The sequence below is a fragment of the Leguminivora glycinivorella genome, chromosome 10 (assembly GCF_023078275.1).
Source record: "Leguminivora glycinivorella isolate SPB_JAAS2020 chromosome 10, LegGlyc_1.1, whole genome shotgun sequence".
Classification (NCBI taxonomy): Eukaryota; Metazoa; Arthropoda; class Insecta; order Lepidoptera; family Tortricidae; genus Leguminivora; species Leguminivora glycinivorella.
Window position 1 is genome coordinate 21102526 of NC_062980.1, and position 72089 is coordinate 21174614.

General features: G+C 37.0%; 1 protein-coding gene across 1 annotated transcript; it reads right to left on the reverse strand.

Moving 5' to 3' along the window:
• Nucleotides 1-15996: 15996 nt before the first annotated feature.
• On the reverse strand, nt 15997-48163 carry LOC125230433. Its single transcript, XM_048135569.1, has 3 exons — nt 48097-48163; nt 16965-17744; nt 15997-16643 (listed from the first exon to the last, which is right to left on the reverse strand). Exons 1-3 carry the CDS (start codon nt 48161-48163, stop codon nt 15997-15999), a joined length of 1494 nt encoding a protein of 497 aa, XP_047991526.1.
• Nucleotides 48164-72089: the final 23926 nt, after the last annotated feature.

Consider the following 72089-nt stretch of genomic DNA (forward strand, 5'->3'; position numbering starts at 1 on the left):
TTTTTAGGGTTCCGTAGTCAACTAGGAACCCTTATAGTTTCGCCATGTCTGTCTATCCGTCCGTCCGTCCGTCCGTCCGTCCGTCCGTCCGTCCGTCCGTCCGCCCGAAATTTAGTACCAATATGTATATCAATCACGCCAACAAAGTGCAAAAATAAAAAATGGAAAAAAATGTTTTATTAGGGTACCCCCCCTACATGTAAAGTGGGGGCTGATATTTTTTTTCATTCCAACCCCAACGTGTGACATATTGTTGGATAGGTATTTAAAAATTAATAAGGGTTTACTAAAAACGGTTTTTATGATATTAATATTTTTGGAAATAATCACTCCTAAAGGAAAAAAAAGTGCGTCCCCCCTCTCTAACTTTTGAACCATATGTTTAAAAAATATGAAAAAAATCACAAAAGTAGAACTTTAGTTTAGTTTAGTTTATTGATCTCTCAATACAATTTTCATATTTAAAGTAAAAGAGTACAATAGCAATTACTTATTGTATAGCGATCTAAAAATCACAAAAGTAGAACTTTATAAAGAATTTTCTAGGAAAATTGTTTTGAACTTGATAGGTTCAGTAGTTTTTGAGAAAAATACGAAAAACTACGGAACCCTACACTGAGCGTGGCCCGACACGCTCTTGGCCGGTTTTTTTATATTGTAATTGTAGATATTTTTTGCTTGCTAAGTATATCCCGTCCCGTGATCGTGATGCATGCAACTGCGTCGCAATTTCGGGACGTCAATAAAAATCAAAAAGGTAATCACGGTCTATATTCCGGTCAATATAAGTCAAGTATATCTGTTTAACGTTTGATATAAACTATATCATAAATCATTTTTGAATTTAGTATTTTTAATATCTCCGTATTTGTTTGCTTTTGCGTCATGATTTCACGTTGTTGGTTTATCATTATATCATATGTTTTGTCCAATTTATCTTTTATTTCATTCACTGTCACTTTTAAATTCAAAATAACGTCCACTAACCTGTCGTCGTTTATGTTATCCTTCAGTTTGTCCTTTTTTGGAGGCATTTTTACAATTTTTAATTAGTAATTTAGCGTTCACAGTAATATTTAACTACACAAATCACTTTATAAGTATAATTGAATTAAATATAATTAATTATAAACAGAGCTATACAAATTAGCTTCGTACTCATGGCAGTGGCGCCATCTATATTCATATATTGTAATTGTAGATATTTTTTGCTTGCTAAGTATATCCCGTCCCGTGATCGTGATGCATGCAACTGCGTCGCAATTTCGGGACGTCAATAAAAATCAAAAAGGTAATCACGGTCTATATTCCGGTCAATATAAGTCAAGTATATCTGTTTAACGTTTGATATAAACTATATCATAAATCATTTTTTTTTCTCCATCCATGAATGCTTCGGTTGTTCGTTGGACGTTTCTGCAGCAACTTCCTGTCTCTCACAGTGAAACTGTTTAATGAAATGTCTCTCGCGGTACTTCCGAAGTATTCCGAACGGCTTCAAAATCATCGAGAAATAAACCTAAACCTATCTTAAAGCCCTCTCTCGTCAGGTTCATGTGTTCATGGACATCAGTAGATTGACTGCATTGACGCTCCTGCATTCTCTTCGTAATTTTTTTAGTATAAATGGACTTACTCTTTCCCACAGACTAGCCAAAAGAAAAGACGTGGCCTTCGATGGAGTGAGTACGCTCAGAAGATGCCTGATTTACCAACATTGTACATATTTTATAAATAGTGCAAAGTTACATAGGAAAGTGATGCAGCTGAAATAGTTTCTGCAGCACCGATATGCCGTAATAATGCCATTTGTTAAGGAATACCACATTCCGCATAATCGATACCAGTGAAATAGGTCAGCGGGCGTTGCGTCCGGCTAAACATATACGATATTACTTTCCTGCGCCGTGATTTCACCTTTTTCTGGAAGTAATATCACATTACGATATTAGGGGATGTGTAATATGTTGTTTTCTGATTGATTGATTATAGATGAATGGAATGGGTAATATGAAAGTATGGTCGGAGGAACTGAAATAAAATTGCGTAGGATGTGGATATTGATGTGTATAATTCGAATGGAACGATTAGAATGAGGTTGGTAGTAAAAGTAATGAATTTTCCCCTCACTAGCTCGGAAACACGTGTTTTGTCCTTTAATACCAGCGGGTAAAAACGCATTTTATCCACTAGTGGGTAAAGTAAGGCGTTAAGTCCGCCATTTGTACTTTTTATTGATAATTTGTGCAATAAAGTTTAAATAAAATAAATAAATAAATAAATAAAGTAATTTGACCTTGAATAAAGTCAAATTAATTGCTTTAAAATTGATAAAAGTAGGTAAATCTAGTAATAAAAATGATTTACCACCTGTGGAACTACTGGAAGCAGTGATAAACGCATCTATTGCGTTGTAGTTTCCTCGCTATAGTGAGGGGAAAAGTTGTGTGTTACACTCGGGTGCAAATGTATTTTACTTCTCGTGTGTTAAAAAGCTCGCAAGTTCAGGATTCTATTCTCGAACCACTCGCTTCGCTCGTGGTGCAAATATAGAATCCTGTCACTTGCTCGTTTTTCAATTCCACACTCGGCGTTAAAATACAACTTTGCCCCCTTGTATAACAAAATAACTATTAAGTCGGTCAAAGCATGTCAAAGCTCATCAGCGAGTTTTGTTTAATCGAGCCAAAAGTAAAAGTGTCGTGTGCGTCGCGATACCATCGCTCGCCTCAATGAATATGCTCCTCGTTATGGAGTGAAATATGTCGAAAAAAACTTAGATTTTTTATACGTGAGTGACCCGTTTTTACATACTTAATATGGCAGTGTCTCACGGAAGTTTTATTTAGAATCCCCACAGACTATCACAGATTAAAAAAATAAAGGTCCACAGGTTCGCAAGACGATATCGGTTACTTTGCGGTGATAATTTTGCGGACATGCTGTTATTGTCCAGTGGTAAGATGTGGGCTCCTAAAGAGTGTTTTTTTTACGTTTCAAAATACAAAATACAAAATACAAAATCATTTATTCAGCAAATAGGCCACGGGGGCACTTTTACATGTCAACATTACAGAGTATTCATTAAAGTTAAACAAATGAAATTAATAGAAATATTAACTAAAAATATTAATCATAAGCAAAGTAGCTATACACTGATATAGAATAAGAGATGTATAAAGTCTCTAATGTCATATTATTACTAACTATAATCAATACATAAAGAAAGTGCAAACAGATACAAAGATAAAAGAAATCTATAATACTTCAATAGTTGTAAAAGACTGAATATTACAAGTAAAAATATTATACTTAATCAAATAATCCATGGAGATGTATAGCGTCTCCAAGAGTCAAATTTTATAAAATTAAAATATTTAAAAGTAAAAACCTTTGTCAAATAATACAAAAAAAAAATACAGAAAATGAACAGCTAAATTACACATTTCAAGAGATGTACAAGTCTCTAGTTGTCAATCATTAAAGAACAAATCAAGTTTACAAATAAGGGTCAATCAAGGTTACAAATTAAGTTTAAAAATATAATCAAAATCTCAGAGATGTATAAGGTCTCTAAGTGTCCAAAAAACTAACATTAACTTAATCAAACGACAACAAGGTCATTAAAGTAAGGAATCTATTTTAAAATAAAATATAATCAAAATCTCAGAGATGTATAAAGTCTCTAAGTGTCCAAAAGCTAAAATTAACTAAATTAAACGACAACGTGATGGTCTCTAGTGTCATCCTTAAGACATTACTTACTTAAGTTTAATTCTTACAAGAACCGAATGTAGTGTCTCGCAATCCGCTCAAAAGTAAAGTTAAATAATCTAACAAAACATGTGGCCCAGGTAAGCTTGAACAGACCAGTCTCCACAAACAGCACCCGTTCACGAGTATGACGCGTATCTCAGCCATCGCCTCCCTCAACCTCCATTCGGGAAGGTGGCGACCCGATCAACACGCCACCGTAAGCAAAGACTTTTAAGCGAGCATGACATGTTCAAGCTAACAGCAAATTGACAAAAGAAAAATCGACACAGTGAAACACGACATTAAGCTTGTAGGTGACATTAAAGAGGGCAACAATGCCTAGTATAGCTATACATAACTAATTACATGCTCAACGTGACTTAGAGATGTAAAGGTCTCTAAGGGTCAGTGTACTATCATACTTTAAATAAATTTTATATTACTACGCTATATAATGAAAACAAAAATCTTAGAGGTGTATAAGGTCTCTAAGCGTCCTACTAACATAACTAATGATACAATACAATCACATGAGAAAAATTACGCTGTGTCATTTTTACTGGATACTAGTACGGTTGTATTACAAACTTCTGCTACCATAATCAAGCTACTGGCTTAAAGGCATTTTTATCATCTATAAAATCATTTACCGTATAGTAAGCTTTACCTAGCAAACAGCGCTTAACATGTGACTTAAATTTGCCGAGTGGCAAGTTCACTACATCAATGGGGATTTTGTTATAAAAACGTGTACAGTTCCCAACGAAAGACGTACTAACCTTACGGAGACGGTGGAAGGGCACGGCAAGTTTATGTTTGTTTCTAGTGTTATAGTTATGGATATCACTGTTAAGCTTGTATTCATGGATGTTTTTCCTAGCATACATAATATTCTCAAGTATGTACTGAGAGGCAACGGTAAGAATGTTCACCTCTTTGAATTTCTCTCTTAGGGAAGCTCGAGCGCCCAGTCCATATATGGAACGTACAGCTCGCTTTTGCAGCACAAATATCGTCTGAATATCTGCGGCTTTACCCCATAACAGAATTCCATACGACATAACACCATGGAAGTAACCAAAGTATACCAGCCTGGCCGTCTCTACGTTTGTTAGCTGCCTGGCCGTCTCTACGTTTGTTAGTTGTTTTCTGCGTAACTCTCGCTCTTACTTCGTAGGTTAGAGCGTGATAGGCTACGACCAACGAAAAGAACGACCAGCATAGACCCGCTGAACTATCATTTATCACGTCACAGTTGTCCTGTACAGATTTTATGACCGTGTCATTCTTGCTCACATGCACTGTTGATTTGTGACACGGTTCCATAGAGAGCCTGATTCGGATTTACACATTTTAGATGGTTTCCTTGCCCGATCAGATACCGGATGTCGGATTAAAGTAAAATGTAAAATGAGAAAAAAACGGACTTTATAACAATTCACTCTACTCATCTTGTTTTTTTTTTCTCACAGGCTTCAAACGTCCGACATCGGAAAAGCTACTAATAACGGCGATAACGCCAACCATGTTGACTTGTTGAGACCCCGTCAGACCGTTTTCTTTTCACATTATCCGATCCCATATCGGATGTCGGAAGGATTTCAATAGAAAAAATTCAAGATGGCGCCTGTACTGTAAGGGATATCGGTCCGACATCCGATATCGGATCGGATAATGTGACAACGCACTCAGCTCTAGCCCCTTATTCTTAAACGTACTCGTACGTAAGTTGATAACTTTAGAGTACGTCTATGAATAGGGGGATAATACAATACAATACAATACAATACAATACTCTTTATTGCACACCTCACATAGTTTAATAATAATAATGATAATGTTTATAATGTTTATAGGGATAATGTTTGTTATAGTGTCCTGGATCGCTAAAAAGCGCCTCCGTTCACCTGCAATATGTTTCTCTATAAAACTGCAAATATATGTGACTATTTATTTATTTGTATGTTGCGCTGATTGGTTAATTTTAATTAAAATGGAAATAATCAAGGTATCAAAACCATTACAAGACTGTAACAAATCGTTCAGTACGAACCAGGTCCCGTTTGATATACTTTGATTTGTGCGTCGCTCGTAACATTAGTCCCATGATCTTTATGGTAAGCGTGTCGAAAATGAATTATGAACGTGTATACACGCATGGTTATAATTAATGGGACCGATAATGTGCGATAGTTGTAAGCCATTAATTTCATTTAGTTTCGGAGTGAAATGAACTAAATCTAAGGTCGGAATAGCTTTTATTTTTAAATGTTGTCCATAAATGTTCAGTTATAATTTTGAGAGCTTTTTCCAAGAATTTATTACTGTATTTAGATCAATTTCACTAAACATTTTACGAGATTTGTTTACGTATATTTGACAATTTCGGAAGTGGTTTCAAAATGAAAATCAATTTTACTATCCTATTTAACTACCTATTAATCAGCCAAAAGTTTTTGGAAATAACAAGTACCTATTTATGAAGAGGTGAGATTTATGCTAAACAATAATTAATAATAACCGTGAGAGTTTAATTCGATATTATGATCACTCACTCCTACACATATTATGGTCACTCAAGTCCTAATATACATCAGAGGAAATATAATCCATTTTAATACCAATAAAATTGAATTTACAAAACTTTACTTTCATATTCAATTTATTTTATTTACAAATAAGCTTACAGTAAACATCAAGCACTTTATACATTACTACATCATAATTTTCCGTCAGTGGCCATCTATTGTAATGTCTTCTGCGTTTTCTTTTATACGTAATGTTTACCGTCAGTTATACGACCGCTTAGAGGTTTATTATTGTCGTCGACAACTCGACATACAGTTAGTAACAGAGAATGCACTTGGACAGTAACCGCTATACCATTTCAACTGTATACTTCTGTGATTGTGGCCAATAACGTGCAGCTAGTGGGTCATACGTTTTACTGTGTACTTAGCTTGTTTGCGACTGCGTCAGTCTTGTAGGCATCGCAACGTTGAGAGAATATAAAGCTAAGGAAACATTTTTTCAGTACTTGAGACTTAAGTAAGGAAAGCGAGGATCCTTAAATGCAATAATTCTCGATAGATCCAGTCTTTAGATCCAAAATGGATGAACGAATCTTATTTTTCTATAGATCCAAATGTTATGTTGACAATTAGATACTGGATCTACAGGGAAAATACTTAGTAACGTTAGATCCATTAAGTTCTACTATGATCCAAATGGCTCTAAAGAGAATAGAAGCAATCATTGGAAATGCACTTCAAGGCACAACAAACCTTAATTTTTCTTTTCTGCATGGGACCCTCTCTTAATGTGTGTTTAGCTGAACATTATTACGTAGGTACTTGCTGTATCTCTCTCGCTCTCCCGTATTGGCACGACAATGCCAGACTGCGTTTTGATCTGCGTCTAGCGTCAACGATTGCCATTTTGGACAATAGACATGGTAAATGACTCACGTTGCGTATAGAACCATAAGCCATTCTCTTAGTCTCCATCGATCTACCGCGTTAGTGCGACATAGGTAGTTGCATATCGCTGGCTATGTCTAAGGGGCCTCTCTTTTTTAAACAGGTGTTTCACCGTTGTTTTTAAACTGCTTAAGCTGTTCTAATCTACATGATTGGCCGGTTGAGTCGTTAATGGCCGGACGTTAAAACCACTCGCCGTACGGTTTACGCTGCTCATGTTGTTGTCCTATTAGGTCTGCCGCACACTACGATATTTCACTAGTTGAACTAGCATGAGTGATGATGATGATGATGTGTTCCTGTTATCCCTCACTAGGGACATAGGGCTCTTAGAAGAATCTTCCACTTTTCACGATCCTGGGCGACTGCTTCCAAATCCTTCCAGCCTAGTCCACTTGCGCCAGCCTCCTTCTCCACTGACCGCCTCCACGTGGTACAAGGCCGCCCCGACCGTCTACTGCCAGGTGATTGCCAGCAGAGACCCTGCTTGGACAGGTGGTTCAGGTGGTTGTCTGCTCTGCGTAGCACGTGTCCTATCCATCGCCACTTCCGTGCGCGTATTTCCTGGCCTACGAGTTTTTGTCCCGTCATCTGCCACAATCTAGCGTTTGAAATAGTTGTCGGCCAGTAAATACCCAAGATGCGCCGGAGACACTTGTTAATAAACACCTGCAACCGATTGGTGATGTCCTTCCTCACAAGCCATGTTTCGCAACTGTACAAAAGGACCGACTTGACGTTAGAGTTGAACATTCTAATTTTAGTACCCCGAGTTATTACGGCGGACGTCCAAACAGGCTTCAGCTGGGCATACGCTGCTCTCGCTTTATTGATGCGCGTCTCAACATCACTCTCCGCTCCCCCTGAAGGATCGACCACGCTCCCTAGGTACGTAAAACGAACTAGCATGAGTAACGTAAGTAATCGTTGCATGTTGAATTGGAGTCTTTAGATAAGCTTACTTTAAATCCTTCATATTGATGAGAGATCGCCACCTGTCTTCTTCCACAGCCTCTTGCCTGTCACTGACTTGAAGCTGACGCTGATCCGTCGCCACACTGTCCTCCCAGCGAGCAATCCCAGGTATAATATTAATTACTACGCCGCGGTCCCGGGTTCGAATCCCGGTAAGGGCATTTATTTATGTGATGAGCATAGATATTTGTTCCTGAGTCATGGATGTTTTCTATGTATATAAGTATTTGTATATTATATATATCGTTGTCTGAGTACCTGCAACGCAGGCTATCTTGAGCTTACCGTGGGACTCAGTCAATCTGTGTAAGAATGTCCTATAATATTTATTTATTTATTTAATCTTATTTTCAACCTTAGGTACCTATCTGCCCACCTGTTGTTACTAAAACCAAATTTGCTGCTTGATCTATGAAGTTAATAATTGCGTGTTTTAAAAAAAAGTGGCCATGTACGAAACTTTTACACATGAATTTAGCCGCATATTGATTTAATTCATGCATTAATTTGATTGAAATATATTTTCCGACACATGTATGTATATTAATTTGTGTTGTCAACATTTAGGAAGCATGATTCCTCGTTTCTGAAAGAACGTGGTCTCAAAGGATTCACAGTTCGGCACGTCAAAGCGGCTATTCATTCTAAATTTCGAAATGCTCTAAGGAGAATCCTTGATGCTCGTTATTTTGATGAGTAACGTATCTACGAAGGACGGGCTTTGCTTCTTTGACGGGACCATAATCATTTGGAGCCAGATATATAGACGCGTGTGTTATTTGAGGCAATCAGGTGGAAATGTTTAGAACCTAACATATTAGAAGGGTGTATAGGTGACTCTTTGACAGCTAACGACATCAACTAACGGGTGCTGCTACGGCAAAGTTACTTTCGAGCAGTTTGATAAGTTCTCGACGAGATAAACACGATATGAGTAGCGTTTAAAATGAAAAATATCCATTTTTTACGTAAAGCCCAAACTGCTAGTCCAAAGCAATATCTCTGGTCTTGCTAATGCCCATGGGTTGATTGCAAAATTATTATCATTAATATTGGCCACACGCTTTGCAGATGATAGAAGCAGCGTCCAAATGCTAAGCGTCCACCGATCCACGCCGTACATACCGCAATATCAGTGGACAAAATGCAATGCGTACGATCATAGATATACATATGCTCTGAGCGTAGGATACAGACAGAGATCTAGCTTAAGCTATTTTGACTGCGATATGTACAAGCCAATGGCCAACGTCTTGCTGCCTTGACTCTTGGGGTGGTTCAGCAGTTTTGCAAAGTGACTTGAGTTGATCCAACTGTACCATTTGTATGGGCGCCACTAAATGTATTTGTTCGTTTGTCTCCCATATCAAAATGCGGTTTTGCGAAATAGAATAGACACTATTCATCATGTGCGGGGGCTCTTAGGCTGCTGCCTTGTTGTAAGCTGTAATTTTAAGTGAAAATAAAAGGACAGTTTGTGGCGGTCACGAACGTATATCCTGGGTTGTTTCATAGCTTTTATGATTATAGTTAGCTTTTGTGAGTAATTTAGCGAAAGTTAATTAAGGTTTTTATGCTTGTTGAAATTGTCAGGGTAGATGTTTTCAAATTGAAAATATGCTAGTGCCATTATCACGTCATTATAATTTATAGTGCAGAGAATAAGGCATCTGGGAGTGACGGACAGACAGACAGATGACCTCCTCTTGTTGTAGTCATAAACTTAAAAATGTATTCATTAAATTTTAATTTCCTCTAATTGTTTATCATAAATAAACGTATCATTTTATATCTACCACATACCAAAATATAATTCGTAATTACCGTGGCTTTGGAGCCTCATGGATAAATAATTATACATCTCCAGATTGCAAATTGATTACGCAAGCGGATGTCAGACAATTAACCGAAGATTAAATTCATACACAAATTTAAGGAATCTTCACCCGAAAAACATTTTTAAATACGAGTATTGTATAGTGTATATTACGGACCTAAGAGACCGGTCTGGCGCAGTCGGTAGTGACCCTGCCTGCTACGCCGCGGTCCCGGGTTCGAATCCCGGTAAGGGCATTTATTTGTGTGATGACTTGATGAGCACAGATATTTGTTGCTGAGTCATGGATGTTTACTATGTATATAAGTATTTATATATTATATAATATCGTTGTCTGAGTACTCACAACACAAGCCTACTTGAGCTTACCGTGGGCCTCAGTCAATCTGTGTAAGAATGTCCTATAATATTTATTTATTTATTTATTATTATTTATATATTTAATGTATCACTTTTCACTATTGACTCCCGATTCAACTACAAAAAAACTCGAAAACAGTTCAATAATTTGAATTATTTTATGCTCTTTACGTAGGTCTGACTAATGTGTTTAGGTAATAATTTCTAGGTATCAGATTATTAGAAATACCAGTTTCAAGCTCTGGTAGTCAAGTGAATCTGACCAATCACGTGTTGTCAGGATCAGGATAAAAAGACACCAACGCGCTACTATTGAAATAAATATGAACGCGTTGATGTCTTTTGTATTAAACACTTATCTACTAAGATAAAATGACGTTTTTTTGACCGCGGACGCAAAAACGGGGGTGTCTGTGGTTGTGTCTGTTTGTAGATCGTAGCTCCCGAACGGATGAACTGATTTAGATTTCGTGTTTTTTTGTTTGAAAGCTGAATTAGTCGGCAGTGTTCTTAGCCATGTTTAATGGAAATCGGTCCACTATGTCGATTTTTTTTCAGCATTTAGTTTTTTTGGTTAGGTTATTTTAATTCATAATTCATAATTTATTGCATAATAATCATGTGGTACAAGCAGGTGTTACAATAAGGTAAGTTCACACATGAACCCTGTTAGGGCACAGCAAGTATTCCTTAAAACTAAATTACAGCTAGGAAGTGCAGGTACATTCATAAAAATTACAATTATTATTCGCATTTTACTACTTATGTTTAAAGCATAAGGCTAAGCTGGTTTTATATGGTTTTAGTACATTTTATAATTGCATTATATTCGATAATTATTTATTAAACGACTTCAAAAAAGGAGGAGGTTCTCAATTCAACTGTTTTTTGAATTGAGAACCTGAATTGTTGTTTAATTAAAGGGACCCGGACCCTATGACGTCACATCGGATCCTCATTATCCAGATTGGAAAGCGGTTGCGCAGATGTCGGATAATTAAACAATGATTCACGCGACTGCACTCCCACGACTCGATATTGTAATAATTGTTGGGTAACCTGTCTTGATAGCGTGTGTTCACATTGGTGGTTTAATCGAGAATTTTATTTTTATTTAATACCAAAAGAATTAGCCCGGCTCACACAAATGAGTTATTCGGAACTTAATATATGCGAAATGTCATTTGATATTTTTCAGTCGCTTTTCGATAAAGGAAAACATCTTGAGGAAACCGGACTAATTCCAATAAGGTCTAGCTTACCCTTCGGGTTGGAAGGTCAGATGGCAGTCGCTTTCGTAAAACTATTGCCTACACCAAATCTTGGGATTAGTTGTCAAAAGCGGACCCCAGGCGACCATGAGCCGTGGCTATTGCCGGGATAACGCGAGGAGGATGATTATGACCAAACGAAATACGAGTAGCCTAACCACAAAATTTAAACTTTGAAAATAAAACCGGCCAAGAGCGTGTCGGGCCACGCTCAGTGTAGGGTTCCGTAGTTTTCCGTATTTTTCTCAAAAACTACTGAACTTATCAAGTTCAAAACAATTTTCCTAGAAAGTCTTTATAAAGTTCTACTTTTGTGATTTTTTTCATATTTTTTAAACATATTACGGTTCAAAAGTTAGAGGGCCCCGGGGGGACGCACTTTTTTTTCCTTTGGGAGCGATTATTTCCGAAAATACTAATATTATCAAAAAACCATCGTAGTAAACCCTTATTCATTTTTAAATACCTATCCAACAATATATCACACGTTGGGGTTGGAATGAAAAAAAAATATCAGCCCCCACTTTACATGTAGGGGGGGTACCCTAATAAAACATTTTTTTCCAGTTTTTATTTTTGCACTTTGTTGGCGTGATTGAAATACATATTAGTACCAAATTTCAGCTTTCTAGTGCTAACGGTTACTGAGATTATCCGCGGACGGACGGACGGACGGACGGACGGACGGACGGACGGACGGACGTCCGGACGGACAGACAGACATGGCGAAACTATAAGGGTTCCTAGTTGACTACGGAACCCTAAAAACCCGACACAGTGAACCGATTGCCATCAAACATGGCTATTAAGAACACTCCCGACTCAGCTTTCAAACAAAAAAAAAAAAACTAAATCTAAATTGGTTCATCCGACAGACAGACAGATACGTCTGAGCGTTCAGCAACGACGATGCGTAAGCGTATTTATACTAATGAGCGATTTTTAGTCGGCTATAGGTCTTCGGTCTGCGTACAGTCAACCAATGAGGAGGCACACTCAAAGGTGACAGATGGCGCCACCCTATTAGTCCATTGCACAGATAAAGAATTTCATACGTGAGAGCGAGAAGATGATATGTTTTTTCTCTCTCACACACATATGAGTGACAGTGACATGCCTAGGCACTTGCACAGGCGTCGGGCGGGATAAAATGTCAGTGTGCCTCCTCAATGGAACCCTAGGCCACTCTACAGCTTACAGCCATGTCAAAATGACAAGCAGTAACGGTCTAGTCACGACAATGGTCTAAGCGCGACAGCGGTGAGCGGCAGCCATACGTGCGAATGAAAAGTCCCATCGCTGATGTGTCTCGCTCCAATGTATGGATGCCGCTCACCGCTGTCGCGCTTAGACCAATGTCGTGGAGCCGTAAGAGATTTCTTACAATCTGATTTATAACGTGACTATGACATAGTCCTACAGCGGCCTAGGGTTCCAATTGGTTGACTGTACCTTTGTTGTAGGCAGACCTTTAGAACAGATGCGCTCAAAAGCCGATGACGCGTGGTTACGTGTCTGTCGCGCTTGCGCTTTTACGTCATTCATAACATTATTCATTCCTACACCAACTCTTATTTCTATAACTTTTAATATTACGATAATTTTCCAAATATGGGTCGACCGGCTGGTGGCCGTCCGGCGGGTCGACCCAGGTATCGCTGGGAGGTCAGTGTAGTGGCGGATCTGCGTCGGCTTCAAGTCAGTGACTGGCAAGAGGCTGCGCAGGATCCGGACAGGTGGCGATCTCTCGTTTCGGAGGCCAAGGTTCACTTTTGATCACCGAGCCTAAATTGTTAGTTAGTTTATCAAATATTGAAGCAATTCCACGTACGGCAATGGGTGTACATAACTCCTACTGTGAGGATTGATTTGACGTTTGAGAATTTACTCGATAACAAAAAAATCACGGGAAGTCATGTATGTATACGTATGTGTAGTCATGTGTAACTTTCGTATCGTAAGAGGAAACCCGAGGAAAAGGTGGACGGACTGTGAGAGATGAATTAAACAAAAGCAAGTGGTAACCGTTTGAGAGCGCTGTTGAATTTCTCCATACAATGAATATCATTTTCCGTGACGTTTAAGATATCGAGTACCTACAGATGTAGTGAGAATAGGGTTTCCTTCGTATTTTTCCGGAAACGTTCGTATTTGTCGATGTCAGTACATCTTATACTGACACTGACTGAAATAGCATGACACGTTCGTACGTTTCCGTAACAATACGAAGGCAAATAGTTATCGCACTACGTCTGTAACGTGTTATATTAAACATGTAAAATCGGGTAACTTGCGTAAAATTGTCGAAGATCGCTCGACATGTATCGCTCCGTAACGAGGATCATTTTCGTTGAGCACGCGCGATGCTCATGGTATCCTGGCGCAGACTGCGGGCCGCAGCTTTCTGCGGCCGTTGACTCGGCGCGGGGGTCGGTGTTTAATGTCAGTGTCTCAAGGTAGTTTTGTTATTAAAATTGCTGTAACGTGTTCTTTATCGTCGAAAACCCGTGGTACGGGCTCTGAACGGTTGGTATGAAAACGTTTGGAATTGCTTTCTGGTTACACACCAATAGTATTTACTGATTAATGTTTAACATTCAATGTTTGTATTTATTTGGAATAGTCTTTGTTGACTATTTTGACAGCTTTAATTTACTTTACTAATTTTATTATTCTTGTTGTTTCAGGTAATGTCAATGTGTGTTAGGTGATGCTGAGAATCTAAAAAGGTAAAAATATTTTTTTTTTGTAATTTTATGGCCTGGTAACTAGAAAGGTAAAAATAAGTGAAAGTAAAGTGTTGAAACAGCAGAGATCTAAATTACGCTAATAATTTGTTACCTGATGTTACTGAAAATTTAACGTGTTATAATATAATAGTACATTGTGTGTTAAGGGCGGAAACTCGAGTTATTAAAGCCCTCGGCCTTCGGCGTCGGGCTTCAAACAGCCTCTCGTTTATAATCCTTCAGCCGCCCCTGATATACACAATGTTTTTCATCACACTAGTTCTTTTCCTTTTTTTTCTCTTCTTCTTCTTGGCTGGACACGCTATTGCGTATCTTGACATCAAATTGTAATAATTACATAGGTATATATATATACATTATACACATTCCTAAGCTTGGCTGTGGCTGTAGGTACTTGCACGTTTGTAAGATAGGAAAGATTTTGGTTTTAATCTGTTTTTTATAAGTGAGAACCTGTAATTGGCTTTGTAATTTTATTTTGGATTGTATTGATAACTTCAGCTGTTGGTTTTCCATGTATGTAATAAAAAATAAAATAAATAAATAAATAAATCACACTCGCGAAGTAATAACCACATTTTAAACTACTTATAAAGTATTGAAATACCTACGCTGACATTTCGAACATTCGTCCGCCATCTTGTAATATTTGACAGGTTGTGGAAGGCCCCACCCAGGTATTCACTTTACCGCCCTAGGGCGGTAAAATAGCTCATTACGTATCAGTATGCAGGTATGTAATAACACCGTTTACAAGCGAGTGTGATGAAATAGTTATTTGTTATACAAGGGGGCAAAGTTGTATTTTAACGCAGAGTGTGGAATTAAAAAACGAGCAAGTGAAAGGATGCTATAGTTGAACCACGAGCGAAGCGAGTGGTTCGAGAATAGAATCCTGAACTTGCGAGTTTCTTAACACACGAGAAGTAAAATACATTTGCACGCGAGTGTAACACAAAACTTTTCCCCTCACTATAGCGAGGAAACTACAACGCAAAAAATGCGTTTATCACTGCTTCCAGTAGTTCCACAGGTGGTATATCATCTTTATTACTAGATTCACCTACTTTTATCAATTTTAAAGCAGTTAATTTGACTTTATTCAAGGTCAAATTACTTTACCCACTAGTGGATAAAATGCGTTTTTACCCACTGGTATTAAATGACAAAACACGTGTTTCCGAGCTAGTGAGGGGAAAAATATATTACTAACGCGTCCATATAAAAAAGAACATACAAAAATAAAGCACTTCCCTTTAACTGCGGTATACTACATGCAACACCGTACCTTTTTTTTTTTTTTTCACGGAGTGGGAATGCTGTTGCGCACGCTGTGTGGGACTCGCCGTTGCTTTCCCTTCTCCTGACGAGAAGGGGAGAAACGGCCCTACCCACTAAACCCACTCCGGCATTTCACCCTCTTTTCCGTTGTGAGAGCGCACTGGGTTCGGAACGTTTCACTTCACCACTGCGCTCTCCGGTAGCCCTGACCAGGGCACCCGCATCGTAAAGGAGGATCGGAAACGCTTGATCCCCCTTCCCGGCATCACATATGGGGCATGGCCCCTCTAGGGCTCGAGGCGAGCGTACGCTCTCCGCCTTAGACCCTGCCGCTTTCGTCGTAGCGGAGGAGCGTCAACAGCTGCCTCTCGCTCTCCCTCTGCTTCCTCCTTCCGCGACATGACTGCTTCGCAGAAGGAGGCCACCGCCTTCCATTTTCTCTCGCTACCCAGCATAGTCTCTACTACGCCGCGTAGCGAGAGGTCCGCCGCTCCCGTCTCTGCCCTGAGGGTAGCTCTTTCCACGGCCCAACGAGTGCACTCTTCCAGAGTGTGTTGGGCCGTGTCGTCCGCCACACCGCACTCGTGGCACTGAGGCCGCGGTTCTCTCTGTATTTTATGCAGATAGTGTCCGAAACACCCGTGTCCGGACACTATCTGCGTGACCCGATAAGTCAGGGCGCCCTTCCTCCGATCAACCCACCTGTCCATTACTGGGAGAATAGCCTCTATAGTTCCGGTTCCATAGTGGCTATCCTCCAAGGTAACCCTCCACCTCTGACGCAGGCGCTCCGCGGCTGTTCTTGACGTTCTTTCGGCCTCCTCCGCGTCCGGGAGCTCGTCACGCCCTCTGGCTTCTGCCCTCAGTCGGTATCTCTCCGCTAGTACCTCTGCCTCCAACTCCCAGGGTGGAGTGCTGGCGAGGAGGCATACCGCTGCGTAAGAGGTAGTACGGTAGGCCCTCACCATCCGCTGAGCTACGAACTTCTGGGGCCGCCGGAGCAATACCTTTGCGCGTCTTGTCAGGTATCCAGACCAAATCGGTGCACCATAGAGCGCCATACTCCGGACGACTCCTGCGTATAACCGCCTACATGGAGCATTCGGCCCCCCCAGATTAGGCAGTAGGCGACCCAAGGCCGAAGCAGCACCTACAAGACGGGGAGTCAGTCTAGCAAAATGCTCCTCGAAGGTCCACTTCCTATCCAGGACAAGGCCCAGGTACTTAATGTGGGCTCTGACCTGGACAGACTCACCTCCCACCCTGACTGAAGTGCCCTCCGGCAACTGTCCCCACCCTCTCGTCCGTCCGAGGACCATGGCCTCGGTCTTTGGCAGGGCGACTCGTAGCCCCAGGAGTTTTATGCGTTGCACCGTAAGCTCGGTCGCCACCGCCGCCCTCCTGAGTAGCTCGTCCAGCTCCTTTCCCCGTACGGCCACCAGTGTGTCGTCCGCGTAGCACACGGTGATCATGCGGGGAAGCTGCACCCCTCGGATCACCCAGTCGTAGCCGAGGTTCCACAGAAGGGGACCCAGCACAGAGCCCTGGGGAACCCCGCATGTCATCGCCCTCGCACTCCGAACACCCCTCTGCTCATAAAGCACTACCCGCCCCGTCAGGTAATGCTCCACCACGCGCGTCAGATAACGGGGTACTCCATGGTAACGGAGTGCCTCACCAATGACGGTGTAGGGTAGGGACCCGAATGCGTTTGCGATGTCTAGTGACACCGCAACCACTCCCTCCCTCTGGCTGGCTGCTAGCACCCCGAAGTCCCTCAGAGCGGCTACAGCGTCTATGGTGGACCGTCCTCTGCGGAACCCGAATTGGCAAGCATGTATATTCGGGCCCGTTTCCACTAGGTGCCGCTGAATACGGGAGGCCAGAATTCGCTCAAATAGCTTCCCGACCTCATCCAGCAGCACGATGGGGCGGTAGCCGTTGGGGGAGTCTGGTGGTCGCCCCTCCTTGCGTAATAGGCACAATCGCCCCTCCTTCCAGCATCTCGGGAAGCGCCCTTCCTCAAGGCAGTTTTCTAAGAGGGATTTGAGGTGATTCCCAAGATACTTAAGTGCCACGAAAAGCACTTTTCCTGGCACTCCGTCCGGCCCCGGCGCTTTGCGTGTAGCCCTGACCCGATTCGTAGCCCTACATAACTATTCAAAGAAGTAAACATGAACATTATTACATAACGATCCACAAATGTGATTATGCTCAGGTGACAATTTTAGTAGCTACGTACAAATAAACGCCCGATGTGATATGATAAAATAACCAAATATATCCACCCATACATATTGTCCGCTAATGGAAACGCCACGCGCACGCTGAGTAATCGTCCAAGACTTTAGTGGGTCAAGGGTTGTCTTTGCTAGATGCCAACTCCGCTAAATCGGGTTCATTATGCGGACTGCCGTGTGTGATTTTATTGAAATTGGGCAATGCTTTGCAGTAGTATGGCTTTGTTTTAAGCGGCGGCGATTTTAAAAGCTGTCAAGGACCAGAAATGTATGACTACGCACCATGTTGCGGATTTTCATGAAAACTATTTTCTTCATACTAAACTGAAGTGTCCTCATACATCAGAATAACAGCGCCCTCCTGACAATAATCATAATTATATTTCTGGTCAGACTTTACTAAGAATGTAAAAAAATATCGATATTATAGTAAGTATTTTAATTTTGGAATAGTTACAAAGCATCAACCAAATCCACAGCGCAAGCTTCGGCAGCAGTTGTTACTTGTTAGTGAAATTGTTTTTGTTTATTAAATTCAATGTTACGCAGTACTTTTTCTATTTTGCCAATTCGCTGTCGTTCTTATATTTTTCTATTTCGTCTTCGAGACCAGCATATTTTGCAGTTATATGACTTTGGAGATTTTTGTCTTCGTGGGAGATATTAAAAAGTTCGTTTAATGTAGAAAATTTAAGTAGATGGGTACAACTAACGTGCTAATGTTACTTGTCTACACTAAGATAAATTTTGCAACTAAGTAACAACCGTAAACTTAAAACTTGTGAAATTATTTGCTAGTTACCGTACTAAGTAATCTGCAACTAACCCAAGTTAACCGTCAGCCGTCTTCAAAGCAATATTAAGTGAAAACTAAGTCTGGTTAATGCGCACTCGACCTCAGACACTAAAGTTGTGACTTTTGGAACTCATAAGTGTCAGAAGTTAACTCTGTGCTAATAGTGTTGTGAGAGACTCGAGTCTCTATGGACTCGTTTCTACGAAAATGGAAAACAAAGTTTCTGTAGTTAAGATATCAGTATTTTTATTCTTCGTGACAAAAGCAAAGTATATCACGAGTTTAGACGTTTTAGAATATGTTAATAGATCGCGAAAACCAGAAAAAGTCAGACTCTTGATTTTCGATTTTGGTGTACAATGTCATGTCATTTACTTGAGTCAAATAAAATTATTATCGACTACTTTTTTACAATTCTTGCATTTATTTATCCAGCATTTTCTCATCGAAAGAAAGAAAAAAAAACAAAGAAATGCGTGATACATTTTCTTATCGGTTATTGATTATTAATTATTTAGCTCAGTGAAAAAGATTTAAATTAAAACCTAGTCTATTAGTTTTAGTATTTGCTAGCGGTGGTACCTATATATCCTATTTAACATGCCTATTAACATTACGTGTATTTGAGACCATTAAACCACAAAACCACATACGTTGTCAATAACCGATTCTCGATTAGAGTCTTTTGATTATGAGTCTAATAATGTAGACTCATAATCAGAAGACTCGATCTTATCCCAACTCTAGTGCTTACTTATTTTCCGCGACGCGTCGTAGCTACTTCTGTTTTCAAAATTAGGTTCTGGCGGCAATCTTTGTAATAAGTTGCTGATTTGTGGTGTGAAGTTGGACGTGTGGTGGGTAAATTGAATATGTTCCTGGTGCCGTAGCCGAACCAGCCGAGCCAGACCTGTTCGTCGCCTTGCTATTGCCTGTTTGCCCCACCCAACCATACACAGGCTGGTACCGACTCCAAAAAGAATTGATTTGTTTATAATTTGGATGTTTAGCTTATTGCAATACGATAAGAAATCTGAATTGAAAGGTTTATTATTTTTGGCTTTTTAGTTTCTCCGTGTTTTGTAACGCGCTTATTTTTGAAGGCGGTTTTATTTTTTGTTAAAAAGTTTATTTATTTATTGATTTTTAGTGGTTCCTAGTGATATTATATGTATCAGTCCGAATACATGTACAGTAGTGAAAGAATTATCCTTAAACTCCTAACCATTGAGGAGTTGACCTTCCATCATCAGCTCAGCCACATAAAATTATTACCATCAGACGTAAATACTGGTGTACCTTTTTAAAAATAGACTAAAAACATTACATGTGCCTATAACATTTGAAGAGTTCCCTCGATTTCTCCAGGATCCCATCATCAGACCCTGACTTGGTGCCAATGGGACCATCTCGGGGTTATACCGGTTCGATCAAAAAAAAAATTTTGAAAATCGGTCCACGATTCTCGGAGATATCGAATAACATACATACAAAAAAAAAAAAAAAAAAAAAAAAAAAAACATTCAGTCGAATTGAGAACCTCCTCCTTTTTTGAAGTCGGTTAAAAATAAAAGTAAAACACACTGAAATAATTGTAAAACATCAATAAAATGCATTTTATACCGTATAATATTTTTTTATAGCTTAATAGTCAAATGTTAGTTGTGCAAAAAAAATCCTTGGCTGATTGAAACATCCTTTGCCTGAAGTATTGTACGAATTATGTTATTTTTTAAAACTAAATCCATTACTCCCTTGGGAATAAAATAGTACATTATTCTTCAGTACACGTAGACGCAATGAGACCTTTAATGTGATGAAAAATGCCTTATTGATTTCAATTTTATAGTAATAAGATTTAGACCCAGAGCCCAGGCCCGATAGATACATACCTCCCAGATGGCAACTACATCCAGGCCTACGCCGACGATATTCTCCTCATCTGCACAGCCCAAAACAAACAACTATTACAAACTAACGCAAACCGTATCTTGCAACTCATATCACGTTGGGGCTCGGAAAATTACCTTAAATTTGGACCAGAAAAAACACAAATGATCACCTGCACCCCTAAAGCTAAGACATGCACTCTTTTTATGGATAACATAGCTCTACAATTTTCGAACAAATTAAAACTGCTCGGAGTAGTAATTGATGAAAAGTTTAAATTTACCAGTCACTGCGAGTATATCATTAAAAAGGCGCAGAAGTTATTTGGCAAACTATGCCATTTTATTCGACCCACATGGGGTGTTCACTCCGCCAATATATCTATAATCTATGAACACGTAATTGAACCCACTATAACGTATGCCGCGGAGATTTGGAGTAGCGCGACTAAATATAAAAAAGTTACCAACGCCCTACTCAGCCTACAAAGAGGGTTTGCTATTAAAATTATCCGAGGCTTCCGTACGCTCCCTACCATCGCCTCCATAGCCTTAGCAGACCTCACCCCACTTCATCTGAAAGTCAAGGAAATTGCAGAAATTAACCAAACCAAACGCACCGGAATCAGCAAACACCTAGACTCAGATATTACTCTAGATATGAAAATACATCCAGCAAAATTACTTCACCCGTCCCAAAGAATATCATTAGAGATAAGCAAAGTGAACAACACTCAGGACCTCGAGATCTATAATACTACAGACATGCATCACATTTACACCGACGGCAGCAAACACGACGGCGGAGTTGGCGCAGCGTTTGTCATATACTATCCAGACGGCAAGAGAAATGTCAAGCAGATAAAACTACATGAACTTTGCACGGCCTTCCAGGCAGAATGTATTGCTATAGAGGCAGCCTGCGAAACATCCCTAGAATTAAAACTCCAAAATATAACCATCTTCTCCGACTCCATGGCAGCTCTTCAAGAAATCACTAACAGAAGCAGCACCAACCACACCGTTAACAAAATCCACATGACAATTAAACTGTTACAACAGACTGGCTCCATATCTTTCTGCTGGATCAAAGCACACGTGGGAATCTCAGGAAATGAGGATGCTGACAGAGAAGCGAAAATTGCTGCCACCCTTCATAAGACTCCTGACTTCGACCGGATCCCCATATCTCACATAAAACGCCTTTGCCGAACAGAGACAAAAGAAACTCACAAAAACATATATATCAGCTCTACCACCGGACTACACTTAAAAAACTGGCTACCAACATTAGACGACATCCAAAATCTCAGAAATAAGATCACGCTATCATTCCACCTCACCCAAATTCTCACCGGTCACGGCTATCACAAAACATACCTCCATCGCTTCAATATCACCCCCGACGACCTATGTCCATGCGACCAAACCACCCCACAATCCATAGATCATCTCCTCAAATATTGCCCTAAATTTATGAACCCACGTCTCGACCACGAAATTATCTGTCAAAACCTCAAAATTGACCCTTATAACCTTTTGGAAATCATTACAAAAAACTCAACTTTGGAATCATTCTGTAAATTTATCACTTATATAGTCAACAAACTCAAAAAATTCAACGGTACATAACTCATTATCGCTCATTTATTCATCATTTTCATCACTACATTATTCCACAAATTTCATCAACTAATACAGATAGATTACCTATGAATACGGAAAAAAAAAAAAAAGATTTATTGAATTCAGCCGCCCGTATCATTCGCGGGGACTGGACTCGGAAGTCATAGATCAATAAAAAAAAAAAAAAAAGCCCAGGCCCGCCAGACCTTCCTCAAATTCTCAAGGATGAAACTTTGGGACAATGTAGAGTTCATATCGGCGGTTAATGTGTGCATATTTTCTAGTTCGGCCCATCGGCCAATTTTTTGCTATCAAGTGATGAAGGTGAAAAAAAAAAGTGCTTACTTTCCTTAAATTCTCAAGGCTGATTTTTATATATGTGTTAGAGCACGTTGTTAGAAATTGGTTTTCATCAATGCCAGACCGTTTCCGCCGGCCATAACTTTTGCCAGACGCGACAAAGTTGGCAAAAAACGACTCTAATTTACCTCATTTTCTCAAGCCTGATTTTGATATATGATACGCAGGGACCTATAACTAGACCGTTTGTAAGCAGCCAGACCAATCGGATGGACCCAACCATCCGCCAGACCGACTTAAAGTTTCGATATGAGCATTAGTAGAATTGAAATATTCCGGGTCTATAAAAGCTAAAAACTTGAATTTTCTACATTAAGCTACGTGTATATTGTATACTTGACGTTATAAGCGACTTTCAAAAATTTTACTTCCAAGGAAATAAAAAAATGAAAGTTTATATGTGGTGCAAGATTAATTTTAAGCTATGAATTTTATTTACACTGCGTAAGTACATGTGTATTTTATTATAAATATAACTTTTACCAGACGCGACAAAGTTGGCAAAAAACGACTCTAACTTACCTCATTTTCTCAAGCCTGATTTTGGTATATGATACGCAGGGACCTGTAACCAGACCGTTTGTAAGCAGCCAGACCAATCGGATGGACCCAACCATCCGCCAGACCGACTTAAAGTTTCGATATGAGCATTAGTAGAATTGAAATATTCTGGGTCTATAAAAGCTAAAAACTTGAATTTTCTACATTAAGCTACGTGTATATTGTATACTTGACGTAATAAGCGACTTTAAAAAAAAAATTACTTCTAAGGAAATAAAAAAAATGAAAGTTTATATGTGGTGCAAGATTAATTTTAAGCTATGAATTTTATTTACACTGCGTAAGTACATGTGTATTTTATTATAAATATAACTTTTACCAGACGCGACAAAGTTGGCAAAAAATGACTCTAACTTACCTCATTTTCTCAAGCCTGATTTTGATATATGATACGCAGGGACCTGTAACTAGACCGTTTGTAAGCAGCCAGACCAATCGGATGGACCCAACCATCCGCCAGACCGACTTAAAGTTTCGATATGAGCATTAGTAGAATTGAAATATTCCGGGTCTATAAAAGCTAAAGACTTGAATTTTCTACATTAAGCTACGTGTATATTGTATACTTGACGTAATAAGCGACTTTCAAAAATTTTACTTCTAAGAAAATAAAAAAATGAAAGTTTATATGTGGTGCAAGATTAATTTTAAGCTATGAATTTTATTTACACTGCGTAAGTACATGTGTATTTTATTATAAATTTAAAGAAGAAAAGTAAATTAAACTTTTTTTTCGGTCGTCGAACAAGGTGGTTTAAAATTAGTTTTAAGATCGATCCTTTTTAATTTGTGGGCGAGGGACCTCACACTATGTATAAAGGCACTATGTGTATGTTGCATATAATGTCAAATCCCTCGCATACTACAAAAGTTATTTAAGCTTTTATATAAGTTCAGTTAAAATGAGGTGGAAAGTATAAGTGTATATGTTGTGTACACACGTAAAGTATTCTAAACTTTTTATAACGGCATACATGTATTTGAAGAATGCCAAAAATTTATTCGTGTCTGAAAATTCAGCATCTCCGACATGGGTTATAACGGGGTTGATGATGTTCGTATTGAGTACAAATGTTTAAACTTCCTAAACTTGTAATTCTAAAGTTCGTCACTTAGGTATGTTACCATGTTTTGTAGGAGAAAGGAAATTCGTTTAGTTATATACCGTTGTAACATTGATTGTTTACTTCTTTGAATTGAATATTTAATTTATAATGCACTGCACCAATTTGTTTTTTCCTTGTTTACGTTATTTATAATATAAAATTCAATTCGTTATTCAAGTTTTTAGCTTTTATAGACCGGGAATATTTCAATTCTACTAATGCTCATATCGAAACTTTAAGTCGGTCTGGCGGATGGTTGGGTCCATCCGATTGGTCTGGCTGCTTACAAATGGTCTAGTTACAGGTCCCTGCGTATCATATATCAAAATCAGGCTTGAGAAAATGAGGTAAGTTAGAGTCGTTTTTTGCCAACTTTGTCGCGTCTGGTAAAAGTTATATTTATAATAAAATACACATGTACTTACGCAGTGTAAATAAAATTCATAGCTTAAAATTAATCTTGCACCACATATAAACTTTCATTTTTTTATTTCCTTAGAAGTAAAATTTTTGAAAGTCGCTTATTACGTCAAGTATACAATATACACGTAGCTTAATCTAGAAAATTCAAGTTTTTAGCTTTTGATAGACCCAGAATATTTCAATTCTACTAATGCTCATATCGAAACTTTAAGTCGGTCTGGCGGATGGTTGGGTCCATCCGATTGGTCTGGCTGCTTACAAACGGTCTGGTTACAGGTCCCTGCGTATCATATACCAAAATCAGGCTTGAGAAAATGAGGTAAGTTAGAGTCGTTTTTTGCCAACTTTGTCGCGTCTGGTAAAAGTTATATTTATAATAAAATACACATGTACTTACGCAGTGTAAATAAAATTCATAGCTTAAAATTAATCTTGCACCACATATAAACTTTCATTTTTTTATTTCCTTAGAAGTAAAATTTTTTAAAGTCGCTTATTACGTCAAGTATACAATATACACGTAGCTTAATGTAGAAAATTCAAGTTTTTAGCTTTTATAGACCCGGAATATTTCAATTCTACTAATGCTCATATCGAAACTTTAAGTCGGTCTGGCGGATGGTTGGGTTCATCCGATTGGTCTGGCTGCTTACAAACGGTCTAGTTACAGGTCCCTGCGTATCATATATCAAAATCAGGCTTGAGAAAACGAGGTAAGTTAGAATCGTTTTTTGCCAACTTTGTCGCGTCTGGTAAAAGTTATATTTATAATAAAATACACATGTACTTACGCAGTGTAAATAAAATTCATAGCTTAAAATTAATCTTGTACCACATATAAACTTTCATATTTTTATTTCCTTAGAAGTAAAATTTTTGAAAGTCGCTTATTACGTCAAGTATACAATATACACGTAGCTTAATGTAGAAAATTCAAGTTTTTAGCTTTTATAGACCCGGAATATTTCAATTCTACTAATGCTCATATCGAAACTTTAAGTCGGTCTGGCGGATGGTTGGGTCCATCCGATTGGTCTGGCTGCTTACAAACGGTCTAGTTATAGGTCCCTGCGTATCATATATCAAAATCAGGCTTGAGAAAATGAGGTAAGTTAGAGTCGTTTTTTGCCAACTTTGTCGCGTCTGGCAAAAGTTATGGCCGGCGGAAACGGTCTGGTATTGATGATAACCAATTTCTAACAACGTGCTCTAACACATATATAAAAATCAGCCTTGAGAATTTAAGGAAAGTAAGCACTTTTTTTTTCACCTTCATCACTTGATAGCAAAAAATTGGCCGATGGGCCGAACTAGAAAATATGCACACATTAAACGCCGATGTGAACTCTACATTGTCCCAAAGTTTCATCCTTGAGAATTCGAGGAAGGTCTGGCGGGCCTGGGCTCTTGATCTAATTTGGTTGACGGTCTATAGTTACAATAGACTAACGCGTTGTGTACACAATCCAACACGCTTACAGCTGTTGACACGCCGCAACATAAGGCTCGGCGCGCCCGAACGATTTGATGGACGCGGGCTTTTCATATTCCGCGAAAAGGGATTAAATCGTACACTCCTCAATGTCGGCCCACAATTCAAAAAACTATAGATTGCCTACCGATGGAAGTAGCTTTAGCATTTGTTTTAATATCCCTAGGTTTATTTTACATTCAAGTAATTATTCCGCGAAATACAATTTAGACTATAGCCACAATACTAAATTTAAATTTTGAAAAAGCCCCAGACAATGTGGACCGATTTCCATCAAATATGGCTGGCGGGAGTGTCCCGACTAATTCAGCTTTCAAAAAAAAAAATCTAAGTCGGTTCATCCGTTCATGAGCTACGATACCACAGACAGACACACACGTGAAACTTATAAACACCCCGTCGGGAGTTGAAAATGTAGGGGTGAAGTCGGTTAAAAAGGTGGAAAATTCAAACTTTCTATTGGAATTAAACCTTCGCCCCTACATTTTCAACCCCCGACGCAAAAACGACGGGGTGTTTATAAGTTTGACGTGTGTGTCTGTCTGTGGTATCGTAGCTCCCGAACGGATGAACCGACTTTGAATTTTTTTTTTTTGAAAGCTGAATTAGTCGGGAGTGTGCTCAGCCATAAATCGGTCTACTATGTCGGGGGGGGCTTTTTCAAAATTTAAATTTAGTATTGTGGCTATAGTCTTAATTGTATTTCGCGGAATAAGTACTTGAATGTAAAATAAACCTAGGGATATTAAAACAAATGCTAAAGCTACTTCCATCGGTAGGCAATCTATAGTTTTTTGAATTGTGGGCCGACATTGAGGAGTGTACGATTTAATCCCTTTTCGCGGAATGTGAAAAGCCCGCGTCCATCAAATCGTTCGGGCGCCGGGCCTTAAGTTGCGGCGTGTCAACAGCTGTAAGCGTATTGGATTGTGTACACAACGCGTTAGTCTATTGTAACTATAGACCGTCAACCAAATCTTGGTACTAAAAAAGGTGGAAAATTCAAACTTTCTATTGGAATTAAACCTTCGCCCCTACATTTTCAACTCCCGACGGGGTGTTTATAAGTTTCACGTGTGTGTCTGTCTGTGGTATCGTAGCTCATGAACGGATGAACCGACTTAGATTTTTTTTTTGAAAGCTGAATTAGTCGGGACACTCCCGCCAGCCATATTTGATGGGAATCGGTCCACATTGTCGGGGGCTTTTTCAAAATTTAAATTTAGTATTGTGGCTATAGTCTAAATTGTATTTCGCGGAATAATTACTTGAATGTAAAATAAACCTAGGGATATTAAAACAAATGCTAAAGCTACTTCCATCGGTAGGCAATCTATAGTTTTTTGAATTGTGGGCCGACATTGAGGAGTGTACGATTTAATCCCTTTTCGCGGAATGTGAAAAGCCCGCGTCCATCAAATCGTTCGGGCGCCGGGCCTTAAGTTGCGGCGTGTCAACAGCTGTAAGCGTGTTGGATTGTGTACACAACGCGTTAGTCTATTGTAACTATAGACCGTCAACCAAATCTTATTACTATAAAATTAAAATCAATAAGGCATTTTTCATCACATTAAAGGTCTCATTGCGTCTACGTGTACTGAAGAATAATGTAATATTTTATTCCCAAGGGATTATGGATTTAGTTTTAAAAATTAATATAATCCGTACAATACTTCAGGCAAAGCATGTTTCAATCAGCCAAGGATTTTTTTTGCACAACTAACATTTGACTATTAAGCTATAAAAAAATATTATACGGTATAAAAATGCATTTTATTGATGTTTTACAATTATTTCAGTGTGTTTTACTTTTATTTTGTAAATTTCACGTAGATCGTTATAATTTGCAATCTGGCAGGAAATTGTGACTGCCACCTCGATTTGCGCTTGACTGCGTTGCCATAGCAATGAGCAGTACCTACAACACCGCTATTCATTGAAGGTTTTGCCTTATGATTTTTTTTCTATGTGTTTTCCTCTCAGATGTGATAAAAAACATTGTGTGTAAGTCTATATCTTTGTATTTTTTATTAGTTAGAAAAATCGAAAAATATGTGTTCAGTATTTTTGACCGATCTAACTGACAGACTAAACAGAATGCCATTTTTTTATGTAGTCGCCATCCCTATTTGCCGCCTTGTTTTAGTGCTAAGATTTGGTTGACAGTTTTCTGACTTCGCTTGGCTTCCGAGTCTTGCTTTTTACTTATTATGATAAGTGGACACTAGTGAAGGTTGGCAGTTAGCTTCGCATATTTCTCCCTAGCGAGATTTTCATCATCGGCATTCACGATTACATCCCTGAAAATATTAATATCCTTGTAGTAAAGTATTGTAAGTCTTAGATTCAGGTATAGAATCAAATTTAACACCGATCTGAAAATAATAATCTTGTTTTTTTTTTCTTTAATTTACGTCAGCTCTAAGGCAAAACAATTTGCTCCCATAGTTCCGATCACTGGTGATAACACTGATAACCTAGTTTTATTAGGTTTGAACTCGAATACTCAAATATAGTCAATAACCGATTCATAATTGGTTAGGAACTAAAAGCGGAACCATTAGGGTAGAATTGGTAATGAGTTTTAATATTCAAATGACTAGGTCGGGTTACGGATGGCTGAATAGAAGATTTATAAATGGGTTTAAAGTAGGCCACTTATCGACAAGGAAAAACTACGATTAGTATTTTTATACAATATGATGATCAGAATGTTTTCAATATATTTCATACCTTATATGAGTACCTACTTTGTTTTTATTTAATTCCGTTAACTTTAAGGGATGGTTCTTTAGATCGAATACAATTAATTTCTTAAGAGCCATATGCACCAACCACTTAACTCGGGCTTAGTGGGCTGTCATCTGTCAAATTCCATATAAAATGGTGGGAAAACAAAAAAAAACACGGTGTATAATAAGAGTAAATTGAGTATTCTAAAACGAGTAAATTGAGTAAATTTTCTATATAATAAGAGTAAATTGAGTATTCTAAAACGATAGTAGAAGCTTTGTCCTATCGTGTGCCTATTGGCAATATTGACGTGGAGGCTTAAGGGGTAGTAATTACCCGATGTCCAATTATTGGACGGTTTGCGTGTTAACTACGATATGATGTCGTTAAAATCATTGATATGCAGGATAATTTGTTCATTCCATTGGTATTGAATACTAGCTTTATTATCGACATTTTTCTGCTAAGCCATGTCATTTCTGTTGTAACTTTTGGTTCTGGTAATCCTTGGTAGCGCTGTTCACTATTTCTATACAATGAATGTAATTTTTTGACCATTGACGGTAACAATGCAAGTAACATATTGTAAATCTTATTTAAAATATACTTTGTTTAGTGAATTAAATCCATCAATAATTACAATAATCTTATATTAACACGCATAAACTTAAAAACTAGATCTAACCTAATTAATATGCATACACGGATACATAAACCTAACCTACCAAGGGGGGGCGTGAGCTTCCCGATGCAAAAGTACCCATAACGCTTGCCGCATTACCGCGTTGAACCGCGATGGATATTTAAAATTGGACGTATTTATGCAAAATGGAACCAACCCACATGAAATCTGCATTGAAATGTTTACTTCTTTGTTTAATCAATAAAGATCGATTTTCAAAATTATTCATCCGTGGATTGGTTCCATTTTGCATAAATACATACATACTTACATACAATCACGCCTGTATCCCATGAAGGGGTAGGCAGAGCACCTGAAAAACAGTCTTAATGACAGAAGACGAAATATAACGTCCAATTGCAAACGAGTCTTAATAGAATATAACTATGGTTTTAACACTAACCTCCACCGTTTCTAGGACGGTATTGCATTGCCCCGTGGTCAAGGAGTGGTGAGTCTGCTCCAAGACCACGGGGACAATGCTGTTCTTGAAACGTCAGAGGTTAGTGTTAATACGCGATGAAGTCCCGTTTATAATTTTAAATAGGTATGTGTAAAAATCGTGAACGATTAAATCAGTGTTATATCACAGTATCATAAAGAGTACTATCGTACAGTATGGCCACTCCCGCTCCCCGCTGAAAGTGACACCCACACCCTCTCGGTTACCTTACAGTTACCGCCTGTCAAAAACGCGAACAGTCGACCTGTCATATTGCATTCATACAAGCATAGTACGCGTTCACCTACACGAGCTTAGACTGTGTGCTAGGAACGCGCCTTATATTTGATCGCCAGCGTCCGAGGTGTGGTGATATTGTAAATCATCATAGTACAGGCACAGATTTGAGCCACAACACGTTTGTTACACATTCACGTACCTGCGTAACTTTGTATTTGTTCCCTTACGCTTTGACTCGTTATTAAATTACCGCGGGGTGGAATTAATCACGACACGGGGCGAGACTGAATTAATGAACCGACACTAGCGTTCGGAATGAGAATTCAGCACCCGATTCAATTCTAAATCAAACTAAATATTACTGAATTAGAGGATCTGTAAGACTCGCCAACCACCGTCGTTCTACCGTTACAAAAAAGGCGATTCTACAAAAAAAAAAACAAGTAAAAGATATAGAAGAGCAATTCAATTCCCGTTGTTTGTAAATTTGGATCACGTCTCCGATTTTGATAACAATTGGTAGGCTGATAGAGTCCATGATTCTGAGCAAGATCCAGTAGGTTTCCCAAAATGTCCTATGTAGTTTGTATGAAACCTTCCTTTTTGTTACCAGATTTTTATACATTTTCGGTAACAAAACAGGAAAGTTTCATACAATCAACCTAGGACATTTTGGAAAACCTAGTAGATCATGCTCAGCATCATAGACTCTATCAGCCTACCAATTTTTATCCAAATCGGAGACGTGATCCAAATGTACAAACTTAACGAGAATTGCTCAGAAGAGGGTTCAGGCATCCGTGGCTAAAACGGAGGACGCAGGTTCGAATCCAGCTTTAAACACTAAATTGGAGGTGAGGCCTTGGTATTTTTTCTTTGTATATTATGAGTATGACTTTTATTTCGCTTTAATATGGTTAAATACTATTGTGACTACTAAAAATATATCCATTAAAATTTTTTTTTTCAGTACAGAAGGTGATTTTTTTACGCACTAGTGCGAGAAGTGGTTCATTATATGCCAGGTCGAAACTTCGGAGGCTCATCTGTACTGAAAAACGTCGTACGATACACGTGCGAAAAGGAAATTCGTAACTTGTGTCGCTTACTTATTACTTTACACGCTTTAGAGATACATTTTTTTGTCATTTATCGAGCATTAAAAATAACACAATATTGTGTGTATTTGTGCAAAATCTAAATCTGACAGCTCATCAATCTTTTTTATACTCGATAAAAACGACAAGCTGAAATGTAACATCGTTTTTATATCCCGGATCGTAAAATGACACCTCGATTTACCCAATTTGCCGAAGAGACATTTTGATACAAAATTGGTACCTACAAAAGTAGAATGATTGAGGAGAAAAAGTATTTTTAGCAAAGGTTGTCTTAAAATACGTTACTCCAGAATTAAACAGTGACTTTCTTACACAACCTTTATTAAAACACGATTTTTGCTAACAGTTAATGAAATGGTCACTAGCCAAGAATTGGAGTACCTTGAATTGAATGTGAAATAGGTACTTCATCATCTTCGAAAAATTGTTAAACCTAAATACACACAAACGAATAAGTTACCTATGCCATATTAAAATGTTAGTCAAAACAATTTTGGTCCAGAATCTCGAGTATAAAAATAACTGCCAAATTACGAAGCTATAAAGTGGATTAATTCTCTGGAGTTAGATTTATGAATTCTCTGTATTTGAATATTTATTGCCATACGATTAAATTTAAAAAACTGCCAAATTATTATTATTTTTCCTCTAAGATTTGTTTTTCTAATCTAACCACCACAAGATCTTTCAATCAGAATTCAATTAACATTTATTATCAAATTTGTGTGAATCCAAGCAGTGATTTAATTTCACACAACAGTTCCCTGAAGCAATGATTTCCCAATTAAATCGAACTGAACCTTGGAACTACGGCACGTTCATGGCAAACTAATAACGTCTGAAACAGCAAAGCCTCTTTCACCTTAATTGGTGTGGGGGAGCCACCTGCGAATTTCAATGCGGACAGGAAACAGGGTGTTAACAGTAGAGCAATGTTTAGGTGGCGACAATCAAGCTTTCAAATCAAAGATGTCTAATGTTTTGAACCACCAAGAACAAGTTGTTATTTGTGCTTGTATCTTGCACCTGAGATCGTGCCGGCTGAATGATGTTTAATAAAGCACAGAGCGTTAAAAATAATTGTTATATCGAAAACTTTTCGGTTTATATTTAAATGTTTTGCCATCGGTAATCTGTTTCAAATATATGAAAGATAGCACACATACTTGTATGAGTGAAATATGACAGATCGACTGTTCGCGTTTTTGACAGGTGGTAAAATTTCGACTCCTGTGATATTAGTCATATACTTCAAAATTTCGACCCTTGTTTTCGTGATCCGATGGCCGAGTGGTTTTACAGGCAGCATCCGTCCGGTTAACGGAGTGCGCTGGTTCGATTCCAGCTCGGAACACTTGGAGGCCTTGGTCACTTTTCTTTATAGTATAATAAGCAGTGTTACTAATTAAAAATACAAATTAAAATATTTTCAAATGAAAATAATTTTATTCGAGAATTACTGCAGTGAAAAATGAAAATGAAAATGAAAAATTTATTTTTCAAGTAGGCATATTACAATGCGCATATGAACGTCAAATAAAGCTACGCCGGCTCTAACCCTACGCCTCAGCCTCGAGAAGATTTCAGTCCCCCCTCAGTTGGGAGGGGGGTATCCACTATGGGACCGGCAAGAAACTCGGCGGGCAACTTCTTTTCAAAACATTACATCTTATAATTAACATGCATTAAATAACAACATACAATTTAACATGCAAAAGTATTCATCAAAGAATATAAACAGACTAGGTACTCTATGGAAATCAATTTCAATAAATTATATTATTGCTTAATAATACGTCGTTCTTCTTCAGAGAAAACATATCAAATTGTCATAGAAGAAAAAGATAATATGAATCTCAATATCATTAAATATGTAATTGGGAGATAAATAGATTTTATCTGATTCTGATGATGATGACAATAAACTAGACTCTTTAGCGTTGAACGATAGTTGAACGCTTCTTTCTACTCCTGCAAGTTTTGAGGTATATGACATATGTGTTTATGTGTTGGCCGCGGTCCCTAATACTTCTTTTTAACAACATCACATGATCAGCTAACTGATATTCGACCAAATTGACTATCGAACCTTCATATAAAACGAAATGTGAAACACTTTGACTCAGACTTGGGCCGTTCTTCAGCGCAAGCAACCCTTTATTCTTCACCCACTTACCGGTTGTCCTTACTGTCAACAGCACGAGCACTGCGTCAGGAAATCTCTTCAAAATTAAATGTCGGCACAGGCTTTGTACTAAATCGTTAAATAACCAAAGGTTCAAACAACCCCAAATTATTTGGCCCAAAGACATGTTGATTGCGAATTGAATATGTTGACGTTCAAAACGGGGTTTAATGGAACATTTCATGGGAGGACTCTTAATTGGGGTTAGAAAAGTTAAACAGGAGGCACTCAGCTGTGGGGTTGGGTTGTGTAATTTTTAAGTGAGTGAATTTTCATTTGATTTGTCTCAATCTCAAAAAAGAATATAAACCTCATCTGACTCATCTCATATCGTGGGATGGGATATTAAATATTGTTAAATTTTGACAAGTCATTATACCTGTTTTAAAGAACTTTCTAAAAATAAATTCATGACGTATTATGAAATACCTACCTATTTTTGTGCGATATGTCACTTAAAAGTTGCCTGTTTTTATAATTATTTTAGATTTTGAATAATTATGTAAGTAGTATAAACACAGAACTGTATTTAGATAGAAGAAACAAGTTCATCTATTTGTATAGGGGCCGAGCGTGTCAAATTTTTTACTGAAGTTGTTTCTTGCCTGTAATTTTAAATATGTCTCAGGCTATTGGTTGTTCATAATTTTTGTGTTGTTGCAATTGAATATCACGTAACGAGGCATTTTTTATGTTTTGATTGACTTCAACTTACAAAAATTGACGCCCGAAAGCTGCAAGCTGCGATTAAAGACGGACAACTCAGTGGATTTCACTGAGTTCATTTGACACGCTAAGTAGATACGTTTGCTTGATCTATGGTATATATGACATCTGTGAGTATAAATGTTTGATGTGTATTGTAAGACTACTTCATCTCTGACGTTTATGAATGGTTCTGCCTAAAGTTTTAACCATCAGCCAACTAACAACGTTTTCGATCAATCATCGAGATGATCATATACTATATCAACAAGAACCACAAAGGTTTAGGATTCATATCAATGCCTTTTCGATTCCTATATTATATGCGTCTAAACATCTCATCCGGCCAGTTTACACTGCGGAGTAGGTAGACCAACGAAATTAGCTCGGCACCTAGACTGTAATATCTGCCGGACGGCGCTGTCCCAATGAAGGAGAAAAAATTCATCTAGTTGGTTCTTAAATTGAAAACCATAACTTTAAAATAATACTAATTATTGATTAACCTTGCTTAGTAGGTTTTTCTGCTACATACCCTCTCCCTTGTAGAACATCAGATCTCTTTGGGTATATGCTACTACTGAAAACCGTAACAGCCAAAGGCTACTTTTTGCTAATTAACCTGGCATGTGTGTTTTTGTCACATACTTGTAGTTTCTCCCTTGTAGAACATAGTACATTCTAGTTTCACGGAGAAGTAGCCAACAACGAGATTAGCACGGCACCCGGACCGTAATATCTGCCGGACGGAGTTCCGTAACTGAATTGCCGCGTCCGCACTCGAAATTCGGAATTACGGGACTTGCACGGTCGTTGAATGTTTGTAGGAGATTGCTCGAAAATATGTGAGATGTGTATCCAGTATGATATCGGTTGTCTGTGTTTAGAAAAGAGGTAAATAGGCGTGATAAAACCGTCCAGCTTAGTTCGAAAAATCTAGAAATGATGGTGAATATAGAGGTAATAAATGATGAAAAAGAATTTGAATCAAAGGAGGCAACATTGATGTCGGTGAAAAGGTCGTATAAGAGTAGACCTTTACATAATCTCTCTCTTGTAAATCTCTTATTAGTCTTTTTCAAGACGCAAAAGTAATGATTAACTAAAACCCATTTCAATGAAAGTACTTTGTACGAAAATTTGTATTGTTTTTTTTTCTACCTTGAGAACAACAACGGTAAAGTCTGGTCGACAATTTTTACCAAATACTTATAAATTTAGCGAGTTTAGATCAACACACTAAATAAACCAGAACACAGGAAATCATTCTTCAAGAATTGACTAGTAAACTATATATTATCACAGATCAGATTTAAAGCCATAAAGCTACTTCTCAGAACTGCTCGTACAAACTATCTGCAAACTTGATATTATAGTTGCTTTATTACAGTCTGTAGTCCTCTACCTTCCAGGAATTAATGCAGTACCATCTTAAGCTACTTCCTTAGTTCCTTACTAACAATAGTTAACCAACCCAAGTTGAGCTTTTTATCTTTGAATTAATGTTTAGAAGCATACCATTAAAAAGTCCTTCGTTGTTCCGTACAAACTCGAATTATGTATCTTCAAATTGGCTGGTGTAAGAGGATCTTTATCTAAGTCGATATATTAGGAGCAGAAGAATGATCATCTGCTTTAACCCTTAATAGGGCAGAAGGATTTCGGAAATTAGTCGAAGATATAAATCGAGATAGAAACACCGAACTGCGTTCCAAAACTGGTATAATAGATGTGGGTGCTAAGACAGCCAAGTTTAAGTGGGATTGGGCAGGGCATGTTTGCCGGATGCACCCGTAACGGTAGGCCAATGTGACGACTGAGTGATTACCGCAAAGTAGCCGGGGCAGAGGACGACCAAAAAAGAGATGGCGGGACGACCTCGACATATTTTGCAGCGACTGGCAAGAGCGGGCATCAAACCGTGAGGACTGGAGGAAGGAAGGGGAGGCCTTTTCCCAGCAGTCACCATTACACCATTTAGGCACTAGGACACCATTTAGGCTACTTTAAAAAAAGTCAAATTTGAATTTTGTCATTGTCAAATAAAGTCTAAACTATGGTGGTAAATATATATGCCCCCTGCCCTATTAAGAGTTAAACGTCAAAAAAAAATGCGCAGAGTCCCTCCGCGTAGGAGAAGTGAAACTTCGTAATACTTATTGGTAAAACATACATAAACTTATAACATACGGACAAATTCAAGAGTTTCACTTCAAAAAGTAGTATTTCTTCAAAATTTGAGTTGGCAACACTGAGCGTTAACGCTGTCAGTTGGAAGTCACTTTAAGAAGTTTTACTTTAAAAATCTCAACACACGAAATAATAATGCGTTTATACGGGACAGCCCCTGGAATGCTCCTTTATAAATAGCAAGCTAAGATTGTGGATAATAAAGTGTCCATCTTATTTACCCTGATCACTCAAGGCGCCCAAGGGAATATTTTCAACGTCAACAATTAAACGAGCTTTCGTTTCTTCTTTCTTGCATCCAAGATTTTCCGCAAGAGATTTAAATGGGCAAACAACATTAATCTTTAACTATGTAACTATATTACTTTAGATTACCATTTTATTTGCCGCCTTGTACGGAAAAAGCTGTTGCGAAATTTAATTTTCGTGCAAAAGAAAAATGTGTCTCAGTCCTTTTGATTGTATAATGAGGACACAGATTAGTCTTTTAAGGCATTGTTACACTAAATTAATTTAATCCGTGACATTTATTCTGAAAATATTGTCATTAAGTCCTCAGGATGCCAAATCCGGATTGTATTTCGTCGAATGTTTCAGTGCATGTATGATAAGAGATTTGGTTTTTATGAAATTGTCGCGCAATTTATAATTCTGGGTCTAAAAACCCGAAACAGTCTCAAAAGGACAACATGGTTGCAAAACAACGTCCAAATTCATTTCTATGTGTTTCCAAGGAGTAAACTTTGGCTCGCATTTCTATTATAAGTAGGTAAGCTTTACATCAACTATGGTATCCTCTGACTTCATTTCTTCAATCACCATCGCTCAAATATCGAACGTTGTTTTCCAAACTGTTGAGTAAAAGCAAAGACATATGTAACTCCGTATAGACTGCTGCTGAATCTAAGAAAAAAACCGGCCAAGAGCGTGTCGGGCCACGCTCAGTGTAGGGTTCCGTAGTTTTCCGTATTTTTCTCAAAAACTACTGAACCTATCAAGTTCAAAACAATTTTCCTAGAAAGTCTTTATAAAGTTCTACTTTTGTGATTTTTTTCATATTTTTTAAACATATGGTTCAAAAGTTAGAGGGGGGGGGGACGCACTTTTTTTTCCTTTAAGAGCGATTATTTCCGAAAATATTAATATTATCAAAAAACGATCATAGTAAACCCTTATTCATTTTTAAATACCTATCCAACAATATATCACACGTTGGGGTTGGAATGAAAAAAAATATCAGCCTCCACTTTACATGTAGGGGGGGGTACCCTAATAAAACATTTTTTTCCATTTTTTATTTTTGCACTTTGTTGGCGTGATTAATATACATATTGGTACCAAATTTCAGCTTTCTAGTGCTTATAGTTACTGAGATTATCCGCGGACGGACGGACGGACGGACGGACGGACGGACGGACAGACAGACATGGCGAAACTATAAGGGTTCCTAGTTGACTACGGAACCCTAAAAACGTACGTCAGAACCATATAGAAAAAGGTCGGTGGCCTAGATGGCATTCCACCTTTGGGGGACGCTCGACTAGATGGCGCTAATTATTAATATTTGACATTTTAACACGAATCAAGCTAAGAATATGGGCCAAATTGTCAAAACTGAGGTTTAAAAGCTTTAAGCTTGTGTCGACAGATGGCACTGTGATTACATATTTTACTTTGACAGTAACTCTCTATAACACTTGATCCTCTTTGGTAAAAGTAAAGCGCGAACATCAGCAATATGAAGTATGGGCACAGAATATATAATAGTACAAGTACAGAAGGCTCACTCCTTTGATGTTTACAAAACGCCGCCATTCTAAATTCTTACCTACATTAACAAACGGACCGCACGCGTGCAGACGACATTGAATTCTATTGCGCCGCGCGAAGGTCGTCGCCAGTGAATGGGCCGCGAACTCGCGGCCGCCGGCATGTACTTGTAGCGCGGTGAAAGGATCGCGGAGTGAGCCGCCCCTGGTATGGGTGCACCGCATTTCATTCAAGTTGCAGCTTACGTTGGAACCAGGCTCCAGAACTAGTTAAACGTTTCGACAACTCACCTGGATAAGTTTGGCCGTGTAAATGTTGTGTACAATCCGCGTATGCTTATTTTAACTTCTGCGTGGAAGTATATTTAGGTGTACCTTTCTATGTACTACTTACTATTTAAATCTTAAATTTTTATCACTTAAGACTATTACTGGAAGAGATCCCCATTAGTCTTCTTTTTTCTTTTATATTTTGAAGTCTTGTGTATTTTATGTTGGTGGTGCAATAAAGAGTTTACTAAGTTATATTTCTTTTTCATCTGTCGTCGTGTATTTCTCATATTGTTATATCATAATCATTTATTATAAAATAAATGATTATGATAGCTATACAATGTTAAAAATAGTACACCGGTTTTGGTCGTGACCATTTTAAGACATAGCTAGGGAGTTGAGGTGTATACAAGTGCCGTAGCCGAATGGCATTTCGGCGACGCGAAACGAAAACGAAACGCCGCGAAAGGTAGTCTGGCTCTGTCGCGCCAATACTCAAGAGCGATAGAGATCGATATCTACGAGCGTCTCGTTTCGTGAGCGTTTGTGCCATTCGGCTACGTACCCTGTTCATTATTACCATCAAGGTTCATGCTGTTACCTGGAAACATTGTCAAAATGTAGATTATATTTTAAATAGCCATTTGGTAGCTGTACACCTTTTTTTTAGGGTTCCGTAGTCAACTAGGAACCCTTATAGTTTCGCCATGTCTGTCCGTCCGTCCGTCCGTCCGTCCGTCCGTCCGTCCGTCCGTCCGCGGATAATCTCAGTAACCGTAAGCACTAGAAAGCTGAAATTTGGTACCAATATGTATATCAATCACGCCAACAAAGTGCAAAAATAAAAAATGGAAAAAAATGTTTTATTAGGGTACCCCCCTACATGTAAAGTGGGGGCGGATATTTTTTTTCATTCCAACCCCAACGTGTGATATATTGTTGGATAGGTATTTAAAAATGAAGAAGGGTTTACTAAGATCGTTTTTTGATAATATTAATATTTTCGGAAATAATTGCTTCTAAAGGAAAAAAAAGTGCGTCCCCCCCCCTCTAACTTTTGAACCCTATGTTCAAAAAATATGAAAAAAATCACAATAGTAGATCTTTATAAAAACTTTCTAGGAAAATTGTTTTGAACTTGATAGGTTCAGTAGTTTTTGAGAAAAATACGGAAAACTACGGAACCCTACACTGAGCGTGGCCCGACACGCTCTTGGCCGGTTTTTTAGGGTTCCGTAGTCAACTAGGAACCCTTATAGTTTCGCCATGTCTGTCTGTCCGTCCGTCCGTCCGTCCGTCCGTCCGTCCGTCCGTCCGTCCGTCCGTCCGCGGATAATCTCAGTAACCGTTAGCACTAGAAAGAAGAAATTTGGTACGAATATGTATATCAATCACGCCAACAAAGTGCAAAAATAAAAAATGGAAAAAAATGTTTTATTAGGGTACCCCCCGTACATGTAAAGTGGGGTCTGATATTTTTTTTCATTCCAACCCCAACGTGTGATATATTGTTGGATAGGTATTTAAAAATGAATGAGGGTTTACTAAGAACGTTTTTTGATAATATTAATATTTTAGGAAATAATCGCTCCTAAAGGAAAAAAAAGTGCGTCCCCCCCCCTCTAACTTTTGAACCATATGTTTAAAAAATATGAAAAAAATCACAAAAGTAGAACTTTATAAAGGATTTCTAGGAAAATTGTTTTGAACTTGATAGGTTCAGTAGTTTTTGAGAAAAATACGGAAAACTACGGAACCCTACATTGAGCGTGGCCCGACACGCTCTTGGCCGGTTTTAGATTTCTGCAATTGGATAAACGCCGCAATGTAATCAGATTGGAGTTTCGTTGGAAGCCGGCAACAGAATCCGTGACATTTTAGAAGCTACAAACTAAAAATGAAAACAAAATAAAGTTTTTCCCGTCTCGCCTGACCTTGTAGGTTCAGAATTCTTTGCAGAAACTCCGCCAAAAAAAGGTGTTAAGTCAAGTTTTCTTATTAATCCGTGACGGGAAACTTCAGGAGAATATATAAGTCGTTATTTTCGGTACGGAAACTTTAAAAACTCGTTGCCGTTGTTACAAACAAGTTGTACTTTTCTGTTTTCAAATTTCGAGCACCAAGTTTGAGGCTTTAACATGCTGCCTTTATAGGAGCAAAATGTTTTGTTCGACCGAAGAGGTCTTACAGAAGTTTTAATCAACAAACTAAATGCGTTTAAACTTTTACGAACCAAAGCTGCTTTGAGAGTTTCTTTGGAAACTAGATTTTGGAAAATTGTGTCAAAATTGAACGCTACGTACCTGTGCAGAGGTGCTTAAAAGATGGATTAGAGCCTGTTACTTATAATATAAACTCGAATAAATAATTATGGTGACACTCGCATAAATGTCATCGAACGCTCTTCGTGTAGCCATATTTACTACTAGTTTGAGTATGGCTACCTCACCTCGTTTTCCAGGCATTCTACATGTTACATAAATGTGTCGCTGAACTTCAAACTTGGGTAAATCCATTCTGCTATAAGGTTTTTTTTTTCAGATCAATATTATAATTTTTATATACCGAAGTTTGAATTTAAGCGACACAACTGTCTTCTTCTTGGTGTCCTGCCGTTTCGCCAAAAAACGTTTCGTCAAATTTCATTTCCCAATAATCATATCGCAATAGTTTCATTTCCCAAAGTATTGTTTGGCAAAGGTATGTTTCGCAATGATTTTGTTTGGTCAAATTATCATTTGGCACAATTTTACTTAGTCAAATTTTATTTAGACAAAACTTTATTTCGCAAACGTTTTTAATGGCAAAACTTATATCCCAAAAACATGTTTGGTCAAAATTTCACATCGCAAATTGCGAAAATATTTAGGCATTTGCATTTCCATTTTTACGGGATTAATTTAATTTACCGAAGATTTTTTTGCCAAATTTAACTTAAAATTGTCAAATGATATTTTCAGTTTTATTCCTAAGGCTTCAGTTGGACACGTAAATTTGCTCAACTTTATTTTTGTCAAATTAATATTACTGGACAAAATTATTTTGTCAACTACTTTTTTGTCAAAAAATGTTTCTACATATTACACCATGCAAAAGCACGTTTGTCAATAAATATTACAAGGCATAAATGTAATGTAATAATTTTATTATCATTGTAATAGAAAACTCATGTGTAACAGGGTCAGTCAGTTTAGGTGCGACGACGAGCGAAGCGAGGAGGAGCGTGTTAGGTTGACAGTGAGCAAACCGGAAATGGCTTTTTAAAGTAATTAAAAATTAATAGAAAATAATTGTCTTGAAAACATAAGGTTTCTTATTAATAGAATGTATCCGGATCCGGACATGTAAGTGAAAATGTCATCCTTGATATTTGCAGCAGGAGGAAAAAAAGTACGACATACACATTATTTCACACAAATCTTGGACACAAAGTATAAAAATCAACAAACAAATTTCTAGTGCGCCATTTAATTATAATATATTGGGAAATGGAAATTTTGCCTAACAATACCTTTGACTAAATAATATTTGGTAAAATGAAATTTGACCAAGTAAATATTTTGGGAAACAAATACTTGCCAAAAAAAGTTGTGCTAAATGTCAATTTGCGATAAGTTGTTTTGCCAAACGTCTATTTGGGAAATGATAATTTGGGAATAATAGTTTGGGATGTGAAACTTTGGGAAACGTTTTTGTAAAACAGATGGTGTCATCAAAAACGTAAACAAACTCGAGCAAATGCATTGTGTTTTGTTTATTTATTGTGAGTATGTTTAGTAAAACGTCCCACTTTGTCGCTTACCATAAAGACGAGACTTGCTCGTATCTTTATGCTTATGTTTACGAGTAAATAAACTGATAATGCGGTTTTATAGCAATCGACAAAGTGGGACGTTTTACTAAACACACTCACAATTAAATTGTGGGGATTTTTTTAGTAGTAGTAAGATAGGCGTAGTGTAAGAACATGTATGGCCCAAAGTATTTTATAAAGAATATTATAAAGTTGTTTTTATAATTGTAAATTATAGTCATGTTCTTAAAACAACACATAGAAACTATTGTCTTATGAATATTCTCCATGGGAAATAATTTACTGAGTTTGGTTTTATTTTGACGACCGGTCTGGCGCAGTCGGTAGTGACCCTGCCTGCTGCGCCGCGGTCCCGGGTTCGAATCCCGGTAAGGTCATTTATTAGTGTGATGAGCACAGATATTTGTTCCTGAGTCATGGATGTTTTCTATGTATATAAGTATTTATATATTATATATATCGTTGTCTGAGTACCCACAGCACAAGCCTTCTTGAGCTTACCGTGGGCCTCAGTCAATCTGTGTAAGAATGTCCTATAATATTTATTTATTTATTTATTATGTCGTCTTTGCAAATAGTGGAAACGGTAGACGCTCAAGCAAAAAAAAAAAACAAGTTTGCAAAAAGTTTTAGTCTTTTTAAAAAACTACATCTAAACTAGGTCACTAAATACAAAAGAGTTAATAATACTTAATTGCTCTGAAATCCTAAGTTGAACTTTAAAACTCTGTTCAGTAGCTGCAAAGTTTCAGCATATATTTCGCAGACAGTTCGTTCTTTCGCCATTATTCTGGCTTTAAAAATATTTTACAACTTTACCTTTACGAGATGAGATTTTAGTGACACCAAAAACGATACGATTATTTTAACTCTTAAGGAATGAGGCCGCCGGCGCCATACATTCTAATGCATATTTGAGGAGATGAATATGTTTTGCTATAGAAAATGTATATTTATTTCAATCCTTATTAGTTAGTCTTAGTATTTTTAGTAGTTTTTGATGGTTTTATGCTTTAATTTTCGCGTACGATTTCCTCAAACGAATCGAAAGAGTCACGATTGCCAACAAGCTTCAGTACATTGCCAGCCGTTGCCGCCGCCATAGTTTCTAATGCATTATTTGATAAGATGAATAAGTTTTGGTACATATAATGTGTATATGTTTATTTTAATCCTTATTAGTTAATATTAGTATTTTACGTAATTTTTGACAGTTTTATGCTTTAATTTTTGCGTACGATGGCCTCAAATATGAACAATCACCAAATTTCTGTAAAAATGCCACATTATTGAGTTTTTCCAACTAGTCATTAAGAAATATGTTAGTCTTTTGTAATATTTCGATAAAATAGCACTAGATCTATCTACCAATATCGTTCTATGGTTTGTCACAGTACACTTTGATTAATTGTTAAACAAACACTACAAAAATCGTTATTTTTGGCCCGAATGGAACGCTTTTACCGCCAAAGTGGCGCCACCTATATCAGAAAACTGTATATGTGCGAGTAATGGCTACTTTCTTCTACACATTCATATTAAAATTGTTTATGTGTGTATTATAGTTACGCAGATATAAGCCGCCGCGCCATATCACTTTTCATTACACCTGGTTTTCGGTCCGGTCACTCTACTACGGGTTTTTAAAGACTTCACCTAACGTTTCACGTCAATAAAGACGTTCCCCTAACGTTTCACGTCAAAACGACACGGCCCACTGGTGTCCGAGCCGGGAGTCGAACCCGGGTCTTAAGCTAACGCGTCTAACGTCATTACTACTAGACCACCCGCCCGCCGTGGAACCCGTCGTGGAAATATTCAATAAAATAATTTGATTTGTTCCTAGTTGTATCTTTTGTGTTATACAGGCCCACGTTGTAGAGAAAGTATGGGTTTAACATTTGTACGGAAAAGATTTACGCGACTTATACGTTTCATCTATTATCATTTCATTTTGTTGAACTAGTTCAAGAGGAAACTATTAGGTCAACATAATGCCACAGATTACCTAGACACCATTCAAAAAAGCAAAAGCGCTTGTTTCAACTGTCTGTTTGTACTTTCTATGTCATTAGACTATCCATGTTAATTAAATAAAGCGTACCGCTGTCGCTGTTGTCGCATGATAAAATGTGTTTTTTACTTATTAAACTTGCTCCAAAGAAGGCGAAAATTATATCATTTTTAACCCCCGACGCAAAAACGACGGGGTGTTATAAGTTTGACATGTCTGTCTGTCTGTTTGTCTGTCTGTGGCATCGTAGTTCCCGAACGGATGAACCGATTTCGATTTAGTTTTTTTTTTTGTTTGAAAGCTGAGTTAGTCGGGAGTGTTCTTAGCCATGTTTCATGAAATCCGTCCACTTTGTCGCGGTAGCGGGTTTTATCAAAATTTTGTGGTTATTCGTAAAAAGGTAATCCAGTGCAACTGTCCACCAAAAACCGCCAGGATAGAAATTTTCGAAAATGTCTTACTTATAATGAAAAAGCGTCAAGAAAAAAATAAGCGACAGATTCCTTAACATATGGAACTGGGCCGGACATTGTAGTGATACTACATACATTTTATATGAAAATTAACCTCAATATCACCATCGGTTTTTGATGCCGTTTTTTTCCACAGAAAACATACACCGAAGCTTAATGCCCATATAAAATCGTGGCTTACCTTCTGAACTCCTAATTTTGCATTCCTTTAGGCCATCTAGAAGCCTGGACTTTAGATATGCCGCGATATAAACACTAGGCTAAGTCAAACTTCTAGGACTTGGTACACAGTAATTACAAAACAGAACTAGACTTTGCGTACACCAAAATGTTCCTTTTTTAACGTAGAATTTAGTAAATCCGATCACATCCCACATCTTTTGGTATTTCCAAAAAAGTAATTAGATATTAGTTACATGAAATAGGTTAGAGAATGTACGGTAGAAATAAGTCAGAATTTGACAAATAGAAAAAGTTGGTGCGTTTCGTTTCACGTAGTTCGGAGGGGAGACACAAATAGAAAAAGGTCAAAGATTTGTTAAGAATTGCTATTAAATCCCGTGTGGTGATAACTATTATTAAATAGTATAAATAAGGTCGATACGGTTTGAAGTTTAATTTATTCAAGGTTTTTTAATAGGATTGAGTCTGATATGGAGAGCGGACCGAACAAACGGAACGCAGATTTTCGTGGGTCGGTTCAGTTGACGGTTTTGACAGATGAGCACAGGATCGAACACGGGAACACGCGCGCTCCGTTAATTAATTTTTGATCCGGTCCCCGCCGCCGCCGCAGGCGGCTGATTGCGCCTTGACATGCTGCCAGGCGTAGTCCTTGTGTTGGTAAACTAAGAAAACGTATATCGAGTGTGAAGTGTGCGTGCGTGCAGTGTGTTGAAAGCCCGCGCGGCTTCCGAGTCTCCACCGTAGAGTACAGCTGGCGGGGGCGTGGGCTGTATGCCGAGCGCTGCTGCAAGGTAGCGCCGGCGACCTCGAGGTGTTTTACACGTCCCCCCCCCATCATTTGCCGGCGTCGTCTGACCGGCGCCTTTGGCGCGGGCGCGTCAACGATGCGCTGATAGCGCTGGCGTCTTTCTCCGCAAGCTACAGCTCCCGGACCCGGGCTGTGAGTCGCGCGGCGCCTGTTCCGCCACCGACCAAGCTAAGAACTTCACGGGTCACACTCGCGACCTGAACTACAGCGAGCTCGTCGCCCACCACCGCCACCGACGTCCCGCCCGTACCCTGACGGTACCGGCGCTGCAAACGACGAGACCACGAGTTCGTGAGTGCACAAACATTTCCCCCCCGTTTTCTTTGGCCAAAGATACGCGTAGTCGTCTATCGTACAACACCGCGCGTGTAGACCATAAGCGGCTAGACTTTAAGTTTAACCGGCCTTGAGCCCATGTAATCGGCCCTTAGGTTTTTAGTTCCAATGAATTATATTTGCATGAATTAATATTTCGGCATTATTATTCACATCAACTCTATGATACCCACAGTGTTAGATTAGTATAGCAAGAGGACCTTGTGCTACAAAAGTCCGAAGCCTTACCAGAGTTCATTCCGGCACACTTTCCATATAACACCCATTTTATTCATTATAATACATTTTACAAAATAATAACCAAATACCAATTCTATTCACTACAACATGTTTTCCCATCTTTTTATAACATGTCTGCGTAAATGGATTTCTGAATCCTGACGTCAGACCTTAATGTGCGACCTTGGAATAAATTTGGCATAAACATTTTAGCTATTATATTATGAATGTACAACCAACAAATCACGGGTATGTTATAATGGTCGGCGGTAGGAGTGGTAAAATAATACTCTTGTTTCCAGTTAAGTAATGAGCGTAATGAACATTTATTTGAAGATGGTTAGGCTTATATAGTTGATGCCTACGTGCGTGACATTTAGGCTGACCTTTAAGTATTGTTTTAATATAATATTAATTATGGTTCATTTAGGTCAAGCCTTTACAATGATAAATAAGCTACGTCACGACTACACTACACCTTCCCTCTTTTTGGAAAAAAAAAATTTTTTTTGACATTTTTTTTGTTTATATACAGATATCGTAATGGTTACTGGTTAAAAAAAATTTTTTTCCTAAACAATCTAGATCTTAAAAACAAAAATATATGGTTAATGCTATCTGTAGTTATACATAATCTATTTATAACATTTCATTCATAATGATTAATTACATTGTTGCATGACAGGTGTTTACTTACGCTGGGATGTGTAATATGATATGTAATTGCTGCGCTTTAGCGATTCCTTATTTGGATGGCGTCATCTGATCGTATGTTTTAATTACTAGGTAGTGACATTATTCATAAACGCTTTATAAATCTCAATTAGATAATAACATTTTGCTTTTCTTGTCTATCATATTGACTTATGTATTTGTTATGAAAGGGATAAAACACAATAGGTAAGTGTGCAGTCTAAGTGCATCACTAACGATACGGGTAGGTACACAACGCATATTCATTTGTGGCTGTTACTCAGCTTAATTCATATTTATTTGCTCAGGATACAAGAAAAAAATATCGCTCACACTGGCGATTACAATATACTCTAGTATATGTATTTCATAAATTCAGGCATTGCTTTAAACGAATCACACTATTTCGTGTGTCCAAGGGTCTCCACGATTGATTCTCGATCGAAATCATGGTCAGCCGTCAAGGATATCGTACCTGCTTGTATCCTGGCGTACCCTGGCTATGCCATATGTGCTACTGAAGATGCGATAGACATAACTATTTTTAGTTATTTTTCTTCATAATTACCTTTCCCAAACAAATACCTAATACAAAAATATCTTTAAGTGTACAAGATTTCAGGAACTCAAAGTTGATCAAGCTAAGCGTTCTTTAAAATCCTATATGTTTTAGTTTAGTAATATAGTGTCATCCAATTAAACAAAATAACAAGACATAAATTCCAATTTAAAACAATTCTGAACAATACTACATTTTATCCTAAAAAAGATTTTCCGTAATATTTATAGTAATTATTGAACGACTTATCCGATGTACACATCTCATTGAAATTACACAAAGAGTTTTAAAATTAAATTAGTTTTCTTTAAAACATGTAACTGAATATACTTAAATGACACTTACTTAGAACTTTAAGGTATTAAAAAAAATAGATTAGAAACATATTAAGATAAAAAAAACACTAATGTTAATAGTACGCTGGCTAAATAATTATAGGTTTTATATTATACCATGGTTAGCTGATTGCGCGCTGGGCTGTGGGGCGGGTGCGGTGTGTTGTGCTGCGGTGCGCGACATGGTGCTGCGGTGCGGAGCCGCTGGTGGACGATGATGCAGCGGTCGGGCTGGCTCCGACTACCGATTGGCACTTGATCTTCTTCATGGGCCAGTGGAGCTGGCTGCTGGAGCGGCGAAGCTTAGCGTGGCTGGGGTGACTTTGCACGCATGGTCGGCTGGGGCGACGTAGTAACTGGGTGATACCGTTTCAGAGCGTTCGGCGTGGAGGCTGAGCTGGCGCGGTTGTAGTCCGGGATGAGCGGGCGGGGTGGGCTGCCTCGAGCAAGTGGCTAGTGCTCGAGCAGCCCGACTGGCAGGGTCGCCATATAATGGTCGGCGGTAGGAGTGGTAAAATAATACTCTTGTTTCCAGTTAAGTAATGAGCGTAATGAACATTTATTTGAAGATGGTTAGGCTTATATAGTTGATGCCTACGTGCGTGACATTTTATGTGACAGCGATGTATGCACAGTGGTGTTGTATTGTAACTTGGCAATTTTACAATTTGTTAGCAATACGTCGTGTAAAGAGAACTTACACAGACGTTGTTAACACATAGATTTTATGTTACTTGCAAATGCTTATATAATGCATAGAAGCAGTCGTCATTATTTCAGTATCACATAATACGTCATGAATTGTTAAATTAATAACCTATGAACCTAACCACAAAATTAAAATTTTGGAAAAACCCCCGACCGCGATATAGTTGACCGATTTTCATGAAAAATGGCTAAGAACACTCCCGACTAAGGGCCGGTTGCATCAAACCATCTGTCACCGTTAAAGCGTTCGTTAAACTTTATTGTATGGGAAGTTCCATAGACGTCTGCTGCGTGACGATGATGTGTCTGTCAAATGTGGTTGATGTAACTGGCCCTAACTCAGCTTTCAAATAAAATTCATCCGTTCGGGAGTTACGATGCCAAAGACAGACACACACACAGGCAGACAGACCAACAGACAGACAGACAGACAGACAGATAGACAGACAGACAGATAGACAGATAGACAGACAGACAAACAGACTCACAGACAGACAGACACGTCAAACTTATAACACCCCGTCGTTTTTGCGTCGGGGATTAAAAAAAAAAACTTTAAGAAGTCGTGACTTTTTTCGAGTGCACCAACCAGTGGCCCGTTTCTCGAAACTGAAACCTACAAGTTGCAAGCGGAAGTCTCTTTCAACTTGTCATATTAGACAGTGACTTCGAGGAATGGGCCCCAGGTAAGCAACGTTGAAAATCTTATCAAAATGGGATCAAAACTCTAAACAGAATCGACCCCTAGCAAAATTTCGACTTTTATACACGTATTGTACAATGTACATGCTCGAGCAACATATTATTGTGTCATCGATGTATGCACAGATGTTGTAACTTAGCAATTTTACAATTTATTAGCAATACGTCGTGTAAAGAGAACTTACAGACGTGTTTACACAGAGATGTGTTATATGCAAATACATTACGTCTGTAAGGCGCAGACGTCAATTATTATCAACTTACTAGGCTTCGCCCGCGTACTAAAAGTAATCTTATTCGAACGTTCAGAGTCTTATTGAGTCGGGATGCTCCGTGAATTGATTCGTATGTAGCTTAGGGATCTGCCCTGTAAAGCTATACCGTCATGCGTGTGAGCGTAGGCTCTGTATGTGGCATTGTTTCAGCCCGTATATGATCCACTGTAGGGACGTATTCCGTTAGTCCGTATACCGCTTCTCCAAGTGAGGAAAATTTAGCACAGCTCTCCCCTCAAGTCACTGTCTTACTATATAGAAACGGACTCCCCACGAACGTTGAACTTTGGATCCCCATTTCACCTCCTTAGGATGTGAATTTTGAAAAATCCTTTCTTAGTGCTCCTCTACAACTTATAAGCAATCTACGTGTTAAATTTGGAATTTCTAGGAGCGGTTTCAGCTGTGCGTTGATATGTCAGTCAGTCAGTCAGTTTCTTCTTTTATATATTTTCAACTTAAAATAATAATTAATTGATAATAATTAATAATGCACCGAAATAGATGTGACAATAGGTACCGACAATGGTCTTGGATTCTGATATTTGAGCATTTCTTATTGTTTTGCCATTTTTTTTATTTTTTTAGGGAATTTTAGATCAATTGTACTCAGAATCACGGGTACTTTCAATCTCACTGGGAGACAAAATGTGTCCCAGAATTTCCATAAATTTTTGTTACTTTCTCTTTTGTTACCCCTCACAACATGTACGAAAAATGTAACAAAATAAGAAAAAATCGTATGGGACAATTTTTTAACTACTAGGATTGAAAAAGCTAGTGGTTCTGAGTAGAAATACCATATTTTTTTCAAAAATATCACATTTCATAAAAGTGGCGAAAAAAAAAAGAAATACTCATTTCGTGTTTTTAACCCCCGACGCAAAAACGACGGGGGTTAAAAACTCGAAATCTGTCTGTCTGTTTGTCTGTCTGTCTGTTTGTCTGTCTGTCTGTGTGTGTGTCTGTCTGTAGCATCGATGTAGCTCCCAAACGGATGAAGAGATTTCGATTTAGTTATTTTCCATCTATCAATCAATCAATCAAAATATTCTTTATTCAAATAGGCTTACAATAAGCACTTTTAAATTGTCAACAGTGTACAATATTCATCTTATTCTAAATATCAGAGCAATTTATTGGTGCAATAAACAATATTGTTTTAAAACTACATTGATTTAATAAAATGATATCAATCTAAATTGCGTATAAAAAAAATACTAGTCTAAAAACTTCTAGAATAAATTCTAAATGTCAAAAAAAATGTATAAAAATACATTGAATTATCAATATCATCATTAATCCATACTTCCATACTAATATTATAAATGCGAAAGTAACTCTGTCTGTCTGTTACGCTTTCCCGCTTAAACCACGCAACCGATTTTGATGAAATTTGGAACAGACAATCTTTAGACCCTGAGACAGAACATAGGCTACTTTTTATTTCGAAAAAAAGGGATGAAGGGGTTGAAAAAGAGGTTGAAAGTTTGTATGGGATTTCTTAATTTTAAAAGATAAAACCATGAAACTTTATATTTTAGCACTTGATAAGAAATCATTAAACATCTTGATAAGGTCGAACGCGATTAATTAACATTATTTTTACCTTTTTTTCTTTTTTTTTTGTGTGTCGTGCGGTGGGAAATAAACATTAACTAAAAGCGGGTAGATTATATTTATTTGTCTACATTTATATAAATTAATATCGGGTAGTTTTGTGTTGTTTACATCTCCGGTGACATTTTGCTGGGACGTCAGTCTTCCGCGACCACGGCCAGTGCAACCTGGCTGAAACGTTGGGAAAAAAGGTAAAAATAATGTTAATTAATCGCGTTCGACCTGTATGTGACTTTAAATATGTGTACAAAGCGCGAGAACTTAAAGTGTTATCTTGATAAGGGATAGGGATAGGGATAGCGATAGCGATAGGGATAGCGATAGGGATAGCGATAGGGATAGCGATAGGGATAGCGATAGCGATAGCGATAGAGATAGCGATAGGGATAGAGATACGGATACGGATACGGATAATATGGGTATCGTTAGAGGGATACGGATAATCGGTCGGCGGTCTCTTACAATAAATGTGCTCTAAGACGATCGTTGTTTGCTTGCTTGAAGATTACGTTTGCGATAAGTATAAGCAAAATGTAAAAAATTGTAAGGGATTATTAGAAAAAAGTACTTTTTACCCACCGATCATAGTGTCGAAATACGGGCTATGTGGGATGTTTATAAAGGTTTCCCCAGCGTATATAGAATTACCTACGCTGTGGTCGATGTGTAATATTTCTACAATCATTGCAAGCAAAAGTATTATGTGCAATCGAAATAATCGCAGATAAATATACCTACAGAGAAACCTACGGATCCAAATGAAAATCTTAATGAATACTTTTATTACGCGGGCGAAGCCGCGGGTAAAAGCTAGTAAGCTATATAATTAATGGTTTTCAGCAATACTTGTATCCCACGGTGTTTCATCATTCATGTAGTCTTGTGTGCTATAGTAGGCTTTAGAGATCAGTATACGCTTTACATAATGTTTAAATCGATTAAAAGACAGTTCAGTGATGGCATTAGGAAGTTTGTTATAAAATCTTACACAATTACCCATGAATGATTTTTTAATTTTATGGAGCCGAGTGAAGGGCACTGCAAGCTTATGCTTATTTCTAGTGTTTATATTATGTACATCACAGTTTTTCTTAAATTTACAAATGTTTTTATGTACATACATAATATTCTCATAAATATATTGACAACGCACTGTCATTATATTAATGTCCTTAAACTTATCTGTAAGTGAGTCTCTATGGTTCATTTTGTATATTGCTCGAATAGCCCTCTTCTGCAGAACAAATATGGTATTTATCTCTGACGCACTGCCCCATAGTAAAATACCATATGACATAATGCTGTGAAAGTAACTAAAATAAACTAATCGAGCTGTTTCCACGTCTGTTAACTGACGGATCTTGCTCACTGCAAATGCTGCAGAGCTCAGTCTATTCGAGAGGGTAGCAATATGGGGACCCCACTGAAGTTTAGAATCTAAAGTTATGCCAAGAAAAACTGTACTATCTGCCAGTTCCAATTCCTCATCCTTCACAACGACACTTGCTTGTTAATTTTTAGCATTACTCGTTACAAACTTAATACATTTAGTCTTTTTCTCATTTAACAATAAGTTATTAACACTAAACCAATTAACTACTTCGGAAATAGCATTATTTACATTTTCCCAATTTTGTTGCTGACGTTTGACTTTGAAAATAAGGGAAGTATCATCTGCAAACAATACTATATCATGGTGGGTCTTTACAAGATATGGCAGGTCATTAATGTAGATAAGGAACAGGAAAGGCCCCAATATTGATCCCTGCGGTACACCCATAGAAACTAGTGACCCCGGTGAGCGCTGTCCATTCACGTCGACCCTTTGTATTCTATCGTGTAAGTAAGATTTGACTAAATTCAGTGCCGATCCTCTCACTCCATAGTAGTGCAATTTCCTGATCAGTGTTTCATGACAGACGCAATCGAAAGCCTTAGATAAATCACAGAAGATACCCAAGGCATCCTGTGACTACTCCCAGGCATCGAAAATCTGTTTGATTAGCTCAACACCAGCGTCGGTTGTTGAGCGACCCCGTGTAAAACCAAATTGTTTATTGTGCATTAGATTATTGATGTTAAAATGTTGCAATAGCTGAAATAACACTAACTTTTCAAAAATTTTGCTGAATGTCGGTAACACTGATATCGGTCTAAAATTAGTGGGGTCGGATGTGCTACCAGATTTAAATAATGGAATGACTTTACTGTGTTTCATAAGATCAGGAAACTCACCACAATTAACACTGTTATTAAAGATAACTACCAAGTCAGGCGCTACAATTTCTATTAAAGATTTAACACCATGGACAGAGACTCCCCAAAGGTCACAAGTTTTTTTAACATTAATTGATTGAAATGCCTTAATTATATCTGAGGTACTAACATGTTCAAATACAAGGTCTCTACTACATTCTGTGACACTATCTTCTAACAATGTAACGGCAGATGCGGGTGATGAATTTAAGTGCCTAGTTGTGGAAACCGGTATATCAGTGAAGAACTTTTCAAATTCTGTTGCTACTTCTAAATTAGAATCTACAATTTTGCCATCAATTTTTAATTTCAGTTTATTTGTTCTTTGCTTTGATCGACCAGTCTCCACGTTAATTACTTTCCACTTTGCTTTAATTATATCGGAACTACTTTTAATTTTCTTGCTTAAATAATTACGTTTAGCGGTATGACAATCTAATTTAAACTGTTTCGAAAATTGTTTGACATGTTCTTTAAATTCATCACTCGTATTAAACCGTCGTTCCTCATACAAGGCATACAATGCACGTCTTCGTTGATGTAACTCTGCAGTTGCCCACTCACTAAAAACTGATGCATCACTAACCGTGACCGTTTTTGTTGTAAATATCGTATTATAATTGGACAGTGTTATGGAATAAGTGATCAAGCGACAGTTAGTTGAAATCGAGAAAATGAGCTAGAAAGATTTGAAATTTGAATCAGTTGTTGTAAGTTCATTTATAAAGTAAAAAAGTTAATTTTGATATTGAACCTATAAAAGTGTTCATAATTTAAATAGATAAAAAAAATAACACCATACCTATTCAAGTTTCGAAGTTATTAACGTTTTTCCGCTTGATTCTTTATTGAACTAATACTGGGATGAGGTTAATTTATTTCGTCATAGCGTACTATGAGACATATTTTGTCGCTTGATTCTTTAATGCAAATTGTTAGAGGTAAAGTGAATACTGGAATAAAATAAAATTTCATATAATATTTGAGTAAATAGTGTTATTGTAAATAAATCAACAACAATGTTTTCCTCCACAATGATTAGGACTAATCCGTCTAACAATTTAGTTTTGTTCTCCAATCAACTTTTTTTAATAAATGTCAAAAAATCAGCATATATGGCAAAATTGTCATTGTAACTAATAATAATTCATTAGTACTAGCCAGGATTACACACATAAGATATTATGATATAACAAAACCTCTTGATACTTAGTTCTCATTAAGCGAAATATCCTGCAATTTCAAATATGTAACAACGAATTAAACGACACTATTAGGGCGGTTAAATCGATATTGCGTTTATAAATCATCAAAACTTTAAACCAAAACGAATTAATAACATTTTTATGGCGTTTAACTCGATTTTGCGATTTAGAATATACGCTTATTATAATTTGTAAAAGTAAATTTGGCGTTCAATTCGTTTTTACGTAACGACTTAGTACACAGAACCATACAAATTTTTTAACGGTCGCTTGATTCTACCCCTTAAAATCGGAAAGGTTGTAAGCATGATTTTTCAACAAAGAAATAGTCAATACTATAGATTATCACATTTATATCCGAACTGCATTCATAACTTTTTTTTTCGGATTTTTGCTTAGTTCGCTATTCCATAACACCGTCCAATTTTCCATATATGTGTGAAAGAATGAATTGGACGGTGTTATGGAATAGCGAACTAAGCGCCAAAACCCGAAAAAAAAGTTATGAATGCAGTTCGGATATAAATGTGATAATCTATAGTATTGACTATTTCTTTGTTGAAAAATCATGCTTACAGCCTTATTTTAAGGGGTAGAATCAAGCGACACGTTAAAATTTGTATGGCCCTGTGTACTAAGTCGTTACGTAAAAACGAATTGAACGCCAAATTTACTTTTACAAATTATAATAAGCGTATATTCTAAATCGCAAAATCGAGTTAAACGCCATAAAAATGTTATTAATTCGTTTTGGTTTAAAGTTTTGATGATTTATAAACGCAATATCGATTTAACCGCCCTAATAGTGACGTTTAATTCGTTGTTACATATTTGAAATTGCAGGATATTTCGCTTAATGAGAACTAAGTATCAAGAGGTTTTGTTATATCATAATATCTTATGTGTGCAATCCTGGCTAGTAATTCATTAGTACTAGTACTAATGTTAGTACTAGTACTAATGAATTATTATTATTAGTTACAATGCCAATTTTGCCATATATGCTGATTTTTTTGACATTTATTAAAAAAAGTTGATTGGAGAACAAAACTAAATTGTTAGACGGATTAGTCCTAATCATTGTGGAGGAAAAACATTGTTGTTGATTTATTTACAATAGCACTATTTACTCAAATATATGGAATTTTATTTTATTCCAGTATTCACTTTATCTCTAACAATTTGCATTAAAGAATCAAGCGACAAAATATGTCTCATAGTACGCTACGGCGAAATAAATTAACCTCATCCCAGTATTAGTTCAATAAAGAATCAAGCGGAAAAACGTTAATAACTTCGAAACTTGAATAGGTATGGTGTTATTTTTTTTATCTATTTAAATTATGAACACTTTTATAGGTTCAATGTCAAAATTAACTTTTTTACTTTATAAATGAACTTACAACAACTGATTCAAATTTCAAATCTTTCTAGCTCATTTTCTCGATTTCAACTAACTGTCGCTTGATCGCTTATTCCATAACACTGTCCAATTATACATATCATTAGGACTCATGTTTGGAGACAGAACGGGTAGCGCCTGAACTAAACTCTGTTTCATTCTTTCCACGCGGTCCGAGGTTACTGGTACAAAAGTTATCTGTTTTTTCAAGGTATTTTTCCTAGCAGCTTCAAATACCATTAATTGACCTAAATGGTCGGACTCTAAATTGCTGATTACATTTTTTGTAATAGGAAAAATATCTGTGAAAATATTATCTATACAGGTTGCACTAGTAGCAGTCACTCTAGTAGGCTCCATAAAAATGTGGTTCAGATTACATGATTTGAAAAAATTCAACAGCCTACAACTTACTGTCGATGTTTTTATTTGACAGCTGAGTTAGTCGGGAGTGTTCTTAGCCATGTTTCATGAAAATCGGTCCACTATGTCGCGGTCGGGGGTTTTTTCAAAATTTTAATTTTGTGGTTAGGTTATTGTTTATGTCAGCAAGCCACCACAAGTGGCATTTTGGCACAAGGCATACAATGGCATTTCTGCGACGCGAAACGAAAACAAAACGCCGCGAAAGGTAGTCTGGCTCTGTCGGGCCAATACGCAAGAGCGATAGAGATAGATATCTACGAGCGTTTCGTTTCATGAGGGTTTGTGCATTAGGCTACGCGCTGATGTTGATATTCTAAAATTTCTAAATTTAGAAAATTTTTGAAACATTCTTACAACTTTTCGTACAACATAATACGAAGTTCCACGAAATATTCTCAAAAGTTTATATACCATTATCTAAATATTAACCTTTATTAACCCTGTTCCTCTTCTTCCAGGTAATTGCGGCTCAAGTAACCATCCGATCCGGGTTGCTAGGCAACGGCGCCGAGCCTTCATTAAGGATATCTTATTAGGTAACTTCGGCTTTTGGTTTGGTGTTGTACGGCGCGATTCGAACGTTAAGATAATATTAAGATACGATATCGATCGGGTATTTGGTAACCCTTTGTAAAAGTTATGTATTCGAGTATTATTCCTTTAGAAGACTGTTAGCCTTGATGCGATAAGATTAATATCATTTTTATTTGACACTTGGAGAGACTTTACACCTCGAAATCCTTTTCAGTTTTAGTATTATGACATCGAGGACCTGTTACATCCCTAATTTTTATTTTTTATTTTAACTACAGAGTCTAAACAGCTGTGTTATTTTTGGAGATTATTTTAAATTACAAGTTTACCTAGTTATTGGCTGTTGTATTCATATCTGAATGTATTTCAAGTAAACGAATGTTTATTTCGTGTATTGTGCATATACATATTGCATTTATTGACTTGTAAAAGAGCCCTTGCCCCTGGACCTACTTGCATAATCAATTGTTTGTATTTGTATTATCACTACCGCTCTTAGAGTGAGGTTTATATTTGAAACACGTCGTTTTTGACACTGACTGGTAATCATAGATAGATAGATACTCTTTATTGGCACATCTCAGCAAAAGATACAGTGGAGACAAAACAAATGATTATAAATAGAGGCAGACAACAGGCGGTCTTATCGCTAAAGAGCGATCTCTACCAGACAACCTTTGGGTAGCGGAAATAAAAATATAATCAAAAAGAGTAGGTGCTTCGAAATAAAAAATCATAATTATTCTAATTTCCAACACACAAATTGAATAAACATACACATTTAAGAGAATATAAATAGACTTACATAAACATACTTAAATAGTAATAAACAACAAGCCAGATATAATTATAGTATCAAACCAAAAATATACAGCAATTTTACCAACCACAGAGTAAAAAAAAATAGCAATACGGTCACTAAGGGAGAGATAGATATAATGTTCTTTAAGCATTTTTTTAAAAACAGAAAGAGATTGAGCCCGTCTAATCATATTTGATATTTGTTGTATATTATCATTATCTTAAGCAACGAATCGCATCAACATGCGTTTGTGTTATGATTCAGTTATAGGTGTTGTATGTAGACGGAACAAAATTACCCGTTTTCGTTGGTGGGAAATAGGTCAATATACCTGGATGTTCATAATTATATGGAGTGACATAGTTATTAATAAAATTATACACAGTTAAGGTCAGCCAAGAAAGTGGTTTACCACTTTTCGACTCTATTTCAAACACAAAAGGTCGAAACGTGGTAAACCACTTCTTTGGCTGACTGTACCTACGACTGTCTGTATTATACCTATACACGGTGTAACATGATGAAACCGAATAATTTAATTTAGAAGAGTAAAATGTCATATAAACTTTTCTGGATTTCACCTATTTTCAGAGTTATAAGCAATAAAAAAAATTACAATCACTTATTATTTCTCAGAACAAGGCGCTGTTTTGAAGGCGATGATGCCGTTATCGGATATAAGCTATCCTCTTTGATAGATATCAAAAAGTATGTAACTAGTGACAAAGTGCAAAAAAATATTTTTTTAGAAAAATTTTTTTTTTAAGTGCCAGTCTTACGAATAACATTTACTTTTTATGTTAAAGTACACCAAAAAAACAAAAAAAAAATGTCAATTTTTTTGTGTCAAAATTTGCTTGACGTCATATAGCATTTTCTCTTTATTTTTCCCTCAGAAATGCGTATAATCTTTCGGTTTCCTCATGTTATTTATACCGTGTATAACGTCCGTACTATAACCGTGTTCGCATGTCATGCTCTAATGCATAAAACCGTACGTAAATGCGTAGATAATTATGAAAGTAGTCGTAAGCCTATCAAAATTAATTTAATAAGTCTAAAAACTCGAAAAAATCTCGATTATGATGCACATAGTAAGTCAATCATAATCAGAAATCGGACAACAGGGCGTCATTCTAACAACTTAAGGTTCATTATTCCGAAAACGTCATACAAATGACGCCCAACTTTCCCTCTCTGATCATAATTCAATATATTTTTTGAGTCTTACTTAAAAAATCTTAATATTGTACTGATCCTTAATTAAATATTGCACGTCCATTTTGCTGTGCAAGCTGTATCCAAATATCAATTTATACCAATTCACAATATTTTACGTCATAATTAAACGTAATAACTTACACGCCATAAACAATCTGATCGTAACATTAAAAGACTTCCAAACTTATTACGAACAATCCCCGCTATATCGCAAATATCCGAAACTTCTTATTGCCGAACTGTTCCGAACAATTTGTTATTCACAAACTCGATACCGCAAATAACTGTTGCTAAACTGTATACAAGATTTGGCAAACACTAATTTTGGTACAGCAAATATGTTTAGTCTAGTGAGTCTTACTACGCTCCAGGCGACGATTTGAGTCTCAAATCGCTGTGTAGTTAGCGCACCTTGCTAAATTTGTAATTTAATCGAAATGTAATGTGCAGCGTTCGATTTACGACAAATGTTCGAATTCAAATTTGAAATAAATGTATGTGCAATTACCCCAAAGTGCAGTCCCGTATAACATATATAATGCGTGATAGATAATGCGTGAGCATGATAAGCGGGTAAGAAAGTCGATTGGTTTAAAGATTTTTGACACAGGTAGGGCGGATGAGTACTAATTTCTTTTTGTTTTAGAATTTTCGTTGTTTTTTTAATAAGATAGTTATTTAAAAAAAAACTAACAATTTATGATAAGTGAATTGGACCTTCTATGTAAATAATTAATACAACTTGTTTAAGAAAGAGAAGAGGAACTAAGTCAGTCCTTTGTGGGACACTGAAATTTATTAATTTGTTACGCCTACTAATATTGTAAATGCTAAAATATGTTTACAACTACCTCGTAGTCAGCTTAAAGAGAACTTCCTTATTCTTATTTATAACTTACATTACACAAAAAATAAAGTAAATTTGGCTTATCATGAAGAAATAATTTTATGCAATTTGACTTGGTTTACCAATTTTGTTTTTCTTATCTGCGTCCACAACGTAGATAACAACAATACCATTCCAAAACTGCACTGTTGAGTTTCCGCTCTTAATGTCTAGGGTTGGTTGCATTAAATTATGTAGAGTTATCGTCCATTTTCCACAGCAACTTACATTGTGCGAACTTCCTTAACAATCTTGTTTCCACCTTTAACTGGATACAGAAAACTCGTTACTCCCCTGGAAGTTGTATCCTTTATTCTGCCGATGAAAGTTCGGGACTTACTTACCTATTTATAGTTTGTAAGGTGACCAGATGTTGAGAAAATTCGATTCAGGTACTGGGTTTGGACATGTCATACAAATTTGGAGAATCCAATTTGTACAACGTTTTTCTGGTTTATACCCTTAAGCGAGGAAAAAAAAATTACTAGGCTATTATTTTGTTTCTAACATAAAATGGTTACATTCTGGGGAGTGTGCGATGGGATTACATAATCTAATCCCTCATCTCCTCTCTGTCACCGTGGGTCTAGACGCGGACTTGCGTTTCACCCTTTCTTTGCCTCTGATTCGCACTAAACGATTTGCATCCAGCTTTATCATGCAAACGGCTAAGGAGTGAAACTCACTTCCTGCATTCTATTTCCATCCCACTATAACTTTTTTTTTCATCAAGAGTGAATAGACATCTTTTGGGTAAACGTTCTCCATCCTAGAATGCATCGGCACTTTCCATCCAGTGAGATTGCAGTCAAATGTTACCTGTTTATAGGATTTAAAAAAAATCAGCAAGTTCTGACTCTTCGTATCAAACGACGCATCAAAATTTTTGCCACCCTGGATTACTTTTCTAACCGCACATGAACTATATTCTCGTTTCAAACTATCTGTAAATATTCCAATTGTTCTACACATGCTCATACCTGGGGCATTATACGAGAAAGTCGCTTACGACATGCTTTTTCCTTGTATGGCAGCTATATCAATCAAATCCGTAAAGCTCTATAAAATACTGCCAATTGGTTAACCAAGTCATGAAAGGTTGTCAGACACAACTTCGCTTTCTTAGCGTCTTCAGAAGTATTAGAAGAATTGCATGTCGTAAGCGACATTCTCGTCTAATGCCCCACCTACAGACTCAAATCTTTTTCAGTTAATCTATTGGAGAAGTATCCACACACTGATTGATACGCTAATACGGTACCTTTGATGTCCATTTACGTGTCCATAATTCCAAACCCGAGTCCCAAATTTGAAACATGTCCCGTAAAGTAGAAAATATTTGGTAACCCTAGTAACCCCTTTATACAAAATAGTTCGGATTGTTACTACTGGACCAGGGGATCAAGTTCAGGGCTTAGGTTGGGGCTGTGCATTTAATCTTTGATACAGTGCCCGGGTAGTCCTTGAAAAGGTCACATTTTACGATTTATACAGAGTGTCCGACGAAGCAGGTTTATCATATTAAATTTAAATAAGGAACTTTATAAAGCGAACTGCGAAATTCTAAATTCGATTTTTGCAGATTGATTAATGACAATGTTGTTGGGTAGCAGAGTAATTTGCAAACATACTGCGTTATGATGTTAATAGTGTTAAGACTTATCACATTTCTTATTCGGTTAAGGGATTTTTCTCTTAGTACAACAAGCTCAAATTTTGAGAAATGGTAGAAAAATACCAGATTTGTATTTCCTACATAAATTATACAATTTATTATTTTCATAAGTATTATTAAATTGTTTATACATAAGTATATTATCACCTTTTTATTCAAATTAAATTCTGTGATCATTCTGCCGACTTACCAGTCGGTGTGTTTTTAACCCCCGACGCAAAAACGACGGGGTGTTATAAGTTTGATGTGTCTGTCTGTCTGTTTGTCTGACTGTCTGTGGCATCGTAGCTCCCGAACGGATGAACCGATTGAGATATAGTTTTTTTTGTCTGAAAGCTGAGTTATTTGGGAGTGTTCTTAGCCATGTTTCATGAAAATCGGTCCACTATGTCGCGGTCGGGGGTTTTTCCAAAATTTTAATTTTGTGGTTAGGTTATAGTATATTGCCCTGAGATACCCTGTATCTCTTTCATCAATATACTAAAAATGCCAAAACCACTTTTAAAAGTGGATTACCGCTCCCAAGCGGACCTAACTGAAAGCTACTTACACTTTTATGGCTGCCTCATATCCAGAGGTAAATGGGAATAAATAATAAATTTACACCGAAAATAAAACCTGTTTATATTCGGCTACCTTTCCACACGAATTTTACTTTACAGTAATTCCTTGAGTATCCAAATTTAAGCGCAGCGCTTAAAACTTTGCGAGTCACAACGTTGATTCAAATTTGACGTTTATTCTAATACACTCTGTGTTTATTTTTGCAGTAGAGCTTGCCATCATAAAGCTGGACAACAACATGCGTGTTGCCAAGTTTCTTCCATCAATAGGGATGACGACTACATAAAAAAATGGCATTCTGTTTAGTCCGTCAGTTAGATCGTCCAAAAATACTGAACACATATTTTTCGCTTTTTCTAATTAATGAAAAAATACAAAGATATAAGAGCATCAAAGCCGGAGTGGGGGCTTGTGACGTCACTTCTAAAAATTGTACCTAGGCGTGACGTCTCGTGAAACTTCAACGCACTGTACCGTCGTCATTTTTCGTTTACGAGAAAAAAGAAAAAATACACCGTGTCTAACAGTCTTTGATAATCTAACTGACGGACTAATTATTTTTTTTAGTCGTCTCGCCTATTTAAAAATTGGAAACCTTCATTCATATTCATAGGGTCCAACATCAGCCATAGTGTTTCTGTGTACAAGGATATTTTCAAAATTTTAGCGTAAGCATAAAATCTGTCTAAAATTATACTTTTTTCTCGTTCTGAATGTGGATTATCTCTTAAAGTGTATGTAATTAACACAAAAACAATATTTAAATTTAAATTTCATGCTTAGTTATCGTCACAAAACTGATATCGAGTTAATTTTCATTAAGACGCTACGATACCCCTCATTTCTCCATACAAACGCTCTCGCCTGTTTCCTCTCTGGTTTTTGAAGCTAGATCAATGGTTTTTTCAGCACAGACTTTTATTATCAATATCTGTGTCGGACCGTTTTGCTTTTTTTGATATTTTTGTTTTAAAAGGAATTAGAGCCTCTCAAAGTTGGCCAAAACGGCTTAATTGAATTTGCCAGAAAGAAAGGCGTGGTATTCAAAACTGAGATCAATTATCCAAAAAAACGAAACGGTCCGACACAGATAATTTCCTTGTCATTCTGATTTCCAAATTTCGTAACGATTGGTTAAGTTTTGGAGGAGGAAACAGTCGAGAGCGGAACCTCGATTTTTGCAGTTTTTACGCGGGATTTCGCGCCTGAGCTGCAGTTGTCCCTATCGCACCAAATTTAGGGGCGGGGCTAAGTTTTTATATACGTACACTGAAATAAAGTGATGGGAAATACTCGACATCTAATGTCGATAATCTAGTGATGTGAAAAGTTATCGATATACTACGTCGAAATATCGACATACCGTGTTTGACGAACTTTTTAGTTAGAAATACGTACTATTATATGTTCATATTTAAAATTGGTGGTCCAAAAAAGACCAGTCTGCTCCGAGACCACGGGGACAATGCCGTCCTTGAAACGTCGGAGGTTAGTGTTTAAAACATAGTAAATACGCGATTAAGTCCCGTTTGCAATTTTAAATATGTGTAAAAATCGTGAAAGTTTGAATCTGTATTATATATTCTGTGGAAATACTAAGTCCATATTTTTATAAGTATAGGTACGTAACAATTGCATACAGGTATAGGTTTATTTTATACATGCATAACTTTTCTCGTCATTGGTTTACTAGTAACAATTATAAAGTTATGCTGTATTTTACGGTTTTAATAAAACTCCAGTATTCACATTCAATACAGTTTATTACATTACGCTACTATGACTATTAATTTACATTTCAATTACAAATAACAACCTTGATATTATTTTAATAAAATGGCTATGACATACGGACACCCGTAATCTGTCCGTATGTCTTGTAGTTAACATGTTTACATTAAATATTACTTCCCAAATACAGAAATATCATTCTACAATATTGACACTCAATCTAGAACTTGTAACAGAATTTCTAAACTTGAACTGTGGAATTTTAGTATCTACACTAGCCAGCAGCACTTGCTCTCGACCAATGCCCGATAGCAACTGCCGCTCGTCCATCCCAACACCTGGTTTTAACCCCCGTCTTTCCACTACTTCACCAGTGGGAGGCGGGTAGTTATCAAAACAGTGTTATTGTCTTACCGTACAAAACAAGTTTAATATAAAATTATTCTAAAACTAACTTTTATTTACTAAAATCATCACATTCGGCCATCGGACATCGTGCTGCCTCTGGCGCACGTACGTAAATTACAAAGTAATTATAACAATAGTAGGATTCAATTTGCTTAGCTTTCAATAATTCAATTACAAATATTTGGTTACAACCTTCATGTCACTATAAGAGTTTTACAATGGATACAAAACATTCTTGGTTCATTACATAAATCATCACATTCGCAAGGACTAAGTATATGCATATGATTTCTATGAATATATTATTTATTACGACAGTGAACCATCACAGGTAATGTTCAATAGAGAGAAAAAAAAAGGATGATTAAATTATTCTTATTACCTTATCTGCCGCTTTCATTACAGTAAATTTGCATTTAATTTAATTATGCTCTTAATTTAAGGAATTAACTAAAATTCAGACAAACAAAATAACACTTGCCAGTAATGTACGGCACAGTAGATTTACAATAATTACCTCTCAGTGGAAATAACAGCTCTTAATACGCAATAATACTATCAGTACTATCAATTACGAGGTGACGAGGAGGCGACCACAAGGGATATTGTCAAGCAGCTCACTACGTGGAGCGATATCTGGTATGCTTAGTCTGTACAGCTCACGTATCAGTAATTTATCATTTGAAAGATTGAGAAGAAAAGAAAAGAAACATGTTCCTCCTGAACCCAATCCAAAAAATTTTATCAAAATCATATTAACTATTATACAGTGGATTTGAAATCTTATATTCAAATCACCCGTCAATCAAATCAAGATATATTTGTGTCAATTTGCCGGTTTTTTTTTTAGGCTCGGCTAGGTCCTTTTATCCCACTTCTGAGTTTTAATAAAACTCCAGTATTCACATTCAATACAGTTTATTACATTACGCTACTATGACTATTAATTTACATTTCAATTACAAATAACAACCTTGATATTATTTTAATAAAATGGCTATGACATACGGACACCCGTAATCTGTCCGTATGTCTTGTAGTTAACATGTTTACATTAAATATTACTTCCCAAATACAGAAATATCATTCTACAATATTGACACTCAATCTAGAACTTGTAACAGAATTTCTAAACTTGAACTGTGGAATTTTAGTATCTACACTAGCCAGCAGCACTTGCTCTCGACCAATGCCCGATAGCAACTGCCGCTCGTCCATCCCAACACCTGGTTTTAACCCCCGTCTTTCCACTACTTCACCAGTGGGAGGCGGGTAGTTATCAAAACAGTGTTATTGTCTTACCGTACAAAACAAGTTTAATATAAAATTATTCTAAAACTAACTTTTATTTACTAAAATCATCACATTCGGCCATCGGACATCGTGCTGCCTCTGGCGCACGTACGTAAATTACAAAGTAATTATAACAATAGTAGGATTCAATTTGCTTAGCTTTCAATAATTCAATTACAAATATTTGGTTACAACCTTCATGTCACTATAAGAGTTTTACAATGGATACAAAACATTCTTGGTTCATTACATAAATCATCACACGATAGATTCCACGAAAATTAGGCAACTATTTGGTATTCGGTCTTTTCAGCCATTTTGCCGAAAATTTGGTATTCGGTCATCATTGTTTATTTATTACTATTCTGCCGAACACCAATTAGGTAAGTAGTTATATTAGTCATATTATATGTACTTATATAAAAACAGACGTAATATTAATAATTTAAGTAATGTTTTAAAATATTTAAAAAAACGATGGGCCTTATTTAGTAATACATAGTTTGTTCAGGTTGGTACCAGTACCTGCCCTTAATAAGGCCCAGTGCTTATATTTCTTCTAAGTTTTATCAATCATGCCGTTTTGTATATTTTCTTCGCAGACATAGAATCAAAAAATGCCCTAAATAGTTACTTCTCTAAATAAGGCCCATCGCTCGCTTCTTAAGTTTTATAACTTTGTGTAAACATTGTGTTCATGAATTCAATCATCAATTTTTGTGATAAGTATTTATACTACGGTCTGTCGTCTAAAACACATTTATTCAGGACTATGCATTTAGGATATGGCACTCTAAATTAGAGGGGTTCAAGTCTTAACAAGCAGTGTGTCAAGGTCAATGTGGTCAAGATAGGCAGACTTTATTTCATATTAAGTTTAAAGGGACAAAATTAGGTACTTAATTAAAGTAGTGTGGGGTAGCCTGCTGTCCTACGGGGCAATAAATATTATAATGTATTGTGTTTATGTGTATTGTGTATCATAATTACTGGGCGTTTGCGGGGTCGCCTTCCACCACTCAAATACTGGCGCTGTTGATAGCTCATCTTTGAAGATTATATCCGATCCATCTCTATTTCCGCAGCGCTACTTCTTGGGTATCGAAGGTTGTGAACATGTGGACACATGGGCGGAATGGGCCTTATTTCATACCTGCATCAAATAAGACCCATAGTTTTTCTGTTTAATAATACTTACTTTTTACTTTTTTACTTACTGCACGAAATTTTTGAACCATTTACACTTATCAAGTTATAAAATGTACATAACATTTCGAAACTTAATAGCCGGGCCTTGTTTGCATTGACATTACATATGCCCTTAGTAGGTAGATGAAATGAGTATTACCAACGTTTTAATTCTGCGGTAACAAAAATGCTTCGCCGAAAAGTATAAATAAGATCTAAATAATAAAAGTATATAAAGTATCTATATGTTTAAATAGCCTAGGTTTAAATATAGCTGGAAAATTAGTTAAGCATTTTTATGGTTGGTATGCATGTTGGTAACCACGAAAAAATGCACATTTTATTACATTATGATTATGGTAAGTAATTAAATAATTATATAAATATTGGGGACACCTTACACAGATCAACTTAGCCCCAAACTAAGCAAAGCTTGTACTATGGGTGCTAGGCGACGATATAGCGCAGGACACCATCGCGAGCGCAGACTTCTGGCCGAAAGGTGTGGTTTTTCGGCGATTCCGGGGCAACTTGCCGAAGCCTACACCGGGGCAAACGATGCAACGGAGCCACGCTGTTACGTCATCGCCCAAATAAATTGTTTAGTTTTAAACTTTATTGTTTGTTTTTTTTTTCATGTTCTTACTTACTGTTTTTTTTTTTCTTTTTTGTTATCTAAGTTTCGTGACGCATTGGTTTTACTGTAATGTCATGTAAACATGTTTTTACTAATAAATAATACATACTTAAATAGATAACATACATACATACAATCACGCCTGCATCCCATAAAGGGGTAGGCAGAACACATGAAACTACTAAAGCTTCAGTGCCACTCTTGGCAAATAAGGGGTTGAAAGAAAACGAAACTGTGACATTGCAGTGACAGGTTGCCAGCCTCTCGCCTACGCCACAATTTAACCCATATCCCATAGATAAATACAAAACCATACTTAAATAGATAAATACATACTTATATACATAGAAAATATCCATGGCTCAGGAACAAATATCTGTGCTCATTACACAAATAAATACCCTTACCGGGATTCGACGAACGACGAACGACGACGGGAATCGAAGACAACATTAAAATTAGGTAGTTAATTAAAGTACTTTGAAGTAACCTACTGTCCTACGGGATAATAGTACATTACGATACAAGTGCGTAAAAAAGGAAGTTCGAAACGAGTGGCGATAAATTAAAACACGACCGAAGGGAGTGTTTTAAATCGACACGAGTTACGAATTTCCTTTTCGCACGTGTATCGTACGACGTTTTTCAGTACAGATGAGCCTCCGAAGTTTCGACCTGCCATATAATGAACCACTTCTCGCACTAGTGCGTAAAAAAACACCATCTGTACTGAAAATATTATAATATATATAGGTATCCATATATTTTTATTCTTTTCCTTCTGGCGACCGTCCTTTGTCATTGTCACCCATGTTTCACAACTAAAAAGACGAAATTGACGAGTGAAGATGCTCTGACTGAAACAATTACTTTTCATATTATTAATGTTTACCATTACACACAGAGCACAATCTCATCGGTAAATATTGTCAATTTTACTTTATTTCGACGTGCGTTTATCATAGCGCTCTTGAATAATACGATTTTGTAAAGAAAATATCTCCTAGATACATACTATCAATTGTGTCGCTTAGTTTCAAACTTGGGTACTTAAATCCATTCTGCTTTAAGATTGAATATATTAAAAATATATATTAACCTTGTAGCAGAATGGATTTATCCAGGTTTGAAGTTAAGCGACACAATTACGCTTAATTCGGTATGTAAGAAATACCTTATTTTTTGTTAAGTTACTGATGGGCCTTATTTCATACATGCAGCAATTTGGGAAAAGTGCACCTACTTAATGCACAATTGCACATGGACCCAATTTTTTGACCCATTTACACTTATCTAATTATAAAATGTATATAACATTTCGAGACTTTTAATCGGGCCTTATTTGTATGTAGATTACAGATGCCCTTAGTTGGTAGATGAAATGAGTGTTATATACGTTTTAATTCTATGGTAACAGAAATGCTGATATGTAAGTATAAATAAGTTTTAAATAATAAAAATATCAAAAGTATCTATACGTTTAAGTACCGATACCTAGGTTTAAATTTAGCTGGCAAATTAGTTAAGCATTTTTATGGTTGGTCTTGTTCTGTGCTAAGCCTTGTATTTCTAATGCTAGGTAGGTAATATGTATACACAACCCTAGAAAATTAGAAATATAAGATGCATATGTAGCTTTCCATCTGAAAAAGGTCCTTATGCTTCATATGCAATAAGATTTTATTTGGCAGATTTTTTGTTAGAATTCTGCTAAAAAGTTCTAATTACCTTGGAACATAATCCGGTGTCTGGTAATATAATAGGTACCAAATTGTTACCTAGTTAAATTTTCCTACGCTGTCACTTCTGTCAAACATGTGCAAAAAAAAGAATAAGATTCACATACATTTTTGGTAGGTAGATACTGTCAACCAATTATGTAGAATCCTAGGCCACTCTAGAACCCTGTCGTATTGACACCGTCATTTATTTGCTACAGAAGTCAGTTTTACTTTTACTGTGAAAGGGTCTAGATTGGCCAATGACCTAGGATTCAGATTAATTGGTTGATTGTACGTACCTACTCCTATAATATGGCTTCTCTTTGAAATCGAAAAGGTTTTAGCTTTTTACATACCGAATAACTTTATTTCGCTAACAATGTGACTCTTAAATGAAATCATCTTTTAAGATAATCACATTATGTATAAAATAAGGAATTGTTTCTACCATTCCTTAAAACATTACAAATTTGCATTTTAGTCAAATCAGTACACTTAATATCTTCACGGAGTCCAAAACATTATGCATCAGAAGTCCGAAACTAGACAAATATAGAGAGCGCTTGAGCGCGAGTAAGTACTTGTGCCGGCGGTGGACGCAGGGCCTCTCTGTGGGTGCCGCCCCGTCAGCGCGACGGCGATAAAGACCTAAAAATCTCAAATTTGAATTCGTGCTTCGGTATCGTATCCTCTTAACGAATTACGCTAATTTTGGGTCCCAAATTCTGAAAATGCCCACCTAGCAACAGCGCTGGTCCATACCAGCCGATTCCCACCGGCTTGCCTAAAATTGATTACTAGTAAAGTACATACCTAATGTTAAGGTAGGTTTCTTTTTGCTCAGTGTTGCCCAGCAGAAACGTGGCGTTGGAAACGCAGTCTGGCTTTGTCGCGCCACTATAGACGAGCAATAGGGATAGCTAGCTATGACACGCTCACGAAGCGTAAAGGCATTTTCATAATTTGGGACCCCCCCCACCCCAATTAGCGAAAGTTGTTAACAAAAATTAACCCACTGTCAGTTTTGTGACGATAATTAAGCATGAAATTTCTATAAAAATATTGTTTTTGTGTTAATTACATAAACTTTAAGCAATAATCTACATTTAGAATGTGAAAAAAGTAAATTTTTGGACAGATTTTAATTTTAATTGTCGTCACAACATTGACAGCGACTTAATTTTTGTTAACAACTTACGCTAATTGGGGGGACCCAAATCCTGAAAATACCCCTATAGACAAGCAATAGGGAGGGCTAGCTATGACACGCTTCTGAAGCGTAAGCGTTTGTGACGTTGGCTAGGTCTGGTGATGCTGTTTCGTTGATTAGATTTCCTGTTAGTGTGTTCTGTTCTAGCGTTTGTGGTGAGGCTTTTACTGTGCCGTCTATAAAGTTTAATCACCCGTGGTGATGTATGGTCGGCAGCAGAAGTTATAACAACGAAGTGTGTAGTAAAATGATCCGAAAACTGTGTTATTGTTATGAGGATACAAGTGTGTGGACTAGGGTTGCAAATGTTTTTTTTTCCGTATTGTAAAAAAAAACATGAAAACAAAATCAAGCGTTATTGTTTTTTTCTAGATATGGTTTTTTTTCAGATGAATAAATAATATTAAATTCAATTCAAAATATATTTATTCATGTAGGCCTAATTACAAGCTCTTATGAATAGTCCATTACATATATATATTATGATCTGAATCTAACCTAATTATCAGAGCAATTTATTGTTGTAAATATGACAATAAAGGTTTTTCGTGATTTATAAAGTTTCAATAGACGGTGGTGCTGCCAACAGTAAATAGCAATACCTAGATATCAACTACAGATTCCGTAAATGTTATTTTTATGAAACCAGAAATTATAGTTGTTAAATTAAATTTGTTTAGTAATTAACTTAAAGTCTAAAAAAACGCATAAAAGTATTGAATGCTTTGAAATATTTGAGATTTCGTATTTTAGAAAAAAACATATAGTACTGAGGTACTGAGGTACGTTTGTTTCTTATATTTTATCTGTCTATACGGAGTTTTATATATGTCTTTGAGATGAGAAATGAGCAACGTCTATGGACGTCGCCACATAAGGGTCAACTTCACTTTAATTGACATAAACCGCTTGAAAGCGATTTTGCGCGTAATAACGACAGATGTTTCGCTCGCGAAAATGCAACTACAAAGCAGATCACAGGGCAAAACAAAAAATATCCGTTTTTGGGTTTCTTCTTAGGGCCACTTGCACCAACGAAAATGGTAGGTTAACCCCTCCATTTTATATGGAATTTGACAGATGACAGCCCACTAACCCTGAGTTAAGCGGGTGGTGCAGGTGGCACTTAGCAAAATATGTTTTTTGTTTGAAACCTCCCTGAAAACCTGCCGTAGTATTGTCTTCCTAAAATACACAAAAAATACCACGAGTTTGTTCCTTTAAAAAACACTAGAACAGAAATTTACCTAATAATCTTAAAACAAACATCATACTTCATTAAATAAACACAATGTAAACTAAGGATCAACTTTGACAGTACAGTCGAGTTCATAAATATGTGTACATTTTTTCATCATAATGCGACGAGTTAAGGTGAAAAAATGTACACATATTATGAACTCCACTGTACATTGTAATAAATTATGACAAACTTGTCCCTCACTTATAATTCATACAGAATTGTGGCCCCGTACAAAAGCCACCCGGGACTTAAATGTCCTGTATAACAGTATACAAACTAATTTTGAACAAAGTTTTCGAATTTTCGTAAAGTCGGGGTCGGGCATTGTAGTGGTGCAAGCTCTTGTTTATAGTGAAATCTGGGTAAATCGAACCCACGTAATATAGCATCTATTTTATTAAAA

Bases quoted from the DNA above. Each gene is read 5' to 3' on its own strand.
- LOC125230433 (XM_048135569.1), bottom strand. From the start codon at position 48,163: ATGTCGCGCACCGCAGCACAACACACCGCACCCGCCCCACAGCCCAGC. The intron at 17,745-48,096 runs GTATAATATAAA...AATCCCTCTTAG, and splicing joins CGCGCAATCAGCTAACCATG to AAAACTGCCTTGAGGAAGGG. The intron at 16,644-16,964 runs GTGAGTCTGTCC...CCTCTTACGCAG, and splicing joins CACTTCAGTCAGGGTGGGAG to CGGTATGCCTCCTCGCCAGC.